Genomic DNA, 72,089 nt, shown 5'->3' on the forward strand with positions numbered 1-72,089 from the left:
ATACATATGACAAATAAATAAGGGGATAAGGGGTCACCCTGACGTATTCCTCTCGTAGGAGAGAACATGTCAGTCTTTTCCCCATTCCACAAAATTTTAAAAGAAGGAGTGGTGATACAATGGTGAATAATATTAATGAGTTTAGGAGGAAACTTGCTTTCCGCCAAACATTGCTCAACAAAATTCCAATTTAGTCTGTCATAGGCTTTCTCTAGATCAATTTTAATTGACATGAACATTTTTTTACCTTTCATCTTGGCCATCGAATGCACCATTTCTTGGGCCACAATAATATTATGGTGAATTGTGCGACCAGGAATGAAGCTCGATTGGTAGGGAGAAATGATACCATCCAATAAAGGCTTGATTCTGTTGACAATCACCTTTGTGATGATTTTATAAGTCACATTGCATAAAGCAATCGGACGAAATTGAGAAACAAACTCTGGTCTATCTACTTTAGGAATCAAAACAAGCATAGTGTTATTTATATAAGAAATAAGCGAAGGGTTAGACCAAACCTGATTAACATACTTGTAAAGAGATTCCCCAACGATGTCCCAACAATATTGGAAAAAAATAGCAGGGTAACCATCCTCTCCTGGAGCTTTGTGAGGACCCATGTCGAAAAGAGCTTTTTTACAATCAACAAAGCTAATAGGAGCACTCAAACGAAGATGCTCAGCTTCCAAATTCACCGGGTAAGTAGACCAAGATATGATTGAATCACGAATAGGTTGATCCTCTTTGTAAAGATTAGTATAGAAAGTTCTTACCATGTTTTTGAGGCTATCTTGCTCGTCAACCCACTCTCCCTCCTCGTTTCTGAGGGAAATGATTTTGTTCCTTCTTCGTCTAACAATAGTTTTAGAATGATAGTACTTGGTGTTACGATCATCATCTGTAATCCAACGACCTCTAGATTTCTGAAACCAAAGACACTCCTCTTGGTATAGAGTAACCGCTAGTTGTTCCTGAAGTTCCTTCTCAAGAGAATCAAGGAAATTACTATAACCATAATTAGGACTACTTTGAATTCCATTTAGTCTCGCTAGTAATTCCTTTTTTCTTTTGAAGATGTTGCCAAAAGTATCCTTATTCCATTCTTTGAGACGAGGTGTGAGATTGTAGAGTTGGTCAATCAACTCACTTCCTCCCCCCCACTTGTCTTTGAGAAACGAATGAAATTCCGCATGACAAAACCAAGCTGCCTCAAACCGGAAAGGGCGATCTCTGTCATTATTAGGCTCACCTTCAGTAAGGACAATAATAGGATGGTGATCTGACTGAACACGAGGTAGGACCTTGGCAAAACCCTCATCATATTTCAGTCTCCAACTTATATTGCAAAGAACTCGATCAAGTTTTTTGAAAATTCTATTTCTCCCATTCCACTTAGGTCCCCTCCAAGTGAACTTGGTCCCTGCAGTTGTGACTTCTAATAAATTGCACTCATTAATCCAACTATTAAATTGTTGACATTTCTTGATATCAACCTGAGCACCACCTTTTTTTTCTTCTGGACTGGCTATCTCATTAAAGTCACCAACCATAAGCCATGGTTCATTGATATTAGCCGCGAGTTGACGAAGCTTATTCCATGTTTCACCTCTCTCCTGCTCCCGCGGACTAGCATAAACCACAGTAAGCAACCAGGGGTCCACATTTTTTTCCTGAACCTGCACATGGAGAAAATGAAAATTAGTCGTGATTAAATTAACTTTGATGTCTAACCTATTCCACATAAGCCAAATTCCTCCGGAGAATCCTTGAGCTTCGACTAGTAAGTGAAATTTAAATCCCATCTTTTTTATAGTATTAATGGCAATATTGCCACTACATCGGGTTTCTTGCAGAGCCACCATATCAACTTTGTTATTCCTGCAAAAATTAGTAAGTGCTCGTTGAAAATTCTTCCCTTGAGCACCTCTACAATTCATTAAAATAAATAATATAAAATAAAACATAAAAATTAAAGCCAAGAGACTCATTAATTTAAAGTCATATTGGTATCATGGGCCATTTCCATGTGCATATTGGTGTCAGGCCCTTTCATTCTTATTTGAGGTGATGTCACGTGCACTGGCTTGCTAGTAGAACTTAACAAGTTGCTTATATTATTTTCTTGTTGAGAGACTTGTGTTTCTTTGCTTGCATGCACGCAGCTGTTAGGACACACCGCAGATTCGTTTCGAGCCGGTGGTTGTTGGACCACTTGTTTATATGCAGTGTACCCGTCATCATAAACTCCAACATTAAATGGGTTATTATTCTTTTGACTAGTAATGGACCCATTATTACTTATACCAATATTATCATGTCTTGGCCTCTTTTTTTTAAACCTTGCTTTTTGTTTTTGACCAATCCCAACATTAATTGTTTCTCCAACTTGGCCGTTCATGCTTTTAACATTTTCCATAGATGTTGTTCCAGACTTAGAAACCGGCACCGTTCCTTTTTGGTTTCCTGAAGATCCGCGAGAGTTTATTTTGTTTCCTTTTTTTCTTCTTTCAACTTTAATCCAATCTCCATGCAGTAATTCTGGGTTAACTTCCAAATTGGGCTGCACCACTGTATGCATCTTCTCCGCTGAATCTGGCTTGTGATTCTGGCCTGCTGCAGCTGTGTTGTGGACCTTTTCACCTTCAATCTGCGTTGCTTCCATGGCAGGAATAATTTTTTTCTGGGTACAGTCCTTTAGAATATGCCCGTAACATCCACATTGAGTGCATATGATGTGTAGACCCTCGTACTGGACTTTGTACCATTCGCCGTTTATTCCCACACGACCAACCACTGGCTGCGTTAAATCAATCTCTACACACATCCTAGCGAATCTTCCCCGATCCACTCTCAGAGTATGTAAATCCACTTTGACTGGTGCACCGACCATAGATGCCAATGCCCACAACACGCTTTCGTCATAGTATAACAAATTCAAACTCGGGATCCTTATCCACACCATAGTTTTATCAATCTTTGCCGTGTTTGCGTTGAATGTTGGTGACCAATGACGAACAGCTAAATAATGATCGTAAATCATCCAAGGACCCCCACTAATGACTTTATTTTTGTCTTCTGCGCTATCAAATTTAACCATATAGAAAGCATTGCCTACATGCATTAACTCGAATGCACCAGCAAGCCTCCAAACACTCTCTAGTTTTTGTTTCATTGTTCCATATCCCAGATTCTTTCCAAGTAGTTTTACCACAAGGGCATCTTTCCAAGGTATGCTAAGTTCTTCTATAACAGTTCTTTCCACATGTAACATTGGCATCAACCTATTCCCATGTATCAATTCAACCTGGGCTTGATTTGTTGCTAAGAGATCAACTTTTTCCCTTATCATCACAGTTTGAGATCCCAACACCTTATCTCTAAAAGATACAGTGCTGCTGCCTTCTTTTAATTTATGTTGAACACCCTTTCCACCTTTGTCTGGCGGTTCAGGCGGTAGTTGTTGTTTCGTCGGAGATGGTATTGTTGCTGTAAAAGTGAAATCCATGCCACAAACCCTAGCAGAGCGTTTGTGGAAGAGACAACGTCACCCCTCTCTAGTTGGAATATCGGAACCTACTTATTCTGCCAGTGACAATCATAAAAAGGTTTATGGAAGTCAATAACATGATATTCAAGCTATTTTTGACACGCATGGCATTTGTTTATGTGGAGGCATCAGGTTTTGGTGACAACTTTATAGAGAAATATCTCTATCTCATGAGATCGGTGTTGATTTTGACAATTATCCATTTTCTCATACCGTACGTCTTAAAACACCCTCCTGGCAACGGTGGTCTACTGCAAATTGTGATTATGATGGTTATGGCATGTCATGTGTGTGTCTTATTAGTGCTTTTGATATCGACTATCACTGCGCTAATTACGTTCATCTTATGGGCTGTTGTTATCTCTGTTGTTGTTGCATCAAGATGGAAGGAAATTGTTGAACAGATGAGAGGAATTAGGACTGCCGTAGCAAATAAGTTTTAGCAATCTAGGGTAACTTTCTTTCTTCAAAGAACTTGTGGCTACCACATTATGTGTTTTTGTATGTAATGTGTAATTTATGATATTAAATGATGTGAGTGTTATTACAACATTTCAATATTTCATCTATCCTCTACATATTGTAGTCTCGGTGCTTTTGATGATTTCATATTTTCTCTAGTACTCTTGTGATGTGTGTGAACAATAGAGTTGGAAATAGGCTAGACCGAACTAGGTTTTGCCGAGCCTGAGTTTGACTGTAACCTGTCGTAGACTTATCTTTTAGGCCCAAGTATGACCTTTTGAAAGTCTGACATGGAAACCCAATGTATGTTATAAACATCCTAACTTTTTTAATGAGATTGCAAAATTTATTGAGTTAAAATTTCCAATTAGTATTAGGGAATTTGAATCTCTAGGTACAATCAATCAGTAAAATAATATAGTTGTGGAAAGAATCCATTGATGAAGAAGAGATTTATGAACAGATAAGTGTGAATAGTTCTGTTCTGAATCTTCTGATGGTCTTTGAATTTTCAATTTAAAATTGATAAATAATGATTCTGGTCACTACTATTTTAACACTATTTTTTTCTAAAGCAGTTTGTATTATGGTCTAAGCAATATATTAAGAGTGGATAATATGTCATTAAAGTAATGATGTTAAGCTAATGATCCTGGTTTCTTAATTAAGTTGGATGTTGAGCTTACTCTATATTTTTTTTTCCTTTTGAAGCTTATCACAGAAAGAACACTTATTCATTCTCCGATGAATGCTGGGGCATTGTGACTATGGATAAGGTGCGGATCATTCTATAAAAAATATGCTAATGTCTACTTCAATGATATTGTCGAAACAAAAACTTTTTATAAAAACTAATTTGTTTTTGTAAATCAGTTCAATTCAGTTCATAACCAGTTTGAAATTGGTTCATAAATTATGAACTGATTTTTATTAATTTTTGGCACTAAAGTATGAGATTTCGTCATGATGTTCCAACCTTATTTTGCTATCATTGCCAAGTTAAAAGTATGTAAATCTCGGAAAATGTTTTTCTAGATTTTTTTACGAATTCTAGATTATTTTTTTTAAAAAAAAAGGTGATTTCTAGGTTTTTAATGAAAACATAAATCAATACTTCTATTTAATTCGATTGGTTTAATTTTATATGTTACAAACATTGTTATCTTTGAAAAATGTTCACAATAAAATTTCCTATTACTATATATCCAAATTCGAAACACATATTTGAAAATGGAGATAATTCAAATATATAATCATGAATTACTTAGAATTATTTTAAAGTATTCTTGAAAATCCTTAAAAAAAACTCCACCAAATATATCATTTTGTATGCACCCTTTCTTAGGAGGTGGGTTTTGGTAGTTGTTAATAATATTGTCTTTTTCCTAAAAAATAAATAATTGCTTTGCCATTAAGACATTATAGTATTTGGCAAAAAGTTTGGTTTATATACCTTTCATATACTCCGTAACGTACTAGGAATTGTAGTTGAAAAGGAAAAAAATAGAGAGAATGTTGATATCACACATAACACACAATACATGAAAAATGACAAAGGATGAGACTGAGATTCCAATGAACAACTAACACTTTTTGCGTGTCTTCTCCAACACCAACAAAAGTTGGAAAAAGATGCTTGCAGTTACAAAATCACACTGTAACACGCTGTAATCGATATGGGATGTTCGATAAAAAATTAACGGTTAAGATCATTATTATTGAAAAGTTACAGATTTAATTTAAACCATCCAATCTTTAATTGACGGCCGAGATTGAAAACAATGTGAAACAGTGGTTTTTTATTACGGCAGACAACCTTAATCCAACAAAGTTACATGTGGAATGCTTTCTTTCTCAAACACTTTTCAACATTTTTTTTTAAAAAAATTAAATATCTTCTGCATACAACTTTGAAGTCTAATTTTCTCCAATTAACCGAAATTCAATTAAGTGGTTCCAACAAATGTTTTTCATATATGCACTAGTCATAAACCTATGACCAAATGGTTAAAGAGTGCAAATATCGTCACATTACGTTGTTAACACCTTTCCACATTTTGTTTCCTTTTCTTTTCATCTAAACTACTAGTAATTCAATTCACTAATCATAGTAATAAATAAATGTACATAAAATAAACATATGTTTCTTTCTTCTCTCTCTAGCCTGCAAAGCCTATATTGATATTGGTGGAGTGAAGTGAAATCCAAAGCAAGGAAAATAAACATGAGTGAAAATTTGAAGGGAAAAGTCAATGCCATTGGAGAGCGTCTCAAAATCAATGGAGCTGAAATGGGTAGAAAGATGAGTGCTGGAATGAGTACTATGAGTTTCAAGATGAAAGAGTTTTTTCAAGAACCAAACCAAGCTGATAAACTTGTTGCTGATGCTACTTCTGAGTCACTTGATTACACCAATTGGGATATTATTCTTCATCTTTGTGATTTAATTAATGCTGACAAAATTGATACTTGTGATGTTGTACGTGCCATAAAGAAAAGGGTTATGATGAAAAGTCCTAGAGGTCAGTACTTGGCTTTGGTTTTGCTTGAAATGTTGGTGAAGAATTGTGATAAGGGTTTCTTTGAGGTTGCTACTGAGAGAGTTCTTGATGAAATGGTTAAGATTGTTGATGATCCTGATCAGAGTTTTGTTGCTAGTAAGGAAAAGGCTTTGATGATGATTCGCGATTGGGGAGAGTCGACTACTGAGCTTCGGTATCTCCCTGTTTATGAAGAAACTTATAAGGTACTTTCAAAGTTTTCTAGGATTGTAGAATAAATAAAGAGAAATCAATTAAGCTAATCACTAGTTCCTAATTGTAGATTAAGAAAATCAAATCGGTTTTAACAATTCTATATGTTATAATAAGTTAATAACAATTCCAAATCTAAATAAATCATATGTTGAAACACAAAAACACAACATATATATTGATCTAATGATCACAGAGTTCGACTAATTGTTTCAATGTCTCCGACATTACAATAGAGTGAGTGATTGATGTGATTTTCGATTATTCAAACCTAGAGTCACATATTCCTGAATTTGTTAACAACTATGGATATTTTCTGTTGCAGAGTTTGAAATCAAGGGGCATTAGGTTCCCTGATGGTTACAATGAAAGCAAGGCTTCTGTTTCTACTCCTTCTAGCTCTGCCTCTGCACCGATGGCTGATCTCAGTCTTGAATATCTTATTGACCATGATACTCAGCCTGATCTCACTCTTGCAAAAATTATTCAGTGCGAAAATCTTGTGCCATGTTTTACATCTCAACAAACAAAGGAAGCATTTGTTGTTGCAAGAAATATCATTCACCTTCTCTCTTCTGTGTTGCACAAAGATACTCTCAAGGTATTTTATTTTGCTTTCTTGTGCTACACTACTAACTGGTAGCATTCTTTTATGTTTCTTTATATGTGTATCTTCTCATGTTGACTTTAACATTAACATACTTTGGACTAAAACCGGTATGTTTTATTTATTTTTCTAATCCACGGGTTATTAGGATCTTTGACGTCTAGTAGACAATTGAAAGTATCACCACCGATGTCTTAGGCTTTTTGGATCTGCTATGAGACTAACCTTCGAGTTAGAAGCGGAACATTGATTTTTTTAAATAGGGCAGAACTGCCTCCCAAAAGACGATTCTAGCAATCGAACTCAATTGCTTTAGTCTGCCCTGTTAATAACAACCAGTAACACTTGATATCAGTTTTTGCTTTATAATCACCAAACTATGGTTATGTTTTTAGTCTATAAAAATATGTGATATGATATTAAACCCATCTTACAGGTTTTATGATGTTTTACTTCTAAGATGGGTTTAGTAGATTGGCATGGTAATTCAGAATTCGCCCTGGAGGTCAGTAGAATCTGGCCAATGATTGTTCTGGGCATGATTCAAACTATGGTTAATCGCTTGCGTCGCCACTTGTTTACTTGTTAGACTTTTTGTGAGAGCTTATAGAACCAGCTTATGACATGTTCATAAGTTGTTTTAAGCATATTTTCTTAAGTTCTCTAGAATAGCTTACAAAAACAGTATATATTTTTATCAAAATAACTCACACATACTCATTTAAGTCGCTTATCAAACATGACCCAAATCCACTTTATTTGCTTCTTATAAATTAGTTTTGGTTTGCTATCATTGAAGAATAGTCATCTATCGCAGATATCTTAGCTGCGAATTGAAGCTAAAGATATCACTAACTTTAAAATATACACACAATATACACTTTTGATGTATGACCAAGTTATATATTTGTATATTTCCTTCGTTCTGCAGCAAGATTCGACCATCACATTACTACAACAGTGCCGTGAGTCCCAATCTACAGTCCACAAAATCATTGAGACAGTTGGGAATAATGAAGCACTGCTTTATGAGGCCTTGAATGTAAATGATGAGATCCATAAGGTTCTCTCCAAATATGAAGAGTTGAAGAAGAAGTCTAAAGTTTCTCCGCTTGAACCAGAACTGAATACGATGATACCAGTTGCTATTGAGCCAGATGAATCCCCTCATTTTAGAGAAGAGAACTTGATTAGAAAGCCATCTTGTTCAAGAACCGGAGTTCAGGGATTGAGCCATGATGACATGATGGATGATCTTGATGAAATGATTTTTGGCAAAAAAGGCGGGGATGCATCTCAATGGGGACAAGATCCTAAGAACCAACAACAATCATCAAAATATGACTTCATTTCCTTATAAGTTTCTACTACTCCAGTCTCGAATATATAAGCAAAGATTCTTTTTTAAATTCATTGAATTACTAATTCAATGAATTTGAAAAAGAAATATTTGCGTATATTCAAGACCGGAGGGAGAACTTCAATCCATACCTGAATACATGCATGATAGTGTGTTTGACTCTTGGACATTATGGCTTCCTACACTAAGATTCCATGTTTCATTTTTAGTCATTTTTGTTTTATTTTGGCACACTTTATGTTGGAATACATGATACTAGTACTACATATAATTTCTTGAGAAGTGCATAGTTTGGTTTTACAGTGTAGAGTATAGAGTTGAATCTCAGATATCAAAACTTCATTGCAATGAAAATAAAGGTCACAAAATTGGTTGTCTCCAAAAGGCAGGTTAACTACAAATGATAAGGAAAATAGTGCATTTTGGGGTTCACTTAATTGAAAGATTTACACTAAAGTATAATGAATTAACGCCATAATTTACTATATGCTTATCAGCCCGATAGTGAGCATCAACATCAAGTCACCTAGAGGAAGTTTGAATTTTGACTCATCATACTACATGAAATGAATAATTGTGCAATTCAGTATAAGAAATTTGTACCCTTAAAAAAATCGTTTTTATTTTATTTAAAGGGTCTTGCTATACCTCAAAAGTTTGTTTATATAAAATTTTCAACGGGAATATAATTAGTAGGAACATTGCATTAAATATGCAAGAATCAAAATTTGTATCTCGAATACTCTACTTATTCATCTAATGATGAAATTTTAACTGTTAGACTACTTGATTGTATGTATTATAAAATTAAGAGATATTTATAAGATCTAACTCAACTAACAAATGCCAATATTATTAAACCGAATATTTTTATCTAAATTTAAAATTATACATGAGTTTAAATAATCATCGATCCAAAAATTACATCCTTTGATTATTATATTATAAAAATAAAAAATATGTTAAAAAATAAAAAAACAAAATGTATTTTTTACCCATAAAAAACGAAGAGCAAAGGAGGGTAAAACTGGAAAAGCATATCTGTGTAAGTGTAACTGTATGTATGTATGTATGTATCTTCCTTTTCTTCTTCTTCTTCTGTTATTACCGTCCCACTAAACTAAACACAGAGAAATCAATTGATTGATCGGAAAAAATGGCAGGAAAACAACAGATCTCAAGATCGAAGTCACGAATCATTCTCGTGGCACTCTCTCTAATCGGTTTCTCACTCCTTATCTTCCTCTCTTCTCTCTCTCCTCTCCGCACTCCAACCACCAATCTCCACCTCCCCACTTCCCACACTTCATTCGTCTCCTCCCTCGAACAATTCCTCACCAAAACCCCCTCCTCACCATCTCTCCCCGACGACACTTCCACCGACGTCAACAAACTCGACGATGCCACCGTTTTCAATTCCGAAACCTATAGACTCAATTCCGATCCGTATTACCCTCTTTCTCTTCCCCTTAGGGTTTACGTCTATAACATGCCTTCAAAATTCACATACGATTTGTTATGGCTCTTTAGAAACACTTATAGAGATACCTCTAATCTCACCTCTAATGGTAGCCCCGTTCACCGTCTCATCGAACAGGTTTTCATTCTCATTCCATTCCATTGCATTTCTTACTGATGATTAATTGTTAATTATTATTCTCTGATGATTAATTGTTTTTCTTGTGAATGTAGCATTCTATTGATTATTGGCTTTGGGCTGATCTCATTGCTCCTGAATCCGAGAGACTGTTGAAAACTGTTGTTAGGGTTCATCGACAAGAGGATGCTGATTTGTTCTATATACCATTTTTCACCACTATAAGCTTTTTCCTCTTGGAAAAACAACAATGCAAGGCCCTTTATAGGGTGTGAGTGCTCTTCTAACAACTTAATAATATGCTTTTTTTTCTATGGTTCAGTTTGTATTAGACTCATCATGAGAGTTTCTTAATTTGCAAATACTAGTATGAATTTTCAATTACTAATAATTCACTATAATTTTATAGCTGTGTCTGTCTAGTATAGTGAAGTTAAATTAGAGAGTTTATTAAGAAAATAAGCTGCAGAAATTAATTTTATTCTTTAAAAAGCTTAGACGGCATAAGTGGTTTAGGAGAAGTTTATTGAAACTAGCTCTATTTGTTAAACTTTGCAAAGTCCTAATAGTTGTTGTTTTTGGATGTAGGAAGCTTTGAAGTGGATCACAGATCAACCTGCTTGGAAGCGCTCTGGTGGAAGGGATCACATAATGCCGGTACATCATCCGTGGTCTTTTAAATCTGTTAGGAGATACGTGAAAAAAGCAATATGGTTGTTGCCGGATATGGATTCCACGGGAAATTGGTATTTTCCTGATTTTCAGACGAATGTGTGAATAAGATGCTTTTGTTTCATTGAGAATGGTATTTGATGATGTTTTTCAAATTTGTCTTTCAGGTACAAGCCGGGACAGGTTTATCTCGAGAAAGACCTGATTCTTCCATATGTTGCCAATGTTGATTTCTGTGATGCCAGATGTTTGTCTGAAATAAATCCCAAGAGAAGCACACTTCTTTTCTTTCGGGGCCGGCTCAAAAGAAATGCGGTAAGCATGTTGTGAGATTCCTGATTAATTGATTGATTGAAAGGTGAAACTTTTCTATCTGCATATTAATGCTACTTGAACTCCAGACATATATATGTGCTTTTTATTAGCATTCCTGTTCAATCTCATGTTACTGTTAGAGTCACGTTTATTGGCAATTCTGAAGAATACTTGTTGACTTATATTTTTACTATTATGTAATATTTGGATATTTGGGTGGGATTGTAACCGACTAATGTCTAATATTTGGGTTGTCTTTTCTTATAGGGGAAGTCTATTATCATGTTTTTCTCTAGTTGTCTATGTGGTATTCTCTTAATTTCTGGAAGTCTCTTATCACGTTTTGCTCTACTTGACTATGTGCTATTCTCTTAATTTCTTTGTCACATTTGTAAGTGTTATGTGGTTTAGTGGTTCTGTGTCTTTTCTATTTCAGGGAGGAAAGATACGTTCTAAACTTGTGGATCAACTAAGTGGATCTGATGGTGTAATTATAGAGGAGGGAACTTCTGGAGAGGGGGGAAAAGAAGCAGCTCAAAATGGCATGCGCAAGTAATATAAGTTCAACTCATGAATATGTGCACCCTGCTTACTTATGTAGTAGTAATTATTTGTTTGCCTTCCTCATTGTCAGGTCTATATTTTGCCTAAATCCTGCTGGTGACACTCCATCTTCTGCTAGATTATTTGATGCCATTGTTAGTGGCTGTATTCCGGTTATAGTAAGTGATGAACTGGAGCTCCCATTTGAAGGGATACTTGATTACAGAAAGGTGTGTATATGCATTTATATCAAGTAAATGATAAAATAAAAAATATTATTAAGAGATAAGGGTAAATTGCAATAAAATATTTGTGAAATTAGCTAGCCAACTTTGTAAGGTTGCAAATCAAATTTGGTGTAGACAGTTTGAGCAAGTTGCTGATTGATCATCTATGCAGAATACAGTATGTTCATAGGAGTATATAATGGGGTAGTAATTTTAGATGCCATAATCATTATGTCAGATAGTTAATATTGAACCATTTAATATTAGATTTTCTTAGACAGCAGGGTGTTTATCAGGGATGGATCCAGAAATGTATGAGATGGGGGGCGTGAAAGATTTAATTCATACTCCCCCCCGGTCCTTTTTGAAAAAATTACACAAACCAATGAAGCACATTGTAAATTTAAATTTAATACTCTTCTAAATTTAAATTTATTACATGTATACCCTTATTTAATTACTCTTAATTCAACTAACTTACTTATTTTTAATATTCTCTCTCATAATAAATAAGGGCATAAGTGAAATTAAACATTTAAAATATTTGAAAATTGGTCAAAGTTTCTTATAAAAAGGACCAATTTTCAAAATGTCTAATGTTTGTCAATTAAACTAAAAATTAGTAATTTTTTTGCTGACATAAACTAAAAATTGACAGAAAAGAACAAAAATGTCTAATGTTTGTCAATTAAAGGATCAAAATTGAAGAAGCTACTGTTGTTTTTCATTGTTAAACAGTTTTTGAACTCTTCTTGGCTACTGACCTCATCAGTTTCATAAAACATCTGATTCTCCACCTGAATTTGCTCCTTGGGTAAAACATTATTATTTTCAGGTTCAACCGGGACATAATGGGGGCACTTTTCAACCTGTTAATTAAATAAAACACACTAGTTCTGATTTCAAAAACTTACATCCAATATAGTCAAACTTTCCAACTTGCTACCTCATCCACAGTTGAGCTATTTCTAGAAGTTGTATTTAAAGACACGGTCGAGACATAAGTGCTAAATGGATTTGGTTGAAACTTTTTTATTCTTTCGGATAACATTGCCTCCAAAACCGAAGTGTGAGCAACAAAATTTGGTTTTTCATTGGCAACATTTTTCGCTGCATCATGAATTTGGTTCAATGTAGATTGAGCCCAATTGTTTCTTCAAATTTCTCCAGGTCATGTGCATACATATACACGGAACTCCTCGCAAAAGTCTTATCACTTGTTGGTAAGGAAAACTGTTTAACAATGAAAAACAGCAGTAGATTCTTCAATATCTTTTTCAAAGATTGGGAGCTTAATTCCCTTTTTGTCTTCCCGGTTTCTATTTTGTCCGTTCTCCTTTTTTATTACTTCATCTGAGTAGCGTTGTTGAAAAGAAAAATATACTGAGGAAGAGGTATCCTCATATGCATTAAAGTGCACAAGGACGGTAGGAAACTAAAATTCAGCAGAGAATATCCAGTTTCTCTGACTTTGTGTATTGAAAATAACAGTAACCATGAGATTGCCATGAGCGAAAGCAAAACACCAAAGAGAAACTAATAGATAGTCATATCCCCGATGTTTAAGTCCCGGTAGACAATCAACAGTGCAAGCATCCTCTCAATCAAATGCAGCAAAGAAAAGCATAGACTTTACCAGCCTATTATTACCTGAACTTAAACACCAATACAAATTGATTTAAGGTAGGACAGACCCAGTGACTCAAAACTGCATTATCCAGTATGCTATATATGGTTAACTGATAAGTAAGAGCTTTATTTTTCATTTTCAGAGAGAAGTTGCTTATTTAACATTTTGCCAATGCAGATAGCTTTGTTTGTTTCATCCAATGACGCTCTGAAGTCAGGTTGGCTCTTCAAATATTTAAGAGACATTCGACCTGCTCATATAAAAGATATGCAACAAAATCTTGCCAAGGTTTGTAATCAGGGTCGTTCAGAATTTTTCTATGCTCCCGCCTCCCTATTTAATGCTGTCATATAATATTTTCTCGCCAGTTGTGCAATATCTTACTACTTTTTACCAATGTCAAGCTGGCAATATTTTGTGCCGTGTGCAAATTTTGGTTGCAATAATTACCTTAGATATTATTCATTTGCTAAAATTGATATTCCGTGCATTGTCTTGCTTACCTGTTTGGTGTTTAATGTTTTTTCCTTTTCAGTACTCCAGGCATTTCCTGTTTTCCAGTCCAGCTCAACCTTTGGGTCCTGAAGACTTGGTTTGGAAAATGGTTTGTTACTGCTTGTTTAGTTATTTTATATTTCTGTTTTTAATACGCTTTTGACAGCTCGTTCTCATAAGGAACTTCAGCTCAGGCTTGTTCATTGAGTGTTTTCTTCCATGGTAGTTTTTATAGGTTTGGGAAGTGAAATGGAATTATCTTGTTGATGCAATGTCATTCGGTCCATGAATAGTTTATGTTTAGTTTATTCCTATGATGAAGTGGGTAAGTTTGGATTGGTGGTAAGTAATGTGATAGGACCAATGAATTAGGTACTGGATAACTTGTAATCTCAATTAATGAACAAGGCGAATTACAACAGAAAGAAAAGAAAATCTGATAGAACGATGTCTAACATGCAACAGCCCAAGCCAAGTGGTTCCCTTCATCAGAGAAGAATTTCGTGTGACCTCACTATCTCATCTCACTAAAACAGAATTTTTGCATACTTTCTCTTTTCCTTACTATCAACGAGGGTGATCCCGCAGAAGTATCTTGCTGTGTGAAAAAGACAAGAATAGAATGGCAATAAATAATTTATTCCATCTCATTTTGTCCAAATTAGGAGGGAATAAAAATGATATTCCATAATTTTTTCTTGTTTCCAACAAATGGAACATAACCACATTCCATTCTATTCCATCAATCCAAACATACCCTAATAGAAAGGTGAGCTTAGAATATAGCAAGGTTTGGCATTTCACTTTTACAAGCTTCATTACTTCAGTATTTGGCTTACTGTTTAGGAATTTCGAGAATTTCAGCTTTGCATAGAAACTATAACCAAGCTTTACAATTTCTAGATATTATTAGGTAAGATTATGAATTTGAGTTGACAGAGCTAGTAGGCCAATGAGATGTGTTTGTAACCTGGGGCCCGGGCTTTCAGCATGCTGTTTACTTTGGCACAATAGATGGGTCCCCGTTGTTAGCTTAAGAATAAGTCTGTTTGCGACTCTGTTTCATATTGTTTGTGATATTTCCTAGCACCTTTTCTTTTTGGCTGGGGGTGTTAATTCTGGAGTTTGTTTAGGAGTGGTAGCAAGTATTGTACCTTTTTATTTAACTGTGTCTTTTTCTCTACATGTCGGTCCTTTAGATGGCAGGCAAGGTGGTGAACATCAAGCTTCATACCCGAAGATCTCAACGTGTGGTGGAAGGATCTCGAAATGTGTGCACATGTGACTGCAGGCCAGGCAACATTACTAATACTGTCCCAACAATCTCTTGAAAGTTGAATCACGTTTTTCTTATATAAATGTAATATCTGTGGTTTTTCTCAATTATTTATTATTTTGGTCAAGTAGCCTAGTGGCTAGAAATTCCACCCTTATTATTTTGATGTAATTGTCTTGTGGAAATTTTTTATTCTTTGGTGGGGTATTTTGTTGTACTTGAAACGAGAAAGAATTTAGTATATGTTATCTTCTGTCATATCATACATGAATGAAAATAGAAAACAAAGATCATAGTTGCCTATTTTGTGGGAGTAACAACAAAAGAAAAAAACATAACAATCATAAATGACCATTACTAATGTGAATTTTCGATTTTTAAATGTGATTGAGGTTACCAAGGTTGGAGATTTTGTATGTGGATGTTTTCGCAAATGTGAATTTTCGATTTTTAAATGGGATTGAGGTTACCAAGATTGGAGATTTTGTATGTGGTTGTTTTCGCTTCCGCTTGAATGCTTCTCTTGTTAGTTCATGTTGGTTTTTCACTATATTGAGTTGTCTGTCTTTCATTTCAATTTGGTCCTCAAACAGCTGAATTTTGATGCAAGAATTAACAGAATATTTTTCAATTAATATCAATCAGCACAGATTTTTTCAGTCCATATAAGGAAAATTTCAAATTTTACAATGGTTTTATGGACACTTTGGTGGAGGAGAAATCAAAAATATTGGAATGATAAGATACCAACAGTTTTTTTAGGTGCTCACGTGCGTAAGAGACTCTTTGCAAGACTGGGTGCAAATTCAAGCTAAGAAGAATATGTTGGAGTAAGCCCTAAAAGCCAATCTGTTTTGATAGAATCTTCTTTTGTATCATGACTTTGATTTATATATTTAATATATATAATAAGGCATTTCTTTATTATGTTTGTTTCAAACTAATAAAGTCCCTAGAATAGTTAGTCTAATTAATGGAACATTAAGTGTGACTTAATAGTGAGACTCCATTAAATATAAAGACACTATTCTTAAAGTATCCGTAGTCAAGTTTTACTGTGATGTGGGATAACAGTAAAACATAGAGACTATTATGTGAGTAGACTGATGACCTCATCTCACGTGTCATGGATATGAGATATCAAGTCTTCACATAGATATAAATATTAGGAGTAATATTTATATTGAATTGACCCACCATGAGAATACTACATAGTGTGGTATGAAAAATGTCATAAGTTATTCTCATAGTGATAATGGTGTATACCACCCTTCGACCTGAAACCACTATGAACCCTAGATGTGGAGTAGAGTACTTAGTTGCCGTTCAAACATTGTCCGTAACAGGATGACTATAAAGTCGGTTGATGGGTACTCCACAAATCATGCTGAGGGACATGAGTGACCTAGATGGAATTTGCCCCTCATGCATAACAGGAGTAATATCTACGGGCCTCTTGATGGAATATGACTGATAAAATGCGTGGCCACGCCGAACTAAGTCAATATGAGATATTGAGCTTATTCGTTACTCAGTATATTCTGGGATCAAGAAATAAGATATTGAACCATACAAGGATGACACGATCTATGCCTTGTGTTCAATATAGATATAAGGGCAAAGGGGTAATTATACACACGATCGTTATCATGGAAAGGTTTCGTCAGATCACATGACATTCTCGTCACTTGGGTAGCAGTGATGTGTTGCTAGATACCGCTCACTGTTTATAATATTAAATATGTGATTTAATATTATTCCCAACGTTACGAGAACCTATAGGGTCACACACAAAGGACAGATAGATGAGAGAAATAAATAAGACTTATTAGTAATTAAATAATTAAGTATGACTTATTATTTAATTAGAGAAGCGCGGCACACCGTAAAGTATGGTGCACTTAAGTAAAATACAGCACACCGTAAGGTACGGTGGATACTCAAATAAGTCTATAAAAAGAATACACTTATGTGCTGAATTTTAACCTAAGAGTTAGTCCTAAAATTTAGAAACCTAGCCGTCGCTCTCTAAACCCTGTTCTCTCTGAATCTCTGGTGGAATTGGCTAGCACCGGTCATCGGAGAAGTTCTGTTCGTGTGGACTGAGTAGATGCATCGCTACCTTGCTTTGCTCGTGATCAGAAATAGTTTCTACTTCAAAGGTTCTGCACTTCAAGAGGTAAACACATAAACTTGTGGTTTTGTGTTCGTTGATTTGTGATTAATGGTTTAATCAAGATCCGTTCATCGGGATTGTTCCGCTAAGAGGATTAATTTTTTTGAAAAACCCCTCTTAAATCTCTTCAGTGGTATCAGAGCTTTGGTTCTGACTAAATCATTACATTCGAATCTTATTTACGGATCACCATGTTTATATGTTGATATACGCATCGTTCGGATATATGTTTCTATGTTCTGATATATATTGATATATGCATCGCAAGTGCTACTGAATTTTTCAAGAATTGAATCGGTTACTTTAAAAATTAATGGATCGCATTAGCAGTATACTTTCACGTGATTTGTGGACAGAATATTATTTTATTTGGCTGAATGAATTAGTTGATTCAAATGACTATACTCATGTGATTAAAATTGCCAATACGTAAGCCTTGACATTTGATAATGATCATATACGGTTTATTATTGTTCTTATGTGCAGTATATAATTATATTGATCTGGAATGCAAATTTGATTTGTTAAGTTTGATGATATAATTATAATGTTTTGGAGTGCAAATCTGATTTGCTCTCTGAATTGAATGATTTCAATGATATGATAATTGATTGATATTTGATATCAATAATTTATTTTATTTGAAAAGTGTTTCAAAATTCAAAAGCAAGAGAAAGGAGTTTTAATTATATTTCTATATTTGATGATTAGAGAATCAACAAATATTTGATTCAAAATATTTGATTTTGAATTAAAAGGATCTGAATCAAATTTAGTTAATTCGGTACATTAAAGATGATGATGAATCAAAAGGTTTGATTCTATTTTAAATGAAGTTTTAAAATTGTTACGGAAATTAGATAATTCAAAATGGTTTGAATCTATAAATTTCCAATTATGCATATATGATGCATTTAATCGCCAACTAATTGTACCTAAATTACGCATCAAGAGAGTCTTGATTTTAGCAAACAGTTTTGTCTTAATCCATAAGATCGTTATGTGCAAGATATTCCCTTTTTCTAAATTGGGTTAAAAATGAATTATTTAAGGAAAATGCTAAACAGTGCCCCCGGGGCACTAGTTAAGGATACAAATATATAAGTTTTATCTCGTAAATTGTGCATTCAATGTTTTAATGATGTGAAAAGTTATTCTCTCTCATCATTAACTTTATCATTTGTTTCCTTTTTTAGTATGCTTAACTAGTGCCCCAGGGGCACTGTTTAGCATGACCCTAATATTATTTAATTAAGATTTTTTTTTATAATAAAGAGTTAATATTATTATTTATTATTAAATATATGGTATGCGGTTATGACCTTAGAATTTTACGTTTATTTATTTGGTTAAATACGACCTGCGTGTCGTGATTTATTTTATTTTAAATACGACCTGCGTGTCGTGGTTTATTTTAAATACGGCCTGCGTGTCGTGCATTTTTATTTATTTATTTAAATAATGAAATTTCTTGAGTTCAAGAGAAGACGACGCCAAATGATGATACCGACGGAGAAGCTTGAGAAGTTTGCTCGTGGGTCAAAGAATTGTAATAAATTAGTTTATTTAATTCTTGCGTGTTAGGTGGTCATAACCATACTACCTAATTTATTTTATTTTATGTATGTGATGCATGAAATGTGTGTTTATATATTTAATTATGTTAGTGCATGTATGAGATGTATGCTTAACATGTTTTAATGTATGATACCATGTATGCTCTTTTTGTGCTTTATTTACCTGCTAATATAATTGTTAAACATATATTTACATGAGTGTCATGTAAACTGAAACACGTTTTGTATGAGATACAAAATACGGTGAGATTAAATTTAATTAAAATCCCTTAAAATAAATATTAAGTTGAAAGCTTTCCAACATTTAGCACCCTTCAAGATCAATATCGATCAATGTAGGTTTTGCCAACGTAAAGTGCATTGTCTATATTGATAAGTTGCGGTGAGGTAACCAGTTTACCCGATTGCTATTCATTGGGTCTAACTTAACTAAAAGAAATATAATATGATTATATGATTTTAGAAGCAAGTGTTGGGTTACTCCATATGATGGATTAGAATAAGTGTTATTCACCCAACGGAAAGGATATGAGAGTTGTATGAGATACAATTGGAAAGGAGTTTCCTACCTAAAATAACTATGTTTTGTGTAATCAGTCCAACGCTGACTTAGAACATAGTAAAATATGGATCTCATTCCCACTAGAAAATCTTCCAACGGGATTTTCCGAATCAAATGTCGAGGGTCATTTGGTTTGAGTAAAATAGTGGGAGCATATTTAATTAAAGACCTAGTTAAATATGTTTTAATCATGATACAAATATTCTTATTTTCGTAGTTAGATATATTTGGCATATATTTTATATTTTACTGTAAAATGTCCTTACGAAGGATAAATAGTTCAGAAAGGAGTTTCTGAATTGGTACATGTATTGAGAATTGTTCTCTCAAATACGAGAAAAACTACTAATGATTTTGAAAGAGTCAAAATGAAAGAAAGAAGTAAGACTTCTTCATACATTTTGTTATAGAAAGTTAAATTATTCACTTTTGCATCTTAGGTATATGATACCAAATGCAAATTTCATATTTGTTGAAATATGAAGTTGTTTGAAAGAAGTGAAAAATTGACTATAGATAAAGTCAACTTACGTTTAGAATGAAATAGTTTCATTGATCGTAGAAATTGAGTTTGACATGGAACCAAATAATTGTTATTAAGTTTCATTTAATAATAGAAGCATTGAACCTAAACCTTGTATTGACAAGAAAAAGGACCACTTGTTTGAATAATAGACAAATGTTGTTTCATTATCCAAAATGTTTTCTATTCCAGTGTTCTAATCAAGTAATGAAATTGAGTTTCATCAACTTGATAACCTTATCTATAACAAGCATAAATAAGGATCAAATTAGATTTGGACCTTGTGTATATTAGTGGCAATATTGTTTAGTACTAATAAAGTGAGACACACATTTCCAGATTCCATGGATATGAGTTTTGGACTCATTTGATTTATATCATTTGAAAGATGTGAGTTCCACTTTTGAAAATAGCTCGGTATGTCAATTACCAAATAAGGTGAAGTGACATTTGATCTATTGGAACTATATACATATGAGATGTATATGGACCACTAAACTTATTTGCTAGATATAATTTTATTTCTCTTTCTTCATTTACATTACTAATAAGCTTAGTATATGTGAATATGTGTATTGGACACAAACTATGATTCTTTGAATTTGTTCAAAGAATTCATGAATGAAGTAAAGGAATTTTTTTTTGAAAAGTATTAAGACCGTACGAACAGGTCGTGATGGTAAATACTTAAATAAGGAGTATAATAATAACTATTTATATTTCATCATGTTTGACATGTTTACAAATAGGATAGTTCATTAATATCTCCAACGGCTCTTTCTGAAAATTATTTTAATTACAGTTATTCTTTACCCACAACAAGTTCCGATAAAATAAATATAAAGACACCATATTTGATATGGAGGTAAGAGTACCTGATTTGACTTTATGATAGTTTGAGATTGTAAAGGTTTATTAGATAAACTTAATCTCAAATTGAATGAATGTGTATTTGTGGAAGTACCTAAGGGATACTAATTTTACGACACTCTCTAGGATAAAAGTTGTTTTATTACATGAACTGAAACATTTCTTTAGAAGAAATATGTCTCTAAAAGAGACAGTGGGAGTGACGTAAAACTTGAGTAAATTCAAGTAACACAAAACACATGTCCTTTCAAAATTGGAACACGAATCAATTCCACAAGGTTGTTGTTGGACTATCGGTTCGAGTAGCACAAGAACTAGATGAGTCTAATATGTCCTATCAAAAGTTGAAGGACATGGCCTCACCATAACACTTCTGGCGGATAGATAACGAGGTTATATTCCTTAATTGGAATGACCTTGTATATGTATTTGACATATGTATAGGGTTTCGTTGATCTAAAGGATGTCAGAAAAGTATATAAAATTATAAAATTCATTTATGAATTAGTGCAAGCCTCCTGATGTTTTAAATTGTTTGCTTTTATTAATGAAGTTTTATGAAAACTTAAATTAATAACTGACAATAATAAATCTTGTGCACACAAGGAGGTTAGTGGGAGTATTTAAATTAATCTGGTATTGTATGTGGATGACATATTAATCATCAAGACAATTTTCATACGCTACACATGTTAGACATGATTAGGTAATTGTTTCTTGATGAAATACTTTGGTGAGACTTCCTAAAAGTTAGGAATCATGATCTATAGAGATAGATTGTTGACATATCTCAACCTTAGCCTATGTACATATTTGATGAAGTATACAAGCACCTCATGTGCTTAATTTTATTGAAATTAATGCATACGTCACATGATGTAATTTTGTCTCAAAGACAATATCCAACCTCATTGGATGATAAATGGATACATGAGAAGTATCCATATGATTTGGCAATTGGATTGATCATGTACATCATGATATGTACTAGACCAGATATCTTATATGTTATTAGCATAAAGATTAGGTACCAAAATTATTTCTAGTCTTAATCACTAGATAATTATAAGATTATCCATGGATGTCTTAAAAGGACTAAGGATGGACTTTTGATCAGATCTGGAAAGGATCATTGTAAATGAGTTACAATGATACTGATTTTCCAAATCGAAGAACAGTATACCCAGGTTGTAGTCTGGAATAAACTTTATGCTCGGATGTCAACTCTGCAAGCTTACAAGCTTCAGAAGATTGATATATCTATTACAAAGGTCAAATATATGATTTGAATCGTCTATCTCATAAGATGAGGTAGGAAATTGTTTTCCTTACGTTGCAGATTCCCTTGACCTCATTAAAGATGGTAACGGTTTAATCTTGCAAGCAAGGGAAAACTAGATCTCACCAACGATTCAAATATAAGTTTTGACACTTTATTTCCTTTTGATAGAAGATCGAAAGTGTAAATTGGAAGATGTGTCGGTTACCAACACAGGAAAGAGTTCCTTATCCACAAATTGAAAATCTTGCATAGAATATGCTTGATGATCACGCTAGTCCAATAGATGTTGAGTTAATATCTGATTGGCTTTAGTGCTAGTGGGAGATTGTTGGAGTAAGCCCTAAAAGCCAATCTGTTTTGATAGAATCTTCTTTTGTATCATGACTTTGATTTATATATTTAATATATATAATAAGGCATTTCTTTATTATGTTTGTTTCAAACTAATAAAGTCCCTAGAATAGTTAGTCTAATTAATGGAACATTAAGTGTGACTTAATAGTGAGACTCCATTAAATATAAGGACACTATTCTTAAAGTATCCGTAGTCAAGTTTTACTGTGATGTGGGATAACAGTAAAACATAGAGACTATTATGTGAGTAGACTGATGACCTCATCTCACGTGTCATGGATATGAGATATCAAGTCTTCACATAGATATAAATATTAGGAGTAATATTTATATTGAATTGACCCACCATGAGAATACTACATAGTGTGGTATGAAAAATGTCATAAGTTATTCTCATAGTGATAATGGTGTATACCACCCTTCGACCTGAAACCACTATGAACCCTAGATGTGGAGTAGAGTACTTAGTTGTCGTTCAAACATTGTCCGTAACAGGATGACTATAAAGTCGGTTGATGGGTACTCCACAAATCATGCTGAGGGACATGAGTGACCTAGATGGAATTTGCCCCTCATGCATAACAGGAGTAATATCTACGGGCCTCTTGATGGAATATGACTGATAAAATGCGTGGCCACGCCGAACTAAGTCAATATGAGATATTGAGCTTATTCGTTACTCAGTATATTCTGGGATCAAGAAATAAGATATTGAACCATACAAGGATGACACGATCTATGCCTTGTGTTCAATATAGATATAAGGGCAAAGGGGTAATTATACACACGATCGTTATCATGGAAAGATTTCGTCAGATCACATGACATTCTCGTCACTTGGGTAGCAGTGATGTGTTGCTAGATACCGCTCACTGTTTATAATATTAAATATGTGATTTAATATTATTCCCAACGTTACGAGAACCTATAGGGTCACACACAAAGGACAGATAGATGAGAGAAATAAATAAGTAAGACTTATTAGTAATTAAATAATTAAGTATGACTTATTATTTAATTAGAGAAGCGCGGCACACCGTAAAGTATGGTGCGCTTAAGTAAAATACAGCACACCGTAAGGTACGGTGGATACTCAAATAAGTCTATAAAAAGAATACACTTATGTGCTGAATTTTAACCTAAGAGTTAGTCCTAAAATTTAGAAACCTAGCCGCCGCTCTCTAAACCCTGTTCTCTCTGAATCTCTGGTGGAATTGGCTAGCACCGGTCATCGGAGAAGTTCTGTTCGTGTGGACTGAGTAGATGCATCGCTACCTTGCTTTGCTCGTGATCAGAAATAGTTTCTACTTCAAAGGTTCTGCACTTCAAGAGGTAAACACATAAACTTGTGGTTTTGTGTTCGTTGATTTGTGATTAATGGTTTAATCAAGATCTGTTTATCGGGATTGTTCCGCTAAGAGGATTAATTTTTTTTGAAAAACCCCTCTTAAATCCCTTCAGAATAAAAGTACCAGCATCGTAAATGTCAAGGATAATCATACATGGACAAAACTAGCTAGAGGAATATTAGTAACTGTTGCTTGGGATAAAGTTTGCACTCCCACCAATGAAGGAGAGTTTGGTCTTCGTTCTTTAAGACATATTAATGAAGCTGCAAATCTTAAATTGTGGTGGGAGCTATTTACATCATCTAATCATTGGGCGTCCCTTCTCAGAGCTAGGGTGATGCGTAGTTATGGTATTATTGATTATCATATTTCTTCTTCTATTTGGTCAGGTATCAGGCATCATATACCTAATGTTACTGATAATACTTGTTGGCAACTTGGTAAGGGTGACCAGATTAATTTCTGGATAGATTATCGGGTGGGTGACCCTTTGGTGGACCTTTTGGATATTCCTCGCCATTCTCATGCTCTATTACAGGCTAAGGTGACACACTTTATTGCTAATGATCATTGGCTTATTCCTCACTCTATTACTTCGAGCTATCCTAATTCGGTGTCGTTATTAAATTCTATCACTATTCCTATTAGTAAAACTAATGATGAGTTAAGATGGATTCATTCTGATAGCGGGGTCCTTTCTTTAAAAGATGCTTACTTGTTTCACAGGCCTATAGGGCAACATATTCCTTTGGCTAAAATTATTTGGTGTGAGCCTCCCTCTAAATCTTGTTTGATGTGGAGAATTATGCATAATAGATTACCTACAGATGATCTTCTCTCTCGTAGAGGTTGTTATATTGTCTCCAAATGCGATCTTTGTGGGGAGGATGCTGAAACCATTCATCATATTTTTTGTGATTGTTGTTTTTCTAAGGATATTTGGCATTGGTTTGCCTCTGTTCTTTCTTTGCACGTTGACACGAGTACTGTTAGTTCTATTTTTGATATTTGTAACAAAAATTGGAACTCTCAATGTAAAATTGTTGTTATTGCTGCGGTTATTAATATTTTTAATACTATATGGTGGTGCAGGAACCAACATAGATTTGAGGGAAAATATATTCGTTGGAGATCTGCGGTCAACACAATTATCTCCAATGTTTCTTTATCTGAAAATTTATCTAAAAAAGCTTCTTTCATTTCCATGCAGGAATTCATCATTTTGAAAGCTTTTAATGTCAATGTCCATCATCCCAAAGCACATGTCATCAAAGAAGTCTTGTGGCAACCTCCGCTTTATAATTGGGTTAAATGCAACACAGATGGTTCAGCGTTGGGTAGCCCCGGTCTTGCTTCTTGTGGGGGTATTTTTAGAGACTATACTGCTACTTTTCTTGGGGTTTTTTCTATTAATATTGGAAACTCTTACGCCCTTCATGCTGAACTTATTGGTGTTATGAATGCTGTTGAGATCGCTCATTCAAAAGGGTGGAACAATCTTTGGATTGAATCGATTCACAATTGGTTAATTTAGCTTTTAAGTCCTCTCACATTGTCCCTTGGAAGCTTCGTAATATAGGTTCAATTGCTTGACGTTGACTAAAACCATGAATTTTAGAGCGACTCACATTTATCGTGAAGGGAATTATTGTGCAGATAGAATGACTGCTTTAGGCATTAATGTTAATGGTTTTTACTGGTGGGACAATGTTCCGCCGAGTGTTCAAGGAGAATATATTAGTAATTTAATGGGTCTTCCGTCTTTTAGATTTTATTAAATCCACTGCACTCTTTTTCCCTATCCTTGGTTTTATCCCTTGGGGTATTTCAGGAAAGGTTTTTAATGAGGCGGTGGTAGGTTCCTTGTATTATTGTTTCTTTGGGTTTTGGTCTAGTCCCCCAAGTTTGTCTCTTTTTCTTTATTTTTAATAAATTTATTAGGGTGCTGCAAATGATAGGTGATAATTATGGGGTGCCAACATAGTTGGGATGTCATAGTTATCATGTGATGCATATGCACGCTAATGTTTTATAAAAAAAAAAAAAAAAAAAAAAAGCTAGAAGAATATTGAAGTGCAATGTCGATCCAACATGTACGTCGAGCAAAATATTTATTGTGTTGGTGCATGTTTGCGAGATGATGGAGGCAGGTTTGTAAAGGCATACATGAAGAGATTAAAAGGATCACCACACATAGCTTTAGCAGAGGCATTAGGTGTTCTTGATGTATTGAGATGGCTACAAAATGTGCACACAACAGCAGCTCCTATAACTATTGAAATAGATTGGCTTCAGGTAGTACAAGCAATCAAGTCAAAGAAGTCAAATAAAACCAACTTTGGAGGTATTATAGAAATGTGTCGTAGTTTATTAGTCTTGAATGAAAACTGTAAGGTTAGTTATATTAGGCGACAAATCAATCGAGTAGCTCACAATTTAGTTCAAGCATCTCGATTTATTGCTAGTCCCCGAGTTTTTAATTATTGTACACCTTATATTGAACAAATTATCATGTATGTATAAAAAAAAAAAGACAAAGCACATTTCATTGAAGTAAAAGCATATTAAGGACATATTTAAAATTGGATTTCTATTATAAAAAAATAAATTAGAATTTTCGAGTGGTTTCAGCCTCCTTCTAATCGCAGTTACTCCCTACAAAGTCTAACCCATCATCACTTGATCAAGTAACTATTGATATAATAATTTTTTTATTGTTTGAGGCCCAAGTATAATGCAGGGGACATGAAACAATAAAAAAACTAAAAAAAGAATAAAAGTGGACGGACCATGCATGCACTGTGGCGAGACTGGCGAGTGAGTGTGAACGTAAAACAGTTGTAATTAGGGCGCCGCCGTCCCTTCTTATTCTCTCTGATTCGCTCCTTTCCCCTATGAGGGCATTGCTGTAATTTTGGAAACCCTTTTATAGTCCTTGTGACACATTACAATCATCTCTTCTCTCAATATTCTGTTTCTTCGTCTCTTTAGTTTTATTTCAACGAATCCACACCTTCCAAACTGTTACAACCTTGCTTCTCGTTATCCACTATGTTCATCGTAAGTTCTATTGTTTATTATTATTATTATCATTATTTTAGGGTAATCAATTTGTGATGTTTGTTTATGTGTTTTTGTATACAGGAACTAGATTGTCCTGCCAGTGTCAGAAAACAACTGGCAAACCTGTTTGCTCAAGCTCTCAAAGCAACTGTGCCTACTGAACCTGATGTAGTCCCTTTGATTGATGCATGCGTTGCAAAAAATGGTGCCAAACATGCTGATTATCAATGGTAACTTGTTTCGAACTTTGGATTGACTTATTTGAGTTTATATACATTACTCACATAAGCATTTGTCATGCTATATGTGAGAGATTATGGAACAACTTATGATTGACTTATTTGAGTTTATATGCATGCATTACTGACATAATAAGCACTTGTGAGATTATTTGAGAGAGGTTATGAAACAACTTATGATTGACTTATTTGAGTTTATATGCATGCATTACTGACATAATAAGCACTTGGGAGATTATTTGTGAGCGTTTATGGAAACAGCTTATGATTGGCTTATTTTAGTTGCACTGTATATTGCCAAAAGAAGCTTATTTGCAACTTAAATCAATATATATTTATTTTTTTGAATCCTGGATGCAGTAATAATGCAATGAGTCTTTTTGCTAAGATTAAAGGAAAAAGCAAGAGGAGTTCAAAAGTCCACGTTCACTTGGAGAGGTAAAATCAGAGATAATTTCCTTAGTTTCCCCCCCCCCTTTTTTTTAATCCTTTTTATTAATTACTGATTTTGGAATTACATTTTGTTTGTTATTTTTGTCTAATTTAAATCTGTGTTCTTGTTTGTGTAGGGCATTATGAAAAATCTTCCTCCATCATAAATGATAGAATCATGCTCTTTTGCTGGTCCTGGATTTGTAAATATTGTCTTATCAAGGAAGTCGATAGCACAGGTGATTGATTGCATTTATATCTGTAGTTTAAAATTAGAAATAGAATGTATTGTGGGTATGCATGTCTCCACAATTTATAGGCTAGTGTCTGAATTGTAGTGTGCTCCTAGCGTGTGTTTTTTAGATTATGCACTTAACAGAAAAAAAATATCTCCTGCAGAGCATACAAAAGATGCTTACCGATGGTATTGATTCCTGGGCACCTCGCCTTCCAGTCTAGCAAAAGAAATGCATGTTGGTCATCTGAGGTCAACCATTATTGGGGACACGTTGGCACGGATGCTTGAATTTTGCCAGCCTGAATGTCTGATCCGCCAAAATCATATCGGTGACTGGGGAACTCAGGTAAATTTAATCTCCAAAGTAAACTACGATATTTTGTACTATGTGTTTTCATATAGTTTATTTTTGGGTTATGGTTTTCTTCTAGCTTTGTTTGGGACCGATAGGCAATAGCTGATGTAACATGTAAGTAGTTTTTTTTAATCGCATTCATGATGAAGAACATTAATTGCATTCCTTTCAAATTAAATGAAGTTGTGGAGCCATAAAATAATAATTTAGATATTGAACTATTTAAATTGCGACCAAATTAACAATGTTTACACATGACAGACTTGCTTAAGTTATAGAACATTCTTTTTTGGATGATCTTATTTGGGTATTGGAGCATATGGCTTAAAATTGATGCATTGATTTTGCAGTTCGGAATGTTGATTGCACACCTCTTTGAGGAATATCCGAACCCAGACAATGTTAATAAGTCTGATATTGGAGATCTACAGGTAAGATAACATTTGGAAGTGAAATGCATACCAGTTTTTAGTTTACTAGTTGCATGCCTATTGCCATTGAATTAAATGTAATTAATAAATATGCATTTACATTCCAAGACATCTAGAAGTTAATTTGTTACAAATACCCTGTAACCTAAATAGATAATATAAGCTGCTACTTTCTCATGAAACTGCCAACAGCCTTTAAAAGATAAGTATTTGATTTTCTTGGCGAATAAGCTGTATACTGTGTTTGCGAATAAACTTTTTAACCTAACAGTTTTTTCTGTAAATCAGATCAACACTTCCATTTCCACTTTTTGTTGTTTTTTAAAATTGGAAAATGTCAATGTGAGATTCAGTAATAAATTTTCAGGACTATGCTTGACTGCAGATACTAGTTATTAGTATAAATGATTAATCAACCTTGAAGTGACCATATTTATCGGTCTTTATGGATAAGATATTTATGTTTTCATTGTTATTTAGCTTCAATGCAAAATTATTTTAGTTATTCTGAAATTATTGGAGTTGGTGCATTTTTAGGCATTCTATAAGGCCTCAAAATTGAAGTTTGATAAGGATCCTAATTTTAAGTTAAATGCATAGCAGTCAGTGGTCAAGCTCCAGGTAAATTTTACTTAATTTTCCCCCCCTTTCTGCCCCCTATTTGTGAGATCACAGGGAATTGGTTATTCATTTTTTTGTTTGCCTGAATTTTGATTTCAGGGAGGGGATCCAAAGTATCTCAAGGCATGGAAGCAAATATGCGATATTAGTAGGACTGAATTTAACAAGGTCTATCAACGCCTTGGAATTCGTTTGGAAGAGATGGTAATGGTTCTAATTTCTGTTGTATCCCCCATGAAGAATTTCTTATCTTTTTCTTTTCTCTTGCTTTCGTGTTGGGCCTCTTAGAATTCTATGTGTGCCTTATATATGTTTGGTTTTGTAGAAATTATGTCTGTTGGTATGGCTTTGATTATGTATTTTAGCCACAGATATACTACATTCTATGTAGTAAATTGTGTCTTCTTCCTTGTTCTGTGATGGCCATAAGTTGGCTTGTTGCTTGAATTAGCATTAGAGAACTATGCGATATCTAGCTCACTCATAAGCTTGTTGGTTTTTTCTGTTTGAATTCTATTCTTAGTTCAATTCTTAGTTCAACTAGACTAATTAGTTATTATTATGACTCCTTTATTTTCCTATTGTTGCAACAATAGATTTGGTCACAGTGAGTGTAGTTGTAGCAGCAATTAATTTGGATAAGCATACATTGTAGCAAAAAATTGATCAAAAAATATCTTGAATTTATTTTAGCAGTCATTACAGATTTTATTTTATTGATTAACAATGTTGTGTTTTACTTTGTAGTGATGGGTGGTGTATTTGGCCACAGCCAGAAAGCTTCTTTAATCCATTAATCCCTCCAACTTTGAAGAAACTGGAGAAATTAGGGCTGATTGAAGACAGTGATGGTGCTCGTGTGATATTTGTTGAGGGTGTAGACATACCACTAATTGCCGTGAAAAGAGATGGTGGCTACAACTACTTTTCAACCGATCTAGCATCACTTTGGTTAGTTTTTAGTTTTAGATTTTTTGGATATCTTCTTGACACTTGTCATGTGACTCACATGAATATTGATTAACAATATTGTGTTTTACTTTGTACTGATGGGTGGTGTATTTGGCCACAGCCAGAAAGCTTCTTTAATCCATTAATCCCTCCAACTTTGAAGAAACTGGAGAAATTAGGGCTGATTGAAGACAGTGATGGTGCTCGTGTGATATTTGTTGAGGGTGTAGACATACCACTAATTGCCGTGAAAAGAGATGGTGGCTACAACTACTTTTCAACCGATCTAGCATCACTTTGGTTAGTTTTTAGTTTTAGATTTTTTGGATATCTTCTTGACACTTGTCATGTGACTCACATGAATATTCAAATTCTATTATTATTTAGTCAAATTAGTTTATCTTGAATGTCATACCTTGTGGTATGAACTTTTGTGGTTTCAGTATTGAAGTACTAATAAGAAGAGTACAAGAGTAGGTTAGGTCAAGGCCGAAATGTATTCCAATAGTTAGACTTGGAGGTATAATACAAAGAAAATATGTATCGATAACTATTATCAACAAGCATTTAGATTTGAATGTTTGCTGTCAGACTGATTTTGTGATAGGATATTGTGATTCGTGTCACTGGCCTTTGATAGGAAAGAGATTTTACGATTGTTTGAGTGTTTCTATGTATATACACTGTTTTTGTCTAAAATTTAGCATACATGTTTCTATTTGTCTGTATTTTTATCTGAGTATGGAACAGGAAATAGATACTGTGGAAAATAAACAATTTTAGTTACCTTAGTCACTTGAACTTGTAGGTATCGTCTGAATATTGAAAAGGTGGATTGGAATATATATGTTACAGACGTCGGGCAGTGGCAACATTTTTACATGCTTTTTAAGGTACGTTCCAATTAACTGATATATTGTTAGTGCTACTGATAATAATATTCTAATGAATTTTCTAGCCTGACTGACATGCCTTTTGATTTATCTTTCAGGCCTTCAGGCGTGCAGGGTGGCTCCCAAAAGACGAAAATGAATATCCAAAATGCACTCATATAGGTTTCGGTCTTGTTCTTAGCGAAGAAGATGGAAAGTGATTTAGGAGTCGAGCGAACGAGACTGTTCGATTGGTTGATTTACTTGATGAAGCTAAAAGGCGGTGTAAAGATGCCCTTCTTGAACGTGGTAAATACCAGTTACCTATTGCAGTTTTATTTCTCCCTTCCTGCGAGCCAGAATCAAAGAAACAGAGTTTCTGTTTGTTTTAGGTCTGTTAAACTGATATTTATCATTACACAGTTAACCTTTTAAGTCCTATGTCATGTAGATAATGCTAAAGATTGGTCAGAGGAAGAGATTGAGAAAACATCAGAGGCAATTGGATATGGGGCAGTTAAGTAAGTTCTTTATCTCAACAATGTTTAACCATATTTAAAATATAATAAACCAACATTTTTTCCAGCAATAATATGTAGTTAGCTTAATTGTATGTGTGCATATTTTATTGTGCTAAATTGGAACCAGGTGTATTATCTTGCAATTTCCTGTTTACGTAATTTCAAAAGTTTGTGTTTTGGATTATATTCTGTTCTGAATCTGGTTTATATATACCTAACTTAACTGAGGTTTAGAGTATATATTTAGGGATACTTTTTTCTTTCCAAAAAGGCTTGTATTTAGGGACGTGGGTAGTAAAAGCTGAAGCACAGGTTGCTTAGTTTTTGCTTAGTTTTTTTTTCCCCCCTCATGCTAAATGTTCCTCATATGTCGGGATTTATTTTTCTTATCAAATGACTCTACATATGGTTTTGGTGTGACTTTAAAGTGTTCCTGTTTTCTGCTTTTGACTTTGTTCTTGGAATGCTGAATGAGCTGCAAACTTGTTGCCTATCGTTTTTCATGCTTTGGATGTATTTGCAGATATGCTGACTTGGAGAACAATCGAACAACAAATTACACTTTCATCTTTAATCAGATGCTTAATGACAAGGTGCATATACTGTTTGTTTTCAAATGCTCGTCAACTTACAATAGAAAAGCTTGTAGATTTTGTAACAATTATTGATGCCCCGTGGCCCCCAGACCTGTCGTGAAATATTTATGAAGTCTGAAGCTATAAATTTTTCTCCTATTTACAATTGCTGTGAGAACTGCTAAAAAACATCTTTTAAGAAATGTTTGAGTTCATTCTTCATCACCCATGAAACAACTAATGTGAAGTTATAAATGTCTCACCTTTCTAAGCTTTTTGTCCAACTATATTTGCTGTATGCACATGCTAGGATCTGTTCCATTATCAGGAAATCTGGTAAAGACATAGAAGAACTAAAAAAGGTAATTTTTCTAATATTCATGATAAATTTGATGAAAAAAGTGTTTTAATCACTTTTTTTTTTATCATATGCTTAATTTAATAATGTTTAAACACATGTATTGTGCCTAGGTTTTATACTAGAGTAGATCTTGGTTGAATTGATATGAGTCAGACTTGATGAGTCAATTAAGCACTAATCTATTATGATTTTTTATCATATGCTTAATTTAATAATGTTAACCACATGTATTGTGCCTAGGTTTTATACTAGAGTAGATCTTGGTTGAATTGATATGAGTCAGACTTGATGAGTCAATTAAGCACTAATCTATTATGATTGGCGTATGACTCGGTACAACATTTGTGTTACATGCATAATAATATGCTGGCTAAAAATCAACCGATGCAAATTTTACATGCTTCATATCTTGTTTATTAACTTGTGACAGACTGGGATTGTGGTGTTGGATCATGAAGACGAGCGTACATTGGGTCTTCATTTACTGCTTTTTACAGAGGTAAAAGTGAAACATTTTTTCTTGAGATTTATACCTATAGCACATGCTATACTTTGTTAATCTGTGTCCATAAGAAAAGACCGGGTCATTAGGCAACTATACGATCATGTGTGCATATTGCTTTACAATCCAAAAAATATATTTACTTGCATGACTTTTTTATATCTTTCAGGTTTTTGTGGAGTCATGCTCGAATTTGTTACCACATTTGTTGTGTGAATACCTATACAATTTGTCTGAAATCTTCACAAAGAAATTCTATTCTAGTTGTCAGGTATCCAAATCTATATATATTTCTTCCATGTATGAATTTGAATGCCCTTCCGTATCCTATTTGCTGTAATATTAATTTGAATGCCTCTTTGTCAGGTTGTTGGGTCGCCAGAGGAAACTAGTAGACTCTTGTTATGTGAAGCAACACTTGTTGTGATGAGACATTGCTTCTATCTCCTTGGAATTGAACCAGTCTACAAGTTATGAGCTATCTGAATGAGGAGGAGTTCAAGAGCAAGATTTTTGGAATAGACTTCAATTTTAGTGTATAGAAGTATAGGGAACTTCTAATATGAAACTTATTGTTCATGAATCACTCTACCTTTGTTTTGTTTATTATATTTCTAGGTGATAACTTGAAAATAGTTAGAGTGTTGATATTAGATGCAAGTGTCTTAAGGGCATATGATAATCAACTTAATATAGAAATATTCCTCTCAAAATTGTGCATTCAATTTTTCAAAAGTCAAATTATTGTATTTCCAATGCAATAATTCTACCATTAGATTTCTTAACATGCGTCTTAGGACACATGTTAATAAGACCTTGATTTATAACCGACAACAAGGTCCCTTTCAATTTTCAGTTGGTGTGGCGACAATTGTTTTTCAACCGATTGCAGACCTTTCAAAGAATCTACTAACTTTTTAAGATCATTTTGTTTGTTGTTTAAACTGGAGACATAATTTGTCAAAAAAAAAAAACTGGAGACATATAAAACAAATATAAAAAAAAAAAAATTAAATATGAAAATGTAAACTGAGTTCAGTAAAACATTTATACAGTTTAGTATGTTCTGTGTTTGTACATGATTTAGAGATTATTAAAATATTCAAAAAACAACTCTCTAAAAAAGTTGCTTTATTGTTCAATAATTTAGAGATATTATTAAAAGGAGTAGAAGTTGTTTTTGTTTCTCTACTTTAATGAAATTTTATTTTCTTATAAAAATATTTTTCAAGAGAAGCTACTAATTAAATTCTCTTTTTTAAAAAAAAAAAAAAAAACCGTAACAAATGGAGGATAATTTCCAATTCTTTTTAAAAAGTTTGTGTTAAAGAAAGAACACTAACAATTAGGCTCATAATCTTCAAGGTAGAAATCAATTTTATACATTTTGAATTATTTTTGTCACTCAAAATTGAATGCAATTATATACTTAAAGCACATTTAAAAAAAAAAAAATCAAAACAAATTTAGATAATATCCACCTCCAATATAGATGTTCATTTTTTTTCCTCTCAAGATTGTCAAACCTCCCTCCATAGAATTGCAGTTAGATTTTTCAAATTGGAGTAGAAATGGTAAGTTTTCTCTCAACTACGCTTATTCTATTTTCATAGACAAAAATCTCATTGAGAGAAATGATTTCCACCTATTTAAGTTGGTTTTCTCTCAACTCCGCTTATTCTATTATGCATGTCTTAAAGATTGTGATGAAGCAAGAAATTTTGGTCCCCAATCATCAAACCGGATTATTTGGCAAAATTCTTTAGCCTAGGTCTCATGTTTTGGCTTGAATGGAACTTTGACAATGAAGATATTGGAAATACACTTTGGAGTTGGTGACATTTTTTGGCGTTTCTATTAATGTTTTGTGGAAGGATCATAATGAAATTGGTGTTTAACCAATACTCAAATCTTTGACAAAATTGGCACCTTCAAATAGCTAGCCAAGTGCAAATGGTTGTTGAAAGTATTGCTAAACCTGCAGCTTATATGAATAATTTTGGTTTCACCGTCCATATTAAATGGGAGCCCCCTCCTGCATGTACTCTTAAGTTTAATGTTGATGAAACACATAGCAAAAAGAGTCACTTCTCAGCTTGCGACGGATTACTTGGAGATGCTCAGGGTGTCCTTATCCAAGGTTTCTATTACAATTTTGGTCGCTGGCACGCTCGCAAGTGTACGAGTATATGTCGTTGTAATAAAAAGAGTATCAAATTCATAGGGACTTGTGAGATTAGAGGCATATAACACCAAAATTATAAGACTAATAAGAAAGTGAATTGATGTGATGATGACCGAAGATAGTTTGAATTTGTTTTGCAAAGACAAGTGATATCAAGAAACAAACAATTAGAATCGCAATTTGTCCCGATAATTTTGGTTATGCTATCCTCTCCTTACTCTAAGACACCGAGTATGTTTAAGAATGGAGTATTGATTTGTATCTACGTGCACTCTCGAGTCAATTAACGGAAGGCTCCACGTAGTGTGTTCATCTCTTACCTCAATCATATGGTTAGAGGGATAACGAAGCTTATTAAGCCCTGACATATAAATCCTTTCGCCCAAATATCCCAAGAAAGTAAAGGTTATTTTCATGCTTTCGGCTACTCCTGTCTAATTCTTCATATCATATTGATCATCATATTCACAAGACAATCAAAAACAAAGAATAAGATTAAACGTACAAGACACCATAGAATAAAGTAAGGAAAGAAAACAATAACCTCCACCAAATGACTCCTTGCAACTCCAAGGTAAAGTGGACTACTCACATTTGATCATGGTGAACAACCACAAACATAAGGACTCAGAACATAGAAAATAAAAGAGAAAACTTTATTTAGTAATATGAAATGTTTACAAGAGATGGAAGATGAGTTTTACATGAGAGAAAGACCCTATATATAGTCACAAATCATGAGATTTTGTGGCTTTCGAATAACATAGGAGTTACAAAAAGTTAAATGGCCATAAAGAGAAAAAAATGGAAGGCCAAAAATTGGCTGATGCATATTAGACCGGTGTGTCATGGCCGTGAGATGCTCTGTCACGCCCGTGACAGGGCTTTAGAGTGTGAACCTTTGATTCTTGTTGCCTTTGATGGGTCTCTTTATGACTGTTATGCACTATTTGGATTGATGGTACAGAACGGAATGGAGTGGAATGGAACATAATGGAATGGAGTGGAGTGGAACGGAATGGAACACAAATTCAATTCCATTGTTTGGATATTCAATGATGGAATGGAACAAAATTACCACTCCATCATTTGGAAAGTGAACGGAATGAAATAAATTATAACATTTTTATTCCAACTTTACCCTTATTTTAAAACATTAAATTCTAGGCAATAATTTCATTAGTCATCTATAACAAATTTCAAAAAATAAAATAAGAGCATTCTCAAAATAGAGCATTTTTTTAGGTAAATTCTAATATGGACCAGTCGTGAATAACATTATAACGAATACGAATTTTACAAAATCCACCGTTAGATTGAAAGTTTATATCATATAGATCATCCATAGAAAAATTTAGAAAAATTGAAAATCATTTGATATGTTATTGAGACACATCAAGATTAACGGTTTATTAAATAACGTAAATCTTGATGGGTCTCAATAACATATCAAATGATTTTTTAAAAATTTTAAAAAATTTATGGATGATCTATACGATATAAACTTTCAATCCAACAATGAATTTCGTAAAATTCATATTCGGCAGATCACTTGTCCACGGTGGATCACTTGTAAAGGTGGTCATCGTAGCATTAGCCATTTTTTTATACTGCCAAAATAGAGCATGTTCATTGATGCTCAAAAGACACTTCCTGATGTATGTATAAATAATGAGACAAAGAACAAACACAATAAAGAAAAAAAATGCCACACGAAAAACACTCATACAAAGGCTCTATTTTGAATTAGAAAAAACACTAATACAAAGGTCCTAAACTTCATTCATGCTCATCTACTTAAACATAGAATTATAAAAACTGAAACTTGCATATGCACACTAAATGAAAATTGCATCAGAACCGATAGCAACATGCATGACTATTTTTTTTTTACAGTAAAAAGAACAATCTATTTTCATTTTTTTGGACAATGATCAATAAAAAATGGCATGCTTTGTTGGACAATGAAAAATTAGCAATCAACAAATAGAAGAAGTGAGGTATGTGGGTATTTGAGAAGAGGAAAGAGAGAAATAAAATAAGGTTAAAAGAGTAATATTAAAAATATGAATTTCTATTTCATTGGATACACCCCAAATTGGGGGGAATGAAAAATTGAAGGATTGAGTGGTATAGAATGGAATTGGTACCATTGGGTTTTGTTCTGGACTAGACTAATGCTAGTCCACCTAGACCCTCACAAAGTCCACATGGCTTGCCCAACCACCTCCATGTCAGCATGGCACAACCTCTCCACCAAGATAGGGTAAAATTACTACTCTACCCACTATCTAAGGGTAATATCTTGGCAGTCCCTCTTAATGGGCCTTGGCTTGTCCAGCCCACTAAGAGGACCTTTGGCCCAGAGCTGGGGGCTATAAATACTCTCCCTCTTGGGAGAGCAAGGTAGAACACTATTCATTATCACAATTACTCTCTCTCTCTAACTTCTCTCTAGTATCTCTGTTGCTCTCTATTCCTTGTCTGACTTTGGCATCGGAGCACCTGCAGGTACGACCCCCCCCCTCCGTGGACCATCTGCTCGGATTGCTGCCTTCCACCTGCTCAACGGACTTCCAGCTGGCCTTCTACCTGTTCTGATCAACAGTTAAGATCAGTGGCGCCGACTGTGGGGATCTGAGTTCTCCCCTTCTTTGTTTCGAGCAAGAAAACCAAAGAACAAAACCGATCAATCACTTTTTCATCATGGCCAGTTCATCTCATTTCAACAATGACGTTGAGGACGCTGCTCCTCCATCTTCTCCCCGTCTGTCTCCTGCTCTCATCACTGACCTCCAGGCCCTCCCCGAGTCTGACCCTAGAGACGGGCAGGAAACTTCCTGGACTTCTGAGGATGGCGACTTGGTCGTCTTGACTGAGAAGCAGGTAGGGAAGCGCCCTCAGTCCGAGCAGGGCAAATCAGCAGAGACCGACTTATCCACTGCTTCAGTTACCAATGCTGAACTAGCAGCACTCATAGCTGCCCTGAAACAAACCACCGAAGCTCTCCAAGGCCAGAATCGCCGAATGGACGAGCAGAATCTGAGACTCGATCGCTTGGAAAGGAATCAGCGACTCTCAAGGAACAACTCTCCCCCGAGGAGAACTCCTACTTCTCAATCCCCTCCTCGTCAGGAAACTGTCAGGCAACGACGACCTGCCCTTGAGAGGATTGAGCAGCCTGGCAAGAAAAGAGACCATGTCTCCCCTCCCCGCGAGGGTATATCTTCTCCAAATGTGAAAAAAGGAAAAATTGTGGACCGAACACCTCCTCGTCGTCATTCTCCCCAGGGACTCAGCTTGATGACCAAACAAGGGCAGCCAGTAAGCCGCAGCCATCACACTGACCATTTCTCCAGGAGCCCAACTCCTGATCGTGAGGGCTCACCTCCCCTAAACTCACATGAGAGTGACGAGGATGATCCCCGCTGCCCTTTATCTCACGACATACTTCAAGCACCCGTTCCAAAGGGATGTGAGCGACCACCTCCTCTCCCAGCTTATGATGGACTTACTGACCCAGACGAACACATTCCATCAATCAATGCTACCCTGAACTTCTTAAGGGTCAGCGGAGCAATTAGATGCAGAATATTCCCAACTACTCTGAGAAATGGAGCTATGGCTTGGTACCACAGCCTAGCTCCTCGCTCCATAACCTCATGGATGGACCTGTCCGACCAATTCCGCAGGCACTTCACTGCTTCCCGCAAGCAACCAAAAACCGAGGCAGTCCTGGATGCCATCTTCCAAGCTGATAATGAATCTCTCCGCAGTTTCATAGAGAGGTTCAACAAAGAAGCCGTCCAGGTAGAAACAACTGATGATATGAAGAAATACCTGCTCCAAAGGGGCCTTAGGCCAAACTCTGACTTTGCAAAAGCCGTTGGAATCGAAAAACCGCGCACCTTTAGCGACCTCCTCCTCAAATCTCAACCCTACATCCAATATGAAGAGCAACAAGCTGCAGATGCTGCCCGTTATGGGCGAGCAGGAAACAGTCAACCTGCTCCTCGTTCAAATGCTGAACAGTCCAGCCGAGGAGGAGGAAGACGAAGAGGCGAAAGGCCTAGGGAACCCCGTGGACCTCCTAGCACGTTCAGCAACTATACTCCCCTTAGCAAAACCCAGGAAGAAATTTGGAAAGAGTGCAACTCAGCTGAGTTCACTAAAGCAGGAATTAAATTTCCAAGACAACAACCCCACACTCCACAACTGGAGAAACCCCCTTCCGAATGGTATATGGAACGGAGGCAGTTATCCCCGTAGAGATTGGGGAACCATCTCGTCGGACTGAGCAGCCTCTTGACGAGGAGCAAAATGATGAAGCACTTCGAGAGGAGCTTGACCTCGTCGAAGAAATTCGAACAGGAGCTTCTTTAAAGGAGGCCACCCTGAAGCAGAAAATAGCTGCCCGTCATGACACCAAAGTCATCAAAAGAGAATTCGAGGTGGGCAGCCTCGTCCTAAGACGCAATTCAGACTCCCAGGATGGCAAACTTGCACCCAATTGGGAAGGACCATACCGCGTCATTGACAAAACAGAAAATGGTGCATACTATCTCGAGGACCTTCGAGGAAAGAAACTTCCTCGACCTTGGAATGCCCAGAAATTGAAACAATATTACAGCTAAGTTATTGCCACACTAAAAGGCTGCTCGCACTTCAGAACACAACGAATCGAGCACCTTAAACAACGGAGGGCACCATGGCACACGTGCTCATCTAAAACCATAGCAGGGGAACTAATTCACCATAAGGGAAATGGAACTCCTGCTAGACGAGGATAACTCTCGAAACGAGCCCATCGTCCCCGTGCCACGACCTAGCACCCAGCTCGCGATGGGAGGTTCAGGTTGCGAAGAAGGGTACACTAGCGTGCTTGTATTCGCGTAACTTAGAAACAACTCTAAGTGCTTATACAGTTCCCTAAACTGTTTAAGTCAAAACAGAGGAGACTACCCTCAATAAAACATGCTCAGTATCAAGCAGGGGAAATCTCCCCGGCAAAATAACAACGAGCGCAGCATTCATACATGCAAAAATATGATGAGTATACAAAACAGGCATAAAAATAAACAGGCAAAACTTAGCACACCAACTTGCTCGAATGAGCATACCAGCATACCCAGACGAGCACCTCAATAACGGGGAGGTAAGATCCCCGGCACGAAGTTTAAACAACAAAATTCGTTAAGTTAAAAATGGGGACAAGCTCCCCGGCTCAGATTTCTCCAACGAAATTTTGTAAAAATTTTCTAAGTTAAAAAGACGGGGAGGCTCCCCGAATGAAATTTTAAACAACGAAATTTCTCCAAAATTTTCTAAGACGGGGAGGCTCCCCGGTTGAAATTCTAAACAACGAAATTTTGTAAAATTTTCTAAGTTAAAAAAGGAGGAAACATACACGCGAGCAGAAAATGTAAACATACATGCGAGCAGATATAGACGAGCAGTTATAAACAAGCATAGATAAATAAAACGGGCACTTCCCCGGAATTGTCATAAAAATCGTACGGGGACAAAAGCCCACTTGTTCCAATATTACAAACCATGGCTCAAAGGCCCCAAAATTCAAAAAGACAAAATAAATTACAATAGAAGGCCGGGGACATCTACTCCTCGCACCTATCCTCCTGCTCGTGCCCGTCGCCTTGCTCGTCTTCTTGAACCTCCTCGAACACCCCCTCAGCATCTTCCTCCTCTTCATCAGAGTCGGCCAGGCCAGCCGGGATAACAATCTGGCCATCCTTAACCTGCCCGTTCACATGCATTCCCCGGGTCACCAGCTCCACGTCAGGATTAAGACACTTAATTTGCTGCACGGCATTCTCAAAGGCGTACTCAGTGCCCTCTACAAAATCATGGGACAGTTGAGCAATCACCTTGACCAAGTCTGCTCGGGTGGTCAACCCCTCAGCAGCCTTGTGCTCATTCTCACCCGGAGCCATGGCAGCATTAAGCCTTTCAATCTCAACCCGAGCAGCTTCCAACTCCTCTCCCCTTTTACGGTGCTCATCCAGCTGGTCACCCCAGTGTTGTTGCTTCTCCTTGAGGTCATCCACAACAATTTTGAGCTGGTTGATCCGACCTTTGGCCCGCTCGTGCCTGGCCTGGGCGGTGTTCAGCTGCTCGACTAAGGATTCTCGCTCGTCACCAAGGACAAGGGAGCTCGAAACCATCCGCACCATAGCAGCCATATCACGAGCATGCTGCTGCTTACGGACCTCAGGCTCTTGGTTGAGAATAGCAGCCCTTTCAGATTCAAAGACCTCCGGAGGATACTTCTCAAAAAATTTGTCCACGGTAAAGCACCGAGGAACTGGAAACTTGCTGCATGCACCCATGCCCGCCTCCTCAACCGGGGAATCTTCTTCTCTTATCCTCTTTGCTGGAGGAGGCCGGGGAGCTGAGGAGGGGGTGCCCGCCGAGGTCCCAATGACCTGCACGGAGGGGGTCCCCGGTCTCACTTCCTGGGAAGCTCTGGCAACAACCTTCTTTTTTCCTCGGCCAGACCTGCTCGCCTTCTCATCCTGCTTGGCCTTCAGCATGCGCTCGGCAATAGTTTCCATTTCGTCTGCAAACAAATGACGAGCAAGTTAGTAAAAGACGAGGAATACACACAACAATAACATAAATTTTTCTAAGTTAAAAAGAAAGGAAGCAATACCCAAGCACAGTTTGACCTCCCCGGCATTTCTGCACTTGAGGAGGGTCCTAGTATTAATAAGACGAGGAGAGGCCTTAGGCACCCCGTGTTCATCTCTTATGGTAACTCCCTTACGAGTCGTCCAGACCCCGGGAGTAAAACCGGCCACAAAGGTCTTCAGACTTTCGAAGGCAGCCATGTCCTCGGGAGACAAGTCTGCATCCCCGGTTGTATATTCCTTAGGCTCCTTCAGGAAATGGGTGTACGACCAGCTTAACGGGAACTTAGGGGCTGCCCGAACTATAACTTGCCCGCTGGCATCCTTACGGGCAACACCTTGCTCGTCCCTATCTTCCTCCAGCTCCATTAAACTCTCCCGGGCAGATGAAGACTCTGGCCGGACAACATAATACCTCTCTTTGAAATCCTTAACGGAATCCACAAACATTTTGAATAATTTAACATCCTCGTGATGCTTTAATGAAACCCAATTCTGACGAGGTGCTCGCCCAACCTCCCTCGTCGGTTTACGCTGAATCTTGAAGATTCTAAAGAAAAGGGGAAGAGTGGGAAGAACGCCTTTATACGTACAGAGGTGCTCGAACCCCATAATAAAAGACCACGAGTTTGGATGCAGCTGCGACGGAGCCACCTGCAAGGCTTTAAGCACGCTGGCCGCAAAGGGGCTGAACGGCAGCCTGAGCCCCATCTCCTTAAATACAAATTCGTACATAGCGAAATCATGCCCGTCAAAAGACGAGCACACCCGTTCACCCTCCCCGGGTATACGGGTCGACCAATTTTGAAGCCCGTCTGCTCTCTGCTGCTCGACGGTCATATATAATCTTGGATCCTGGGAAGTAAGCGACGAGGCTATTCCCTGGGGTTCTGGAGCAACCCAATCCAGCGCAGGATCGGTTATGCAGTCGACCAATGTATACTTCTCCGCACCCTGCGTTTCCACAACCTCCTCGGTTTCTGACATTTTACAACCTGAAATGCAGCAAAAACAAAGTGAATTCGATGATCAAATTCACCCTTTCACCGCAATTCAAGTGAAAGGGCGCAGGATAGGACGAGGACGCTGTCCCCGACCAAAGCCCTTTTCAAATGGCAATTAAAATCAAACCGAGGAGGGTAGCCCAGGTGAAAGACGGGGAGATAAGCTTCCCAGTTTGAATTTCAAACAACGAATTTCATGAAAAAATTCCTAAGTTAAAAAGGGAGAACATGCTCCCCAGCAATACAAACTATCTAAAGTTTCAAACGGGGAGATAGGCTCCCCGTCACCTAAACAAACTATCTAAAAGTTTCAAACGGGGAGATAGGCTCCCCGGCTCTTAAATAAACTATCTAAAGTTTGAAACGGGGAGATAGGCTCCCCGTCACTAGTTATCTAACCTAGAGTCTCAAAGGGGAGGAAATCTCCCCGGTACCAAGTTCATATGGTGCCCGGCATATTCATCCTAATGTTCATAAATTCATACATTCTTCATAAAAAAAAAAAACGCCCAAAACTGGGCAGAAATGACAAAAGATAGATCTAAGCAAGAAAATTTGGAAGAATTACCTTGAATATGAAGAAAATCTGAAGAACGATTTGACTAGTAAATTAGAACTTCAGAGAGAATCACAATTGTAGAGAGAGAGTGAAAAGTAAAAATGAAATTCACTCTCCTCTATTATATAGATCAAGCCAGGGGAGTGAAGAGACGCTTTGATCCAATGGTCCTTACACTCCCTCGTAAAAATCAAAGCAGTAAATGCACCCTTTCACATTCCCAACGAATAAAGCTCTTCGAATTTCACTCGAGCAAGCCCTCAAGCAAAAGGGCTATATTTACAAAAAACCTCCTCGTTGCTAACTTCTTAGGTGCAGCAACGAGCAACAATTGATATTATCTCCTCGTCATAGTCGCGAGCAGGTATACTTCTCGTTGTTATCTCTTCGCCATGGCAACGAGCAATTATTCCATCTTGTGCAGTATTTCCTCGCAGGAGATACGAGCAGCTATTCCATCTTGTACAGTATCTCCTCGCAGGAGATACGAGCAACACATTTGAGCAAAACATTGCAAGTACTTGCTACGAGCAAAGCTTTGACGAGCACCTTCCTCATCCACATTTGTTCAAGAGAGGTTGCAAGGAGATTTCCTTCTGCAATTGGGCACACATCTAAAAGTCATCACTCCTATGCCTAGGAGCAACGACTTGGGGGGCTCCTGTTCTGGACTAGACTAATGCTAGTCCACCTAGACCCTCACAAAGTCCACATGGCTTGCCCAACCACCTCCATGTCAGCATGGCACAACCTCTCCACCAAGATAGGGTAAAATTACTACTCTACCCACTATCTAAGGGTAATATCTTGGCAGTCCCTCTTAATGGGCCTTGGCTTGTCCAGCCCACTAAGAGGACCTTTGGCCCAGAGCTGGGGGCTATAAATACTCTCCCTCTTGGGAGAGCAAGGTAGAACACTATTCATTATCACAATTACTCTCTCTCTCTAACTTCTCTCTAGTATCTCTGTTGCTCTCTATTCCTTGTCTGACTTTGGCATCGGAGCACCTGCAGGTACGACCCCCCCCTCCGTGGACCATCTGCTCGGATTGCTGCCTTCCACCTGCTCAACGGACTTCCAGCTGGCCTTCTACCTGTTCTGATCAACAGTTAAGATCAGGTTTCATTTCATTCCATTAGTTTTTTGCAAATCCAAACAATGGAATTTGATTATTTACCTCTTCATTCCATTTCATTCCACCACATACCACCAATCCAAACATAGCATATCCTTAGGCTATGTTTGGATTGGTGGTAAATGATGGAATGGAGTGGTAAATATCCATGTTCTATTGTTTGAATTTGTAAAAAATCAATGGAGTGGAGTGAAATATGATGGAACTCGTTCCATCCTATACCATTCAATCTTCTCATTTTTCATTCCTCCCAATTTGGGGCATAAGCAATGGAATCAAACATTATAATTAAAATATTACTCTTTTATCCTTATCTTTATTTAATCAGTACCACTACTCGATCATCCTCTAATCAAATATACGTTCTTCTTCCTTATTTTTATTTATTGTTCTTGCTTCTTTTTCTATGTTTATCCAAAAGGGGTCACTGAGAAACAAAGCACAAGATTATGTAAATATAATCATTGATTTGTTTATTTTAATTTGTGTTTTTTCAGTTTTTATTCACGCTTGGCCGATTTAACGAGTGATAGACACAATCACGCAGATGCTCTCTTTATTTTGCTTTGACATGTTTTTTTGCTTTTTTATTCTTGCTTTGTGTGCTTTTTAGTATTAAAAAAATATCATGTTAAATTGTTGAAGGATACAAAATTTTAGTGGTTTACATAAGGGTAAAAATGGAATAATTTTTTTTAATTTATTCCGCCCCGTCCAATTTCCAAACAATGAAACAAAAATATTATTCCGTCGTATTAGAAATACCCAAACAATGGAATGGAATTTGTGTTCCATTCCGCTCCATTCTATTCAACTTCATCATCGTGTTTCATTCCGTTCCATTTCATTATGTTTCATCAATCCAAACAGTGTGTTTTAATAACCTTATCCATAAAATATAACTTATATTGTCATAAATTCTGCTACTCTTTCATGGAAGAAGCACTCACACACATTTTTATTTCATGCCTTAGACAACAAGTCATCAAAATTGGGTTGAGAGTGCAAAATTCCACTTGTCCCTTGTCCATGCAGTTTTAGGCCTACAAAAGATAAAACAAACAAAATGAAGTAAAATAACTTTAGTAAGTTGACAAATTAATAATTAAGATTTATTAAGTGAAAACTACTACCAAAATCATGCATATTTCAAGAGTAGAGAACTAAGATCAATGACTTAATCAAGGCATGCATAAGAGTGGAGTTTAGGCAATAGTCAAACTTGGTAAAAGCCTTAAGTAGGTTCCAATTTAGAGTCTAAGATTTTTCTTTCACATCCTACCTACTACAACATTTTCAAAAAGTTTAAGCTCATTCACCTTTCTTTTTATGTTCAAGTCTTCCAAAAACTCTCTTTTTAGACCTAGTTATCTTACACATCTTCTTATGACACCAAGAGCACACTTTATATAGATTTGGTCATTTTTCTAGCATATGAGTTAGACTACATTACATGAGCAAATTTCATACATTACATTCACAAGGTTCAAAGTTTTTTCTCTTTTAATGTATTTATTTATTTGTCTTTTATTCATTCATTTTAAGGTACAATTTGTCAATTATATCGTTATTTTCTCAATAACTTCACTTTACATTTTTCATAAAATTTAATAGAGTGAAAATAGTATAAAATTTATTTGGAAAGAGATAATAAATTATAAAATAAAATGTAGATTAGCATTTTTATTTTGTTTTCAACGCCGTTTAATCTGGTTCGGTGTCAGTTATGGCATTAAGTGGTTTCAGTCTCCTCCCGATCGAAATTACCGAGGATCGAGCTGCGGTCCTCCCTACCAAGTTCGCGTCAATCATCACTGAACCAACTAACGATTGGTTGAATTTATAATATTAGTATTAATAAAATATTAACGATGGGTTATTAGTTAGCATTTTACTTTGGAACATGTTAAGAAATAAGCCGAAGTTTATTTAAAAGTACTATTTTTAGTTGTAAAAAGTTGAATGCATGAATTTTAAACTGTTAGTATTTCTTTATTGAGTTTCATTTCTCCTTTTACTTTTTACTATGGGTAAACCCGTGCGTTTTTATTAATTGTTATTAAAATATATAATTAAAATATTTTTATAAATAAAAAATAATAATTGTGATAACTATAATCACATATAGTTAAATAATATATATTATTTTAAAATATGATTATATTTAATATTAGTATATGAGTAAAAAAAAAGTTGTTTAGAAATATTAGATTTTTTATTAATTTATATCGTAGTTTGTTTATATTTTAATGTAATAGATCTCTTATAATATTTCATAAGTTTGAAAGGATGTATCATTTTTTTTATTTTATTAGTGTAATCATATAAGATTTTTGTTTTCTTTATATGAGTTGCAATTTTATAGTCAAATGTCACTTTGTTTTTTTATTTTTGATGTATCCCTTATTTTATTATTTTCAATAAGAGTTGGAGGTATACCTAATTATACTTGTAGACAATATTGCTCATGAGAAATGTTAAAATAAGTTTTGATTATAGAATATGATTCATATACGGTGGCTTTGACTATTTGTTTCACGTGATCTCGTTTTTTGAAAATTATGTATCAAATAGCGTATTTGCTTACTACGTTCTATGCAATTTAAGGTTCCAAATAACTTATCTACTTACTCATCTCTCATTCTCTTGGAGTTTATTCTCACTTATTCACTTGGTGAAATTTTATTCCAACTTTATTAGTCCCAATTTTTTAGTCTATTGTTTGGTTCACTTTTTTTTTTTGCTTGGTCCTTTTGTTTTTGGTTTGTTTTTCTTTTTCTTGGTGAGGTTTGTGTCTCTTCAAAATTATTGTTAGTTTTTGTCCCTCTTATTTAATATTTTCTTGAACATTTATTTTATTTTTCTTATTATATTATATAAACTTAAATATTTGTTGTTGTCAATATATAAGTTTGGACGAAGATTTTATATATTTCAATTTAGGTTTAGTTATTTGGTTAAGGTAGAGAAAGTCTTATAAATGAATTTAAGATTTAACATGTGTCATCTTCTTATTTTCTTAAAAAAATGTTATCTTATTCTTATAAATATTCCACTATTTTATTTTCAGCCATAACGTAAACATTATTTTAGAATATGTACTTAATTTATCCAAAAAGTTATATTATTATGTAAATTAAATTAATAATTTTTGAATTATTGGTGAATTTTAGTTGTGTGTAAATATGTTTAAATATATGTGTGATTATATTTTCTAAATATATGTAAATATATTTTAACATCTACGGTTTTAATAATTTCTAAAATTTATTTTGACAAATGAGCATCAACAATTTTTATTTAATAATTTTTGTCTTTTTTAATTTAATTTAGAAAATTTTTAGTACAATTCTAAGTGGAGGAAAAAGTATTTAGCACAATTTCTAAACTAACATGTTTTTAGCACAATTCTTTTCATTGATTCATTTTATGGTTGTAAGAATAAGATGACATGCGTAGATTAAAATAGGACCGACTATTAAAATTCATATATATATTCATATTGAACCATCCAGATTTAGGCAAGTGTTATACGATAAATGCATGAAGATTATATATTTGGACAACCTTTAAGTCAAGTTGAATCAATATACTTCTTGCATGTATTACAATTATAAGAACCGTATGACTTGAGTGTCAACTACAAAAAAAAAACTTATTTTAATTTCTACTTTGTTTTTGTTTCTATATTTCTCTTGATCGAGATCAAGTAGATCACCCACACATTGTAGACAATATAGTATTTAAAAATGACACACATATTTATATTTCTAAATTATTTGGATTGTCCTATTTTAATTGAATGCCTCCAACATCAATATACCCTTGATCTATATAAATTTTAAGGCACTTCAAAATTAATAAATAGAAGTCTCTTTTATCCTCTTCAACTTATTCACGTGAAAAAAATTAATTAGATTCCCATTAACAATTTTTTATACAAATCTTTTAACTTATATAAAATAATAAATGAAAAAGAAAAATAAGAAACAAATAAGCTAAAACATTAGACTAATAAAATAATAAATGAAAAAGAAAAGTTGTCTAATTACAAACATTATATCAATTAAAAAAATGATGATTTACAAACTGCCATTAGAGTTAAATACACATCCTTACATGAGGTACCATTTCATAGGCTTTATAAGAAGCAAGGATGCAACGTAAGCAAAAATAGAAGTATGTTTTATCCCGTTCTCCTCCTTCACATGAAAAAAATAGTCATATTCATATTAATCGATTCAACTCAAAGTTTAATTAATCATCGAACAAAATACCGGTTGATATTTTAAAAAATATCCAACCTAAAAAAGAAATATAAAAAATGATTAGAGATGTTATAAGAGTAATAGAAAAATTCCAATTTACAAACATATTAATAGGCAACTATCACATATATGTATATCAATTTCTTAATCAATCACATGTAGCCATACCTGATATTCTAAGAGGTTAGACACTATCACCTACCAAGGACAAAAACCAATATACTTATGATGTAACTATATATATATGCACACAAGCTTTTAAATCAATTCAAGACACTATAATGTGTAACTTTAACATATGGAAGGTGAAGATGCATAACTTTTTCTCATGGAGATGTTAGACAAAGAAACCATAGAGTTTTTGCCATGAGATATATAAATTAAAATTTTGTTAAAACATAGAAGATAGACTTTCTGATATGGTGGTGGTGATAATTAGTTTTTGGGTTAACTTTATATAGAACTTGTGTTTGATAATTAGCTAAATTTACATATTCAATATTAGTGTCTCCAAGAATTCTTTGTTTTCAATTGCATTAATATGGAATTGTAACATACAATATATATTTTAATATATTATTATTGTTTATTATTTATTATTAGAGTAACTCTATTATATGAAATATGAAAAGGTTTTAATAGAGATGATAAACTTTTCTTATAGAGTGCCACATCATCACAATGCTTGTTTGTGAGCAACTTAACCTTCCTTTTACCGGTAAAAGATTATATTATTTTAGGCAAAATTACACTACAGGTCCTTTATCTTATTTTTTTGTAACACTTTGGTCCTTTATCTTTTTTTTGTAACAGTTTGGTCCTTTATCTTTTATTTGTAACACTTTAGTCCTTTATTTTTTTTATTTGTAACATTTTAGTCCTTTTTTTTGTAACAGTTTGGTCATTTATCTTGTTTTATTTGTAACACTTTGGTCCTTTATTTTTTATAAATAAATAAGATACGGATCAAAGTGTTACGAAAAAAAAAAGATAAAGGACCAAATTGTTACAAAAAAAAGATAAAGGACCAAAGTGTTAAAAAAAATAAGATAAAGTACTTGTAGTGTAATTTTGCCATTATATTATTATTATTGGTGACTTTGTGTTTTGCATTTCTCTTTTGATAATTGTGGCGAGACACGGCCAGTGAGTGAGAAGCCGCCGTAAAACAGCTGGTAATTAGGGTTGCAGGTTGCGTGTGCCGCCGTTTATTCTTTCTTCACAGTTTCACTGAACGTTGCTTCTCGTTATCCACCATGTTCATCGTAAGTTCTATTGTTTATTATTATTATTATTATTATTATTATTATTATTATTATTATTATTATTATTATCATTATTTTAGGGTAATCAATTTGTGATGTTTGTTTGTTTGTTTATGTGTTTTTGTATACAGGAACTAGATTGTCCTGCCAGTGTCAGAAAACAACTGGCAAACCTATTTGCTCAAGCTCTCAAAGCAACTGTGCCTACTGAACCTGATGTAGTCCCTTTGATTGATGCATGCATTGCAAAAAATGGTGCCAAACATGCTGATTATCAATGGTATCTTGTTTCGATATATGTTAAATTCATTAATGAATTAATGGATTTATACCACGTTTGGAACTTTTGATTGACTTATTTGAATTTATATACATTACTGACATAAGCACGTGTTAGAATATTTGAGAGAGCTTGTGAAAACAACTTATGATCGACTTATTTGAGTTTATATACATTACTCACATAAGCACTTGTCAGACTATATGACAGAGGTTATGGAAACAACTTATAACTTCGATAAGCTCTCTAAATAGCATATGAAAACATGTTGTAAGTTCAGATAGGTGGAATGGATTTAGGGTATGTTTGGATTGAATTATTTGAATTTATCAATTAACATAAGCACTATAAGATAGTTTATGAAAACAACTTATGGCTTGTATGAGAATATTTTGATTTCGTATTATATTCTGCAATAAAATTAACTTATACATAAGTGTTTAATTAAGTTGTTCATCCAAACAACCACTTAGTGTTTTAGTTGCACTGTATATTGGCAGAAGAAGGTTTTTTTTGAACAAGTTGGCAGAAGAAGGTTATTTGTAACTCAAATCTAATAATTTTTCTTTTTGAATTATGGGTGCAGTAATAATGCAATGAGTCTTTTTGCTAAGATTAAAGGGAAGCAAGAGGAGTTCAAAAGTCCACGTTCACTTGCAGAGGTAAAATCAGAGATAATTGCCTTAGTTTTTCCCCTACTTTGTTTGATTTTTTTTTATCCTTTTTATTAATTACTGATTTTGGAATTACATTTTTTTTTTGTTATTTTTGTCTAATTTAAATGTATGTTTTTGTTTGTGTAGGGCATTATGAAAAATCTTCCTCCATCAGAAATGATAGAATCGTGCTCTGTTGCTGGTCCTGGATTTGTGAATATTGTCTTATCAAAGAAGTGGATAGCACAGGTGATTGATTGCATTTATATCTGTAGTTTTTTAAATTAGAAATAGTATGTATTGTGGGTACGTGTGTCTCCAAAATTATAGGCTAGTGTCTGAATTGTATTGTGCTCCTAGTATGTATTGTGGGTATGCGTGTCTCCAAAATGGTGCATCCGAAGCCTCTTAAAGACACTTTTAGAAACCATGCTATACCACTGCACAACAAACATCTGAGGCTGCAGCAAATCCCCAAAAATAATTCGACTTGGGATCTCGCGTCACGCCACTAATACGCTCGGGCAACCGAAACCGAATCGCTTCAGACCCAAGCCAAACAAGCGGTGACCTTATGAGATGCAACCAAGACGAAAACTCGACAGGGCAGCTGCGCAAAAAGCTCCTCTTCTAAGATCACACTACTTGCATTTAAAGGAACAAACAGCAGAAAACACAATATATCAGGAACACGCAAGTGAAAAAGCACATTTCTTATTTCTCTTCAATTTAGTTCATAAATTAATAAGTAGTATATAAAATATGGGAAATAGGTTGATTAAACAATACTTTTCTCTTCAATTTAATTCATAAATCAATAAGTAGTATATAAAATATGTGAAATAGGTCGATGTAATCCTTAAAGTATATATGAAAATCTATCAATTTAGTCGATAACATCTTAAAAACATTAACAATGACTATATTGAATTTTCTATATATTTCAAAACTACTTATTATATTTATATATAGTTGAAAAAAATTATATTTATATATAAGTTACAGACTAAATTGATATTTTATTATAATTTGTCAATTTTTTTTAAAATATTTTATTAATGAACCTTTTGAGGTATATGGATGGTGAAAATGAAGCAGTCCAAGGGTTATAATTTCTAAGCTGACTTTAATCACTCTGATTATAAGTTTGATGAATTTGATGACTTTAATCACTCTGATTATAGTTTGATGAATTTGAATGAATCTTATTAGTCTTTAAGAGGCTAGTATGTATTGTGGGTATGCATGTGTTTTATGGATTATGCACTTAACAGAAAAAATTCCTCCTGCAGAGCGTACAAAAGTTGCTTACTGATGGTATTGATTCCTGGGCACCCCGCCTTCCAATCAAGAGGGTTATGGTTGACTTTTCCTCACCCAATATAGCAAAAGAAATGCATGTTGGTCATCTGAGGTCAACCATTATTGGGGACACGTTGGCACGGATGCTTGAATTTTGCCAGCCTGAATGTCTGATCCGCCGAAATCATATCGGTGACTGGGGCACTCAGGTAGATTTAATCTCTAAAGTAAACTATGATATTTTGTTCCCTGTGTTCGGGCTATGGTTTTCTTCTAGTTGTGTCTGGGACCAATATCTTATGTAAGTAGTTTTTTTAATCGCTTTCATGATGAAGAACATGAATTGGATTCCTTCAAATTAAATGAAGTCGTGGAGCCTTAAAAAATAATATAGATATTGAACTAGTTTCATTTGTGACCAAATTAGCAATGTTTACTCATGACATATTTGCTTGAGTTATAGAATATTCTTTTTTGAATAATCTTATTTTGGTATTGGATCATATGGCTTAAAATCCATGCATTGATTTTGCAGTTTGGAATGCTGATTGCATACCTCTTTGAGAAATATCCGAACCCAGACGTTGTTAATGAATCTGATATTGGAGATCTACAGGTAAGATAGCATTTGGAAATGAACTTCATACTAGTTTTAGTTTACTAGTTGCATGCTTAGTGTCATTGAATTAAATGTAAATAAAAACTATGCATTTACATTTCTACATAGCTAGCAGTTAATTTGTTACAAATACCCTGAAACCTAAATAGACAATATAAGCTGCTACTTTCTCATGAAACTGCCAACAGCCTTTAAAAGATAAGTATTTGATTTTCTTGGCGAATAAGCTGTATACTGTGTTTGCGAATAAACTTTTTAACCTAACAGTTTTTTCTGTAAATCAGATCAACACTTCCATTTCCACTTTTTGTTGTTTTTTTAATTGGAAAATGTCAATGTGAGAATTCAGAAATAAATGTTCAGGCCTATGCTTGACTACAGATACTAGTTATTAGTACAAATGAATAATCACCCTTGAAGTGACAATGTTTATTTGGTCTTTATGGATAAGATATTTATGTTTTCATTTTTATTTAGCTTTGATGCAAAATTATTTTAGTTATTCTGAAATTATTGGAGTTGGTGTATTTTTAGGCATTCTATAAGGCCTCAAAATTGAAGTTTGATAGTGATCCTGATTTTAAGTTAAATGCACAGCAGTCTGTGGTCAAGCTCCAGGTAAATTTTTCTTCATTTTTTTCCCTTTCTGCACCCTATTTGCGAGGTCACGGGGAATTGGTTATTCATTTTTTGTATGCCTGAATTTTAATTTCAGGGAGGGGATCCAAAGTATCTCAAGGCATGGAAGCAAATTTGCGATATTAGTAGGACTGAATTTAACAAGGTCTATCAACGCCTTGGAATTCGTTTGGAGGAAATGGTAATGGTTCTAATTTCTTTTGTATCTCCCAAGAGGAATTTCTTATCTTTTTATTTTCTCTTACTTTCATGTTAAGCCTTGTAGAATTCTGTGTGTGCCTTATATATGTAATATGTTTGATTTTGTAGAAATTCTGTCTGTTGGTGTGGCTTTGATTATGTATTTTAGCCAGATATACCACATTCTATGTAGTAAGTTTTGTGTCTTCTTCCTTGTTCCGTGATGGCCATATGTTTGGCTAGTGGCTTTTATTAGCATTAGGGAACTATGCGATATCTAGTTCATTCATAAGCTTGTTGGTTTTTTCTGTTTGAATTCTATTCTTAGTTTAACTAGACTAATGTAATTATTATGACTCCTTTCTTTTCCTGTATATAGCTATTGTTGCAAAAATAGATTTGTGCACAGTGAGTGTAGCTGTAGCAATTAAATCGGATAATGCATACATTGTAGCAAGAAATTGATTAAATATCTTGAATTTATTTTAGCAGTCATTTCAGATTTTTATTTTATTGATTAACAATGGTGTGTTTTACTTTGTACTGATGGGTGATGTTTTTGGCCACAGCCAGAGAGCTTCTTTAATCCATTAATCCCTCCAACTTTGGAGAAACTGGAGAAATTAGGGCTGATTGAAGACAGTGATGGTGCTCGTGTGATATTTGTTGAGGGTGTAGACATACCACTCATTGCCGTGAAAAGAGATGGTGGCTACAACTACTTTTCAACCGATTTAGCATCACTTTGGTTAGTTTTTAGTTTTTTGGATATCTTCTCGACTCATGAATATTCAAATTCTATTATTATTTAGTTCAAATTAGTTTATCTTGAATGTCACACACCTTGTGGTATCAACTTTTGTGGTTTCGATATTGAAGTACTAATGAGAAGAGTACAAGTGTAGGTTAGGTCAAGGCCAAAGGGTATTCCAATAGTTAGACTTGGATGTATAATACAAAGAAAAAATGTATCATTAATTATTATCATCAAGCATTTAGTTTTGAATTGTTTGCTATCAGACTGATTTTGTGATAGGATATTGTAATTTGTGTAAGTGGCCTTTGGTAGGAAAGAGTTTTTATGAATTATGACTGTTTGATTGTTTCTATATATATATACACTGTTTTTGTTTAAAATTTGGTATACATGTTTCTATTTGTCTGTATTTTTGCCTGAGTATGGAACAGGAAATAGATCTACTGTGGAAAATAAACAATTTTAGTTACCTTAGTCACTTGAACTTGTAGGTATCGTCTGAATGTTGAAAAGCTGGATTGGAACATATATGTTACAGACGTTGGGCAGTGGCAACATTTTGACATGCTTTTTAAGGTATGTTCCATTTAACTGATATATTGTTAGTGCTACTGATAATAATATTCTAATGAATTTTCTAGCCTGACTGACATGCCTTTTGATTTATCTTTCAGGCCTTCAGGCGTGCAGGGTGGCTTCCAAAAGACGAAAATGAATATCCAAAATGCACTCATATAGGTTTCGGTCTTGTTCTTAGCGAAGAAGATGGAAAGCGATTTAGGAGTCGAGCAGCCGAGACTGTTAGATTGGTTGATTTACTTGATGAAGCTAAAAGGCGGTGTAAAGTTGCCCTTCTTGAACGTGGTAAATACCAGTTATCTATTGCAGTTTTGATTTCTTCCTTCAAAGAAACGGAGTTTCTGTTTGTTTTAGGTCTGTGAAACTGATATTATGCATTAGACTGTTAACCTTTTAAGTCCTATGTCATGTAGATAATGCTAAAGATTGGTCAGAGGAAGAGATTGAGAAAACATCAGAGGCAATTGGATATGGGGCTGTTAAGTAAGTTCTTTATCTCAATAATGTTTACCCATATTTGAAGTATAATAAACCAACTTTCCAGCAATAATATGTAGTTAGCTTAATTGTATGTATGTATACTATGTTGTGTTAAATTTGGAACCGGATGTATTGTCTTGCAATTTCCTGTTTACTTAATTTCAAAAGTTTGTGTTTTGCATTATATTCTGAATCTGGTTTATATATACCTAACTTAACTGATGTTTAGAGTATTTGTTCTAACTTCTATATAGTATCTTGAAATTTGCATGTATGAAAAAAGTATCTTGAAATTTGTAATAGAGCTTATATCTAGGGATACGTTTTTTCTTTCAAAAAAGGCTTGTATTTAGGGACATGGGTAGTAAAAGCTGCAGCACAGGTTGCTTTGTTTTTGCTTTTTTCCCCTCATGCTAAATGTTCATCATTCATCGGGATTTTTTTTATTTATCAAATGACTCTACATATGGTTTTGGTGTGACTTTAAAGTATTCCTGTTTTCTGCTTATGACTTAGTTCTTGGAATGCTGAATGAGCTGCAAACTTGTTGCCTATTATTTTCATGGTTTTGATGTATTTGCAGATATGCTGACTTGAAGATCAACCGAACAACAAATTACACTTTCAGCTTTGATCAGATGCTTAATGACAAGGTGCATATACTGTTTTCATATGATCATCAAGTTACAACAGAAAAGCTTGTAGATTTTGTAACAACTATTGATTCCCCATTGCCCCCAGACCTGTCTTGCCCCCCTCATAGAAAATATTTATGAAGTCTGAAGCTATAAATTTTGCTCCAATTTACAATTGCTGTGAGAACTGCTAAAAAACATCTTTTAAGAAATGTTGAGTTCATTCTTCATCACGCATGAAACAACTAATGTAAAATTATAAATGTCTCATGTTTCTAAGCTTTTTGTCCAACAGGGAAATACCGCAGTTTATTTGCTTTATGCACATGCTAGGATGTGTTCCATTATCAGAAAATCTGGTAAAGACGTAGAAGAACTAAAAAAGGTAATTTTTCTAATTTCCATGATAGATTTGTTGATAAAAGTGTTTTAACCACTTTTTGTAACATATGCTTAATTTAACAATGTTAAACATATATGTATTGTGCTTAGGTTTTATACTAGAGTAGATCATGGTTGATTTGGTATGAGTCAATTAAGCACTAATCTATTATGATTGTCACATGACTCGATACTACATTTTTGTTTACTTATACATGCATAGCATAGTAATATGCCGGCTAAAAATCAACTGATGCAAATTTTATATGCTTCATATTTTGTTTATTAACTCGTGACAGACTGGGACTGTGGTGTTGGATCATGAAGACGAGCGTACCTTGGGTCTTCATTTACTGCAATTTACGGAGGTAAAGTGAAACATTTTTTCTTGAGATTTATACCTAGCATGCTATACTTTGTTAATCTGTGTCCATAAGAAAAGTCAGAGTCATTAGGCAACTTACATGATTTTTTTTATATCTTATAGGTTTTTGTGGAGTCATGCTCGAATTTGTTACCAAACGTATTGTGTGAATACCTATACAATTTGTCGGAAATCTTCACAAAGAAATTCTATTCTAGTTGTCAGGTATCCAAAGCTATATATATTTCTTCCATGTATGAATTTAAATGCCCTTCCTTATCCTATTTGCTGTAATATTAATTTGAATGCCTCTTTGTCAGGTTGTTGGGTCGCCCGAGGAAACTAGTAGACTCTTGTTATGTGAAGCAACACTTGTTGTGATGAGACATTGCTTCTATCTCCTTGGAATTGAACCAGTTTACAAGTTATGAGCTATCTGGATGAGGAATTCAAGAGCAGTTTTTTGGAATAGACTTCAATTTTAGTGCACAGGAGTGTAGGAAAGGAAACTTATAATATTAAACTTATTGGTCATGAATCACTTACCTCTTCTGTTTTGTTTATTATATTTCAAGGTGATAACTTGAAAATAGTTAAGAGTATTGATATTAATTTATAACTGACAACAAGGTCCCTTCAAATTTTCAGTTGGTGTGAAGACAATTGTTTTTCAACTGATTGTAGACCTTTCAAAGAATGTACTAACTTTTTAAGATCCTTTTTTTTTTTGTTTACAAATAGAGGACATGCGTTGTCTTTATAAATTAAATTTACTCAAACATTAAAAAAAAAAATTGATAGTTTTTCAAAAACCGTTATAAAACAGATCCAAGTGACCAGATAATGAAATCCAAATTTACACAAACAAAATAAAATATTTGATAGTTGTTTTCCAAAAACCGTTATAATACAGATCCGCGAGCCAGCCCCTTTAATATGATGAGGAGAAGGTCAGCCACGCCTACCAGAGCTAAAGGAGATCGAAGGGATGGGAGGTGAAGGTCGCTGGCTTTTCCGTGGGCTCTGGTATCTGACGGGACATTGGCCTCCCGTAAGTAGAAAATCAAATTTCATAGAATGTCCGTGCATATATAGTTATTAAACTCTTATATAGTAGATTTAAAGATGATTCTAATTTTTGTAATTGCATTTTTTTTTTACTTTATTTTAATTCGTTAAGTTTTTTTTTAATTTAAATTCGGCACTTATAAATTTAAAACTGTTGTTTTTAGTTTCTAATATCAATTTATTAGGCAATGTAGCGTGATTATATTGAAGATAATGTTTTTGGTATTCAACTTATGTTGTTGGCTACCAGAATCTCATAGGATAAATTCATTTAAAACATGAATTTTTAAAATAGAAATCTTTTACTAGTAAAAGGAAGGTTGAATTGCTTCTAGGCCTTCATTGTGATGATGTGGCATGCTTTAGAGAGCTCTCATATCTATTTAAAATTTGTCCCATAATTTATTTTGTATGTCCGTTCATCCTCCAAAGTAATTATCTATATGTTACAATAATAATGGCTCCCAATATTTTTTTTTGCAAAGAACACAAAAAAATGCTATATTGATGTTGATAATTATACATGTGAAGTTCAAGTGACAAGTAATTTAAATTAGTAGCAAGTGTAACATATAACATAAATAATAGTAATAATGAAAAAAAGACAAAAAAAAAATCAAATTATAAAAGAAAAAATGAATAGATATATGTTCTTTCATATTTTACACTATCAAACATAAAATATAAACTACGCATGCATAAATATAATTTGCACTTTGCAAAAATTTACTTTAAATAAATAAACCAAATAAAAAAAATTACTACTCAAAAAATTTTCATACTTGACAAAATAAATAAATTTTATGAAGAAAATACTTTAGTTATATTGTTTATTAATTAATTATTATTGTGCTATTATTTAAAAAAAAAAATAACTTTGTCATACCAACTTTTAAACTACCATTCTTTCATATTCCTTAACTCTTATTCCTTAACTATTACAAATAAATTTATCATTCAATCCTTTGAACCTTCATCTTTTCCCATTCCTAACCATTGTGTGTATAAATATATGATTTTGTGCACAAATGCTAAATGTTTGTAGTGCAAATTTGAGTTTTCATCATCATTTTTCTCCAACCAACTTTTGGATAGATGCTCTTCAATAGGTTCTTCATCTTTTTCACAATTTATTAGTTTCTATATATATAACAACTTATTAATTATGTTACTCTTACTTTGTGTGAAAATTTTAGAAATCCTTATTTTTATTGATATAATATAATGTTTGTTAGCCTACTTTTCTAACTTTTTTCTTAATTTTTTCTATTTCTTAACGTAGATTTGACAATTTTTTCATGTGAATTAGGATAAGAGAATAAAAGAGAGACATCTATTTTTGTCATTGTTGCATCTTTGATGCTCAAGAAGTCTATGAAAAGTGACAATTTATGTAAGTATATATCTTTGAGTGCATTTCCACTATATATGTTATTATTCATAATACCATATTTTTACTTACAACCCTACAACAATATTGCTTATTTTTTCAAGGAAAATATCACTAAAATTATTAAAACAACAAAACCATCATTTTAATTGTAACAAAAAAAACATCATTTATTATCAAAAAAAAAAAAAACATCATTTTAATTTTGATATTACTTATTCTTTGTGATAAAACAATTATTATATTCAATTAAATTTGTCTTTTTAAGTAATCGTGAAAATAAAACCACAAATCCACCTTCATTTGTAAATTAGTTACAATAAGAAAAATAAATGTACGAGAAAATCAAGTTTCTTATAACGATAATAAATTATTAAAAAATTTGTAAATTACAGTTACTGGGTGGCGCATATGCATAGACTACAGGAGGTTGAAACAAACAACAAGGAAGGATCACTTTCATTTACCTTATATGGATCAAATGTTAGAGAGGCTGGCTGGTCAAGCCTTTTATTGCTTCTTAGACGACTACTCTTTCTACAATCAAATAGATGTAGACCCGATAGATCAAGAGAAAACAACTTTCACATGTCCATACGGAGTATTTGCATCATTGTTTCAAATTATTTATGTGATATAGTAAATAAGAGAAATGAAAAGAAAGATTCAAAAGAATATTATAAAATTACGCACCTTTTTATTTTTTCGATAAAAGCTGGAAGAAAACAAACTCAAACAATTATATTGCCAATTTTCACACACATCGAGCAAAACTAATTAACAAAAACTCAATATGTGATTCCTTTTGTAGTAAACACAATATATAAATATATATATATATATATATATATATATATATATATATATATATATATAATGAATAATAATAAATAAAACTCAGCTCAACAAAGTCAATATATCAGCACAAGGCAAGCATGACTACCTCTAACATACAAAAGTAAAAAAACAACGGTAAGAAAAAAAAAAAGTAAAAAAACAAAGCAAGTTGCGACTATACTACCACGATGCATAAAAAGAAAATTAAGTTCTCATACTAATACACTATTAGAATAAAATATAATTCACCTCTTCAAACTTATGAAAATATAATTCACCTTTGGATAGATGCTCTTCAATAGGTTCTTCATCTTTTTCACAATTTATTAGTTTCTATATATATAACAACTTATTAATTATGTTACTCTTACTTTGTGTGAAAATTTTAGAAATCCTTATTTTTATTGATATAATATAATGTTTGTTAGCCTACTTTTCTAACTTTTTTCTTAATTTTTTCTATTTCTTAACGTAGATTTGACAATTTTTTCATGTGAATTAGGATAAGAGAATAAAAGAGAGACATCTATTTTTGTCATTGTTGCATCTTTGATGCTCAAGAAGTCTATGAAAAGTGACAATTTATGTAAGTATATATCTTTGAGTGCATTTCCACTATATATGCTATTATTCATAATACCATATTTTTACTTACTACCCTACAACAATATTGCTTATTTTTTCAAGGAAAATATCACTAAAATTATTAAAACAACAAAACCATCATTTTAATTGTAACAAAAAAAACATCATTTATTATCAAAAAAAAAAAAAAAACATCATTTTAATTTTGATATTACTTATTCTTTGTGATAAAGCAATTATTATATTCAATTAAATTTGTCTTTTTAAGTAATCGTGAAAATAAAACCACAAATCCACCTTCATTTGTAAATTAGTTACAATAAGAAAAATAAATGTACGAGAAAATCAAGTTTCTTATAACGATAATAAATTATTAAAAAATTTGTAAATTACAGTTACTGGGTGGCGCATATGCATAGACTACAGGAGGTTGAAACAAACAACAAGGAAGGATCACTTTCATTTACCTTATATGGATCAAATGTTAGAGAGGCTGGCTGGTCAAGCCTTTTATTGCTTCTTAGACGACTACTCTTTCTACAATCAAATAGATGTAGACCCGACAGATCAAGAGAAAACAACTTTCACATGTCCATACGGAGTATTTGCATCATTGTTTCAAATTATTTATGTGATATAGTAAATAAGAGAAATGGAAAGAAAGATTCAAAAGAATATTATAAAATTACGCACCTTTTTATTTTTTCGATAAAAGCTGGAAGAAAACAAACTCAAACAATTATATTGCCAATTTTCACACACATCGAGCAAAACTAATTAACAAAAACTCAATATGTGATTCCTTTTGTAGTAAACACAATATATAAATAAATAAATATATATATATATATATATAATGAATAATAATAAATAAAACTCAGCTCAACAAAGTCAATATATCAGCACAAGGCAAGCATACCTCTAACATACAAAAGTAAAAAAACAACGGTAAGAAAAAAAAAAGTAAAAAAGCAAAGCAAGTTGCGACTATACTACCACGATGCATAAAAAGAAAATTAAGTTCTCATACTAATACACTATTAGAATAAAATATAATTCACCTCTTCAAACTTATGAATATTAACAGATATTCACTAAAAATTATATTAGTTGTCCTTAATATACACAAATCTACTATGTAGGTTAATATTAAACTGGACTGGGCAATGGGCTTAAGGACATATCAGTAAGCCCAATTAGTATAAGAAGGGGGATAGGCCCAAATCAAGCGAAACCTAAATATCCATTAGGCGACGAGTGGCCAAGGCGTGGCTAACAACAGCGTGGCAACGCCCAGAAGGATAATCCCGTATCGTATAAATATCTTCTTCTTCCCAGTGTTAACTGATTGACTTGAAAAGGAAGAAATTAACTTCTCATAACCGCCATAGCTTGGAGACCAAGGTTACTATCCCCGTTTTCACGCTGTACCACCGAAGAAGGTGCTGAAGACCGAATTTCTAGGAATCCTTGCTTGGAGAAGAAGACTAGAGGCTCTATAAATAGTTCAATACTTTCATTTGTAAAGAGATCCCTTTTCTGACTTATAAAACTCCCAGGGTTGTTGGGATTGAACCAAGTGTAATCACACCATTTAATCAATAATACAACCCCCTTTGAGTTTTTACCAGAACATTTTGGCGCCCACCGTGGGGCTGCGGTAAAATCATTTGATCCCAGCCTATCACAGCAATTAGACGAAAAAATCAAACATCTCCACATGGCTGGAGAACATGGAAACAACGATAATTCTAGCGTTAACACCTTGCAAGCCGCCGTCGTAGAAATTCGGCGTTTGCAGACCCATATTGTAACACCCAAACCCGTTATTTAATTATCTCTGCCTTTATAAAATCTTTTTCGAAAATACGCAGCGGAAAAATTAAAAATCTGATTTATAAAGCGCTGGTTTGAATATCACAAACTTCATTCAAAGATAATACTAATACATTTATCTAGTAAAATATTCGAATGAACTAAAAACAAAACCTCGCATCGAACGATGCGTTATTAGTTATACAAAACGGATACTTTTCAAATGAAAGCTTAAGACCAACAGAGTATACTAAGAGGACTACATGCATATACATATAAAAACCCCTTTTTCCCGTGTCTCAATCAGAGCAGAGCTTCACCATTGCACTCGGACGAGGCTAACATATAACCTGTCAACCTGGACCCCCAAAGGTCCAGCAATTACACATAGCAGAGAGTTAGAAAACATAAACATAAATATAAGTGTGAGTAGTATACTACACACTTCACACGCTATCATACATTTCTAACTCACGCACATACATCGTCAAATACGACTACTAATTAATCATTCATTTACAAACACACCAATCATATAGTTTCACGTCTTCTCGGACACTACCAAAGTGTTCATTTTATAGTCATGACGGACTCTACACTTGTTCATTTTATAGTCATGACAGACTCTGCTCATATACCAAGACATGGCAACAATCACAGTATTAAACAATTAGTAAATACCAAAGCTTAACACATACGGAAAACACATTACAATCCAATCAGATAATGTCACATAACAATTATCAAATACATGTGCATTTACCACTACAAAAAATAAAGCTTATAGCGTCAGGCAAATAGTGACGGTTGGTACTGAACCGTCTTCGCCTTTGTGTTACCCGTCGGTTATTGCGGCATTCGTTCAACCGCCCGCTCTGTTTGTAATCCTGCGGCGCTTTTAGGCTATTTAGCGATGGTTTGATCGTCTTAGATTCCCTCTTTAAACTCTTTAATTCAATCGAAAACCTTTTTTCTCCCATAACCTAATATTCTCCCTTTCAACGATTCAAATTGAGTGTTGGTTTATTTTCACTTCAACAAGCAGGTTCAACCTTCGTTCGTTCAGATTCAGGTTCGTTTTCACCTTCGTTCGTTTCAACTCATCTTCGTTCTCTGATTTCACCTTCAAATTCACTCTCGGATTTCACCTTCAAGCTTCACCTTCAAGCTTCAGTTCTTTGTATTGAACCTTCAAGCTTCAGATTCGTTCTCTGATTTCACCTTCATTCAACCTTCTCCTCAGATTCTTTCAACCTTCAACTTCAATCTTCAAAATCCAGGTCCAGTTTCTCATTTGTTTATTGTTAAATTTTTAGGGTTTTTGAAATTTTAGTATGATTTTGAAATTTAGTAATTAGGTTTAGATTCAAAATTTGATGTTTGAATGAAGTTTATCATCATAGATTTAATTTTAGTATGATTTCATTAAGATAGTATATTTGAGCGAGCCTTGAGAGCTCATCCCTTAATTATTTGATTTGTTTATATGATTATATCATGTTACTCACATGCTATTTATGAGAATTCTTTCAATATCATGTTTTTTTAGATGCCTCTCTCAACTTGCATTATAAATGTTTTGACTATATATGCTGATCGTAGAATGATACACAAATCACTCAAATTAACTTATTTTCTTGTTATAGTGTATTCCTTTGTTGGTTGCACATTGATTTGTGTTTTGGGATCATGATGGTTATCTTGCTTCATATATAATAGAGTTTGCCTGTATATATCCTCTGTTTAATGAATTCCTTATCTAAATTTACTTTTTCTCCTTCAAGAAACATGCTCATGGTCCTAGTTGTCAAAAGATAAAGGGTGTGTCTTTTAAGTTTCTTTGTCAAGTTATCTCTATTCTCTACAGTTTTTGGCCTTTTATTTTTTCAATTGTTTAATGAAGGCAAAATTTATTTCAATGATCAAGATCATCCGAAGTAAATTTGTTTCAATTACCTGTCTTTTTGGTTTGAGTCAGTTATTACTTACTAATAAAACTTTGATCTTTTATGTTAAAAACTAGAAGTCATGATATATCACTATATTAAGATAAGAATAACAATGGCCTGCATAAGTTTGAGACTTGAAATGAAAAAAGTATGACAAAATTGTGGCTTACTTTCAGCTTTATCCTAGAGACATTTTATAGGATGATCTGATATTGATTATATAACACAGTTGGATTATTTAACACGGTTGGAAAAAACCATACTATATAACATAGTTTGAAAATACCATACTATAAAACCAAATTCTTTTGACTTGATCTCTGTTAAGAATTAATGTATGATGTGCTAGTTAATGAGTAAATTGATCTGCAGTCACTAGAATCACAAATTGTGGATGTTACAGTTACACATTGGAAAGTTGAAAATCACAAACTGATCCACAATCCATTTTCCCTGACTTTTATGATGGTAGTCACAATACTTTTATTTAACTCACTCATGATGAAAAACCAATTTTCTTTAACATGATTAATGTAACTTTGACTTTTCACTCTCGATTAGTTTTTGCGATGCAGCTGAAGCAGCATTCCACACCTGACAATGTTGAATTTTTCATTATGATTGGGATGCTGCAAGATAAACTTCATCATATTATGCATCTAATTATGGATTGTATTGTGTATAATTTTCTAGTTATTCATATAGCTTTTTCAATTGGTAACTATCCTTTTTTTAATTAGTTTTTTTCTCCTATGTCATAACTTGATGTGGAAAAGAAACTGATATTGTAGCAGTAGGAGAACAAATATACACTAGCTATTATTCTCCGATAGGAGCTAGAGTGAAATGTCTCTCATATGTTGGTTACTTTATCAACGCGTAAGCAGCACCTAGATATGCTTCTTAATTAACATTTTCATAAACATATGAAGTTCCTTAATCATCTCATATGATTCAATTCAATATGTTGTTACTTTTAACAGAAGGGTGCCTCTGGAACACAAACACATTGAACTATTCTTCAGTCAAATTGTTACAAGACATGTAACCTTCTTAACTCTGATAATTTGCAATATTAGAATACTTGCAGTTCTACACACATAACCTTCTTAACTCTGCCACTTATCTTTTCTACCTTTTCATTTGAATGAATCTTTCTAATAGGGCTCTGCACGGAATTTGCCTAGATCAAGCACTTCAAGACTCAGTCCAAGGCTGGTAAGTTTGTGAACTATTTTATCATTGCAATTTCATTTTTGGTGTTACTAATACTTCCGACTTCTGAACTATGTTGCAGTGCTTTTTCCCTTAATTTCTTGGATTCTTTACAGTTTGATTTTAGGGTTTTTGAGTTTAGTGGTTTAATTTCTTCTATTCTTCTGCTGTTTGATTGTTAGGGTTTTGATAGTTTTGAAGATGGAATGTTAATTTTCCCTTTGGATTCTGCTTGAAGTTGTTCTGGTATGGCTAATGCTGATATTTCTTTGTATTTTTTTTCTTGTTCTTCATCTGTTGTATGTTAGTTTGTGTTGCAAAATTACCTACCCATTCTTGCCACTTGAGATTCATTCCTGATATTAATGGATCTGCAATTACACAATTTAAGCTGTTAAATTTTATCAAAAATCAACAACACTAAATTGAACTCACACTGCAGTAATTTACCAGTTTGCAGATGTATGTAGGGCTGATAATCAAAATTGCACTAGATTTCCACAACCTCTGTACATTCTCAAGTGATTGAGATGGATATATATGTTGTTTTTAATTAGACAATGGTGAAAGATATTATGTGGAAAGATATTCTTCTAATTTTTATGAAGTGCTTATTTGCTTATTTCTATTTCAATTTATGAAAGATATTTTGTTTTTAATTCCCTATCTCTCCCGTGGAAAATGTAATTTTATAGTTTTCATTATACAGGAGGAGTTAGAATTAGAAACACATCGCAAAGAAAATTCTTGTCTGACTGATGCTGCATACACAACAGTTTTTAGAAAAGAACATCCAGGACGTGTTCGAGGCGTGGGGTAAGGCGTTCTCCCAACTCAATAGCTTGGAAGCTCATCAAGAGCTCCATCCAGTTTCTGATGATTTTATAAAAATTCATTTTCACTCATATTCCTTATCTCTTATTGATATTTGTGTTGTACGTTTTTATAGACTTAATCTCTTATTGAAATTTACATTGAAGCTCCATGATAATAGAAACAAGCAAATAGAAAACTATCATTCAAACATGTTATACAATTAATCAATTTACTTGCATTTAGACGTAGATTATTTGCATTTAGACTTAGATGATTGTAATTAGTTAAACTTGTGAATTTTAAATTTAAGCTTAGTTTTAATATTTTAACTTTAGATGTTAATTTGCTTGTCTATGTTATGATATTTTTTACACTTCAAACTTGTGGTAATGTATAGTTTTGGAAATATAAGTTCTGCAAAATTGAAATCTAGTAGAAGGTGTTAACATGCATGTTCAACTCCTGGGTTTTATATCCTAAGTTGTGACTCTATTTTATCTATAACATAACATCAACTAAATCTTGCAGCGTTCTTGTATCCTTGAATTCGATGGAGCATATAGTGGAAATCCTGGAAGGTCTGGAGTAGGAGCTTTTATGTGTGATGGCAACCAGGTGTCTACTCTATGCATCAATATTCATATTTGTACTATAAAGCTATATGCTATATATCAAATGTAGTAACCCTTGGGTGCCTAAGTATTCTTTAATTGCTATATGGTTCTTAGTAGTTGGATTTATTTTCTGTTCAGTTTGGTTTTCTGGTGTTGGTTTGTTCTTGTGATCGTTTTGTTCTTGATTTGATGCTATTAATTCCAGGATTTTGAGGCCTGTTTGTAACTTCTTTAACAAAGTTTGCAAATCATTGTTTTATGTTTTCATTTCATTGTAACTTCTTTCTACATGAATTGTGAGAATCAATTACTTGATATGATATGTTTGATAAAATAATTTGTGTTTAGATTTTGTTATATTGATATTAATTGGAATCAAGTGTTAAATACACCATTTTAAAAAAATTGTGGGAAATGTACCAAAAAAAAAAAGTGGAAAAAAAAAGCATGTAAATGTTTTTGTGGGAAACAGGAAAAAAAAACGTTTTTTTTTTTTAAAAAATGTATATTGCGGCGGTTCAAACCGACGCTAAAAGTTTAAAAAAACTTTAAAAATAATTCAATAGCGACGGTTGGGAACTGCAGCAAAAATCTATACAACCGACGCTATCGTCGTTGCGGCGGTTATTCCAACGGTTTATGTCAACTGCCGCTGTATGCCTTAGCGACGCTGCTTGTTGCGTCACTTGTCCAACCGCTGCAGCAGTCAATTAGCGACGGAAAAAACCGACGCTAATAGTTTTTTTTTAAAGGTCGTCGCTTGCCTTTTTTCTTGTAGTGTACCCTAATGCATCTAATGCCAATTATCCAATGTCATGTCATCCCTAGACACGACTAATGCATGTGGTACCAATTTACATTGTTCAGATTTCAGTCATGACGGACTGTTCAGTTTTCAGTCATGCACGGACTGTTCAGATTATAGTCATGTACGGACTGTTCAGATTATAGTCATGCACGGACTCTACATCAGTTTTACATCATGCAGGATGCTGTCAGTTTTACATCATGCAGGATGCTCGTCACCCCATTTAAGATGAACTAACAGTTTTACATCATGTTGGATGCGTCGGAACTTACCGAACCACCTTATCTCCCTTGGATAAGCTCAATAACAGTTTTATATCATGTAGGACATGATTATCATCAACCATCTCTCCCATAAAGAGGAGTCACACAGTTTTATATCATGTTTGGATATGGGCTCCAGATCTCGGATAACATAATCCCATCTTCGGCCACTTTTCATAAACATAGTCCATTTTCATCAATTATTGGAATTCACATGATTCCCATAACACAATTATTCATGAATGCATGATTACTTTTAAACACATCAAATACATGACGCTATCTAGCTCGAAGCTATTCATTCACTGATGCGGAAACACAATTCCAACATCTAATACACTAGGATAACACAATATCCTATCACTCCAATCATAATTATTCACATGATAATTATCTGCATAACCATTTTTATACACATAAAGTTTCATTTACACTTATGTCATAAAACACACATCATTTCCTTAACATTGCAAATTAATGCTAAAACATCACATTGCACACACGTTTATCGATCATATAACGATTAACAATAAGTATTAACAGTATCAACATGTATCAACAATCATGTAAGGATACCCTTAAACCATGTTACAAGTGCCTAATTACACTTACAAACATCAACAAAATTGCTGTCACAGAGGCCTTCGCTAAGCGAGGGCTTAGCGAGACATGGCGAACCTCACCAGGAAGTCACCTGCTCATGGCGAGCATTGGCGAGCTTCAGCGAACAGGTTCGCTACAGCGAACTCCTGGTCGCTTAGCGAACTACACCAGAAAAATATCTGTTCTTGAGTTTCTCTAAGGCGGTTTAACATGGAATCCACTCAAAAATCCATCTAGACATGTTATAAATTCTTATAAACAGCTAATTCAAGCATATATGGTATCTATGAACATTAATTAACACTCACAAACACCCACATACATCACACTTACAAATTCATACCAATTTCTTGCATTTTAAGCAAGTTTAACAAAACATGCAAATCATTGATCAAACATCTACATATAACCACTTTCAACTCCCCAAAGTTGTTTACCTCATCTACCATGAGTTCACTACACATGTTAGGATCAAAAGAATCCATTTTCCATTAAGAAAATCACCCACAAAACCCACAAGAAAATAGAGTGGAAAGAGTTTGGGAGTGGAGGAATCGACATCCTCCCCTCTTTCGAATCACTCACGAATATGTAATCTAACTCTCGTACCTTAGCTCGACGAATCCACAAGCTTGCTCTTCTCTTTCTCTCCCACGAGCTCTCCCTCTCCCTCATGAGCTCCTCCTCTTGCTCTTTCTCAAGAATTGCAACTTATGAGACTATTCATGGTTTGACTTGGCTACTTATAGAGCTCCCATTGTTCTCATGGATCCAAGCCCACTTGGCTTAGGCCCAATAACCACTTACACGCCCCAAGGCCCAAACAACATAACTTCTCGCTCAATAACTTACGTTCCCGCTAAATGATTATTCGCCGCTTAATAATTTAATTATAAATCACGCCCTCGCGTAATAAAATAATTAAATAACGAATACTAAATTTTGGGTCGTTACACATATTGCGGCCATCGAAGCCGAAAGAACACATGAGAAAGAAAAAGCGAAAATGATTTCAGAAGAGGAGGAAGGAGAGAACATCATGGATGTACAGCCTTTGGCACAACATTTATGGGATACCCAAATCACGGAAGCAATCAAGGTTCCTCACCTTCCTACTTTTGATGGGAAAACTGACCCTCGAGAGCACCTGATGGCAATTGGAACACAAACCGCCATAATCAATGCTCCGGAACACCTGAAATGTAAACTACTAGCCGGCACCTTCAAGGATGTAGCCTTGCGTTGGTATATGAACCTTCCAAGAAATTCAATAGAAAGCTACGCGGATTTTCACAAAAAATTCGTTCACCAGTTCGCCGGATCGAAACACGTGAAAGTCACGTCAACTAGCCTATTCTCCATTCGCCAAAACCACGGCGAATCGTTGCGTAGTTTTCTAGCCAGATTCAGCGAGGCCACCATCAAGGTCTCAAATCCAAACCAGGAGATGTTCGTGGCGGCCTTCCACAATGGGCTAAGAGCAGGACATTTCAACGAATCCTTAGCCCAAAAACCAGCCTCATCAATGCAGGAGGTAAACAAGAGAGCGGAGTGTTACATAAAGGGAGAAGAAAGCAACGCCGAGAAAAGGCAAAGAGACGCCAAGGAGAAGGAATATGTAGGCCGTGCTACTAGAGCCCCAGAACACCCGCGACCAAAAACGGGAAGTCATCAAGGAAACACATGGCAAAGGCACCATGGTAAGCCATACCATCAACCACCAAGGAGAGAGTTCAGGAATCACCCCGCCGAGGAAGAGTTTACGCCATTAAACACTTCAAAAGTGTACGTGTTAAACGAAATTCTGGCCAGTGGCTTGGCAAATCTCCCCCCAAAAAGAGCCAACAATATCCCCATGGGACTCAACGACAACGCCTGGTGCGCTTACCATAGGTGCAGAGGTCATTCTACGGAAAAGTGCTTCCGCCTAAGAGATTTGATTGAAGAACTGATTAAAAGCGGACACCTCCGAAGGTTCATTGACGATGCAGCGCAAGGCCGAGTCGTCGTGCCAAAAATCCCCAGGCAAGAGCCACGCGATACTCAGGGGCCAAGTAAAGAACCTCCAAAGGAGAGGATCTCTGTGAATACAATAGCGGGGGGGTTCTCAGGAGGAGGTGAGTCAAGCTCAGCAAGGAAAAGATATGTGCGTCGAGCCATCTCAGAGATATATCTCGTGAGACAACCCCAACCACTCGACGTTCCAGATTTGGCATTTACTGCAAGGGATGGCCTGGAGGTAGCGCCCCATGACGATGACCCTCTGGTAATACAAGTCCAAATCCTGAACTGTGATGTAAAGAGAGTACTAATTGATTCAGGGAGTTCAGCAGACATCATGTACTGGGAAGCTTTCAAGGCCATGCAATTAGCGGAGGAGCAATTGCAGCCGTACACAGGAGCTCTAGTGGGGTTTTCCGGAGAACAGGTAGACGTGATGGGCTACGCCTCATTACTCACTACCTTCGGAGAGGGAAGTAACGCCAAGACCATCAAAGTGCGATATTTGGTAGTCAAAACTCCGTTCACCTCCTACAACATTATCATAGGAAGACCTGCTTTCAACACCTTAGGGGCGGCCATGTCCACTCTGTACCTAGCAATTAAGTACCCTCTCGATAACGGAGGAGTAGGAACAGTTAGAGGCGATCAGATCCTCGCCAAAAAATGTTACGAGTCCAGCTTAAAGATACGGCATCGAGCATCCAATACAAATGGAGCATCCGAAAGAAGACAAGCCACAGTTCCAGGTGGCATAAACATCATAGAAAATTCAGACATGGATCCAAGGGAAGAATTTCAAGACAGAAGGGTGAGCCCTATAGAAGACCTGGAGCAAGTTCAAAT

At 34.5% G+C, this 72,089-nt stretch overlaps 5 protein-coding genes and 1 pseudogene across 14 annotated transcripts in view; all 6 read left to right on the forward strand.

Annotated features, from left to right (window-relative positions):
• The first annotated feature begins 5,268 nt into the window (after positions 1 to 5,268).
• LOC123916245 (TOM1-like protein 1) lies at positions 5,269 to 8,999 on the forward strand. The gene is made up of 3 exons (XM_045967658.1): positions 5,269 to 6,761; positions 7,094 to 7,369; positions 8,307 to 8,999. The coding sequence occupies exons 1-3, from the start codon at positions 6,240 to 6,242 to the stop codon at positions 8,733 to 8,735; spliced, it is 1,227 nt and encodes a 408-aa protein (XP_045823614.1). The 5' UTR covers positions 5,269 to 6,239; the 3' UTR covers positions 8,736 to 8,999.
• A 765-nt stretch (positions 9,000 to 9,764) lies between these two features.
• On the forward strand, positions 9,765 to 15,793 carry LOC123916379 (probable arabinosyltransferase ARAD1). 2 transcript variants are annotated; one of them, XM_045967829.1, is made up of 9 exons: positions 9,765 to 10,332; positions 10,428 to 10,601; positions 10,921 to 11,078; positions 11,172 to 11,319; positions 11,756 to 11,871; positions 11,954 to 12,092; positions 13,897 to 14,007; positions 14,255 to 14,323; positions 15,414 to 15,793. In XM_045967829.1, exons 1-9 carry the CDS (start codon positions 9,892 to 9,894, stop codon positions 15,543 to 15,545), a joined length of 1,488 nt encoding a protein of 495 aa, XP_045823785.1. In that variant the 5' UTR covers positions 9,765 to 9,891; the 3' UTR covers positions 15,546 to 15,793. The 2 variants fall into 2 exon arrangements, with proteins under 2 accessions (XP_045823785.1, XP_045823786.1); XM_045967830.1 differs by lacking the exons at positions 14,255 to 14,323; positions 15,414 to 15,793 and adding an exon at positions 13,260 to 13,312 and having other exon boundaries at positions 9,819 to 10,332.
• Positions 15,794 to 26,349: 10,556 nt separating this feature from the next.
• Positions 26,350 to 34,043, forward strand: LOC123914853 (annotated as a pseudogene).
• A 16,186-nt stretch (positions 34,044 to 50,229) lies between these two features.
• On the forward strand, positions 50,230 to 57,937 carry LOC123913884 (arginine--tRNA ligase, cytoplasmic-like). The gene is made up of 17 exons (XM_045964783.1): positions 50,230 to 50,407; positions 50,539 to 50,687; positions 51,274 to 51,349; positions 51,491 to 51,592; positions 52,636 to 52,854; positions 53,181 to 53,261; positions 53,799 to 53,882; positions 53,980 to 54,084; positions 54,653 to 54,831; positions 55,332 to 55,416; positions 55,515 to 55,704; positions 55,833 to 55,902; positions 56,483 to 56,552; positions 56,830 to 56,919; positions 57,215 to 57,283; positions 57,403 to 57,504; positions 57,600 to 57,937. Exons 1-17 carry the CDS (start codon positions 50,399 to 50,401, stop codon positions 57,708 to 57,710), a joined length of 1,791 nt encoding a protein of 596 aa, XP_045820739.1. The 5' UTR covers positions 50,230 to 50,398; the 3' UTR covers positions 57,711 to 57,937.
• Positions 57,938 to 63,727: 5,790 nt separating this feature from the next.
• Positions 63,728 to 67,846, forward strand: LOC123917885. Of its 9 annotated transcripts, none has more exons than XM_045969764.1 (9): positions 63,741 to 63,890; positions 64,020 to 64,046; positions 64,149 to 64,254; positions 65,700 to 65,802; positions 65,907 to 65,967; positions 66,088 to 66,141; positions 66,321 to 66,384; positions 66,848 to 66,954; positions 67,483 to 67,846. In XM_045969764.1, exons 1-7 carry the CDS (start codon positions 63,888 to 63,890, stop codon positions 66,372 to 66,374), a joined length of 408 nt encoding a protein of 135 aa, XP_045825720.1. In that variant the 5' UTR covers positions 63,741 to 63,887; the 3' UTR covers positions 66,375 to 66,384; positions 66,848 to 66,954; positions 67,483 to 67,846. The 9 variants fall into 9 exon arrangements, 3 of the variants coding, with proteins under 3 accessions (XP_045825720.1, XP_045825721.1, XP_045825722.1); XM_045969765.1 differs by having other exon boundaries at positions 65,715 to 65,802; XM_045969766.1 differs by having other exon boundaries at positions 65,718 to 65,802.
• Positions 67,847 to 70,248: 2,402 nt separating this feature from the next.
• LOC123914854 overlaps positions 70,249 to 72,089 on the forward strand; it is a 2,148-nt gene continuing 307 nt past the window's right edge. Inside the window, exons 1-2 of the mRNA XM_045966019.1 lie at positions 70,249 to 70,668; positions 70,774 to 72,089. The exon at positions 70,774 to 72,089 is cut by the window's right edge and continues 206 nt beyond it. Of these exons, the coding sequence (XP_045821975.1) occupies positions 70,249 to 70,668; positions 70,774 to 72,089 (1,736 nt within the window). The remainder of the gene's footprint in view (positions 70,669 to 70,773) is intronic.

Source organism: Trifolium pratense, linkage group LG3 (genome assembly GCF_020283565.1).
Source record: "Trifolium pratense cultivar HEN17-A07 linkage group LG3, ARS_RC_1.1, whole genome shotgun sequence".
NCBI classification, from domain to species: domain Eukaryota; kingdom Viridiplantae; phylum Streptophyta; class Magnoliopsida; order Fabales; family Fabaceae; genus Trifolium; species Trifolium pratense.

Coding starts and splice junctions, on each gene's coding strand:
- LOC123916379 (XM_045967829.1), top strand. CDS start 9,892: ATGGCAGGAAAACAACAGATCTCAAGATCGAAGTCACGAATCATTCTC. Junction 11,079..11,171: donor ATGGATTCCACGGGAAATTG/GTATTTTCCTGA, acceptor TTTGTCTTTCAG/GTACAAGCCGGGACAGGTTT. Junction 11,872..11,953: donor GCTCAAAATGGCATGCGCAA/GTAATATAAGTT, acceptor CCTCATTGTCAG/GTCTATATTTTGCCTAAATC.
- LOC123913884 (XM_045964783.1), top strand. Junction 53,883..53,979: donor AGTCTGTGGTCAAGCTCCAG/GTAAATTTTTCT, acceptor TTTTAATTTCAG/GGAGGGGATCCAAAGTATCT. Junction 57,284..57,402: donor ATTTACTGCAATTTACGGAG/GTAAAGTGAAAC, acceptor TATATCTTATAG/GTTTTTGTGGAGTCATGCTC.
- LOC123916245 (XM_045967658.1), top strand. CDS start 6,240: ATGAGTGAAAATTTGAAGGGAAAAGTCAATGCCATTGGAGAGCGTCTC. Junction 6,762..7,093: donor TTTATGAAGAAACTTATAAG/GTACTTTCAAAG, acceptor TTTCTGTTGCAG/AGTTTGAAATCAAGGGGCAT. Junction 7,370..8,306: donor TGCACAAAGATACTCTCAAG/GTATTTTATTTT, acceptor TTCGTTCTGCAG/CAAGATTCGACCATCACATT.
- LOC123917885 (XM_045969764.1), top strand. Junction 65,803..65,906: donor GTTGGTTACTTTATCAACGC/GTAAGCAGCACC, acceptor TACTTTTAACAG/AAGGGTGCCTCTGGAACACA. Junction 65,968..66,087: donor GTCAAATTGTTACAAGACAT/GTAACCTTCTTA, acceptor TCTTTCTAATAG/GGCTCTGCACGGAATTTGCC.